The 72,089-nt window shown below is 46.9% G+C and overlaps 1 protein-coding gene across 1 annotated transcript; it reads left to right on the forward strand.

Annotated features, from left to right (window-relative positions):
- Window positions 1-32,651: 32,651 nt before the first annotated feature.
- LOC143828619 (histone H2B 7-like) lies at window positions 32,652-33,051 on the forward strand. The gene has a single exon (XM_077318908.1). The coding sequence runs from the start codon at window positions 32,671-32,673 to the stop codon at window positions 33,049-33,051; it is 381 nt and encodes a 126-aa protein (XP_077175023.1). The 5' UTR covers window positions 32,652-32,670.
- Window positions 33,052-72,089: the final 39,038 nt, after the last annotated feature.

Raw genomic sequence — 72,089 nt, forward strand, 5'->3', positions numbered from 1 at the left:
GCCGCAAGTTTTTTACTCCGGGGGGGGCGGGGAGAGGGAACCGCGGCCCGGCGCCCTGTCCTTTGCGGCCCGGCACCGGGCCGCAGACCGCATGTTGGGGACCACTGTTCTAAGGATCAGGCAGGGCTGATCTCCTCTAGGACTGACCGGTTTGTTCGCCTTGCAGTCCAAGGGACCCACAAAAAGAGTCTTCTCCAGCACCAGAGTTCAAAAGCCTCAATTCTTTGACGCTCAGCCTTCCTTATGGTCCAACTTTCACAGCCATACATTGCAACTGGGAAGACCACAGCCTCGACTAGACGCACTTTACTTGGCAGGGTGATGTCTCTGCTTTTTAGGACGCTGTCTAGATTTGCGCATAAGATAAAGGTAGAGGTATCCCCTGTGCAACCACCGGATCATGTCTGACCCTTGGGGTGACGGCCTCCAGCGTTTTCATGGCAGACTCAATACCTTCCCCAGGCATTACTGTTTGCGCCACAGGAAGCTGGGTACTCATTTTACCGACCTTGGAAGGATGGAAGGCTGAGTCAAACTTGAGCCGGCTGCTGGGATTGAATTCCCAGCATCATGGCCAGAGCTTCAGACAGCATGTCTGCTGCCTTACCACTCTGCACTACAAGAGGCTCTTTATTTGCGCGTAGGGAACCACAATTCCTGGATGTGAAATCAGTGCCTTACTTTTAAGAGAGGCCTCCGTGTTCCTAACAGGTTAGGCTGCTTTGCTCAAGCACGATGCTTTGAAGTATGACATTCCAATGACTGAACCTCATCCATCTATGAACCTTCTCCTGACACAACTAGTAATTTATATCAGTATCGTTGTCCTTCAGAGATGGATAGAGCTCCGATCCCAATCTTTTTGGGACACGGCTGAATCATCACAGTGTTGTTTTATTGTCCGTATGGACAAATTACGGTTTGAGGGAGAAAAACATTATTCAAGCATTGCAGGGACTCGACACCCATAACTGTAAATCAAGGCTTCGGGATAAGGTGTGGCAGGAAAGACAGAACGTGGCAGATGCCTGAGGCTCCGCTTGGACTTAAGGAACAATCAACGTTGGATGAGATGATTTTTTGAAGCCTTCCTGACCTATTTGCCAATATGCAATGGAACATAATCCCATAAGATGTGCTGCTTATATTTGGATGGATGTCTTAGGGCAGGGGTAGTCAACCTGTGGTCCTCCAGATGTTCATGGACTACATTTCACACGAGCCCCCTGCCAGCATTTGCTGGCAGGGGGCTCATGGGAATTGTAGTCCATGAACATCTGGAGGACCACAGGTTGACTACCCCTGTCTTAGGGAACGTTCATTTCAGGGCATTTTTATCTTGGACATAAGGAGAGATCTGCTAGATCAGACCAATGCTACATCTAGTCCAGCATCCTGTCTCACACAGGGGCCAAGCAGTGCCTCTGGAGGGCCGACAACAGGGCATAGAGGCTGAGGCCTTCATGACAACATCAGAAGAGCCCTGCTGGATCAGACCAACAGTCCATCTAGTCCAGCATCCTGTCTCACGCAGTGGCCAACCAGTTCCTCTGAACAGCAAAGTGGCCGAGGCCTTCCTAAGAACATACAAAGAGCCCTGCTGGATCAGTCCAGTGGTCCATCTAGTCCAGCATCCTTCCTCACACAGTGGCCACTGCCAGCCAGTTCCCCTGGAGAGCCAACAACAGGACAGAGAGGCCGAGGCCTTCCTAAGAACATCAGAAGAGCCCTGCTGGATCAGTCCAGTGGTCCATCTAGTCCAGCATCCTTCCTCACACAGTGGCCACTGCCAGCCAGTTCCCCTGGAGAGCCAACAACAGGACAGAGAGGCCAAGGCCTTCCTAAGAACATCAGAAGAGCCCTGCTGGATCAGTCCAGTGGTCCATCTAGTCCAGCATCCTTCCTCACACAGTGGCCACTGCCAGCCAGTTCCCCTGGAGAGCCAACAACAGGGCAGACAGGCCAAGGCCTTCCTAAGAACATCAGAAGAGCCCTGCTTGATCAGACCGGTGGTCCATCTAGCCCAGCACCCTATGCAGTTATCAACCAGTTCCTCTTAATGGTCAACAACAGGACATAGAGGCCAAACCCTCAGTCACCATGACTAGTAGCCATTGATAGAGTTATTTTCCATGAACCTACCTAATCTTCTTTGGAAGCTGTTCATTCCTATGGCCAGCAGTACACTCTCTGGCAGAAAATTCCACACTTTTATCGCACTTGGTGTGAAGTAGTGTTTCCTTTTTGTCGGTCCTGAACCTACTGCCCATCAGCTTCAAAAAGTCCAGGGTTGCTCCTCAGATGCAGGGCATGTTGAACCACCTCTTTTTGTCTGACCTGACCTGGATGAGGGAAGTTCACTTACTCCCAACAGAACCCAGAAGCTAAGCAAGGTTTGTCCTTTGACAGGAAACCACCAAGGAAGTCCAGAGTTGCTACACAGAGGCAGGCAATGGCAAACCTCCTCTGTTTATCTCACGGCTGATCAGGATGGTCTAGGCTGCCCTGATCTCATCAGATCTCCGAAGTTAAGCAGGGATGGCCCTGGTTAGTACTTGGATGGGAGACCACCAAGGAACTTCAGGGTTACCAGGCAGAAAAAGACAATGGTAAACAACCATTTATTGCCTTGAACACCCTACCAAGCCAGAAAACAGTGACAATGTTAAAAAATGAGAAGTTATTTCTGCTGGAATATGCAAGATCTGCAGTGTGCATAACTGAGCAGAATAACAAGGGTGACCTGCAGGGGGCATCAGAGGAGATGTATATTTAGCATAAATAGGGTAGGAACTTCCAGATGATTTTCAAATTATCTCCTCCAGTGTCCTGATTGGCTCAACGGGGGATTTCCCTTTTGTTGGAGCACACTTCCTCTCTGCTTGCCTCCAGAACAGCAGTTGAACAACAGAAGAATATCTGCAGACAACATATAGCGCAATAGTTAGGTTCTGTCTTTGTGAACATAGTTGTTCTCATCTGAATGAGACCGTTTTATTCTTTAAGCGGCCTGATGCTCTGCCCTCCCAGCGTGTTTAAACTCTGCCAACGCTTTCTAACCGCTATAGATCTAGTGTCATCTCCAAATTGGAATATTTCTCATACGACCACAATTCTATGTGCTCTTCAATGTACTTGAGACCGCCAAGTCCATTGCCCAAAAGTGGCCAAGATCGAAATAGACTCACGGTGTTGTAAAGTGGCTCTGGACTCAAACGACCCAAAGTGTCCTGACCATTTGGCCAATCGCACCACTTGCTCCATGCTCCACAGCATGGCTCTCTTCCCAATGTCTGGTTTGTGCTCAGATGCGAGGGGCCTACCAATAAGTGGTGAGTGGTGTCAGAAATCAAGTGTTTGTGGCCAGCCGCTCCCGAAAAGTTGACCTTTCGGTAATTGCCAACCTGCCTGAAACATGCTGTGAAGCTCTGCTCTGATTTTGCATTGGGGTGGGTGGGGTGGGGGATAAATTAATCAGCAGTAATTAGCATTTTTATAGTGCCTTCCATTGTCAGGCACTTCAGAAAAATCAAGAGGCTGCTTGTACTTAATCACACCTCTCGTGCTCCAGCATTACCGAAATTGCCTTGGCGTCACCGGAGCTATTTTGACCCAGCTTTGTGCTGTCGCCAGTGAAGACGGTATGTCAGACAACCCGGTGTTCATCTCCTCCCCCATTGAAGAGGGAAGCTGGAAGAGAAGGAGCCACCGTCGCACTGGAATCAGCACACTGGAAACCTTTCCTTGCCTTCACTGCCTAACTGTCACTGCAACTCTATCAAGAGAAAAGCGGCATATAAGAACCAAGGCTGATTCTGCACTTACTTTGTTTATTCTGTTGTGGATCTTGCTGAATTCAGATCGGGTCTTCCTCTATCCCTTATCACTGGGTTGGGCCCAGTGTATTTGAAAGACCGCCTCCCTGCCTATACCCTCCAAAGAGTCTTACGCTCCACTACCTCCAACTGGCTGCGGATCCCTGGCCCCAGAGAAGTGCATCGGACCTCAATCATGGCCAGAGCCTTCTCGGTCCTGGCCCCCACCTGGTGGGATGAGCTCCCTGAGGAAATCAGAGCCCTGCCTGAACTTCCACAGTTCCGCAGGGCCTGCAAAAGGGAGCTCCTCCACCAGGCATTCGCTTGAGGCCGAACAACTTGGAATATCTGCTGGTCCCCACCAGACACCCTTCCATTAGTGCATAATTTGATTCCCCCAGTATTGTTGTTATTCATGTTGTGTTGTAATTGTTACTGATAGATTGTTGTGATGTTCTACTAAAAACTGTGTAATGTTATAGATTGTTATAACGTTCCATGTAAATTTATGCAATGTTCCACGTAAACTGCCCAAAGCCATTCAGAATGGGCAGTATAAAAATCCTAAATAAATAAATAAATAAATAACCCCCCACACCCATTGAAACAGAAAAGTGTACTGCATGTGATAAGGGAAGCTCAGAAGGGGGGGGGGAGAAGCGCAGCAGGACCCTCTTTCTTTATTTTCATGAAGGGGGGAGGAGAGAGTTTTGGAGACAGCAGAGGAGGTGGAATAAATCCCAGAGGAAAATCTCTGCTGAGAGAAGTTATGGCTTCTGGAGTCTCTCTTGAGAGAAGTTAGGGCTTCCCCTTTAACTCTGCAGCCTGGGAACAAGGAAGCCTTTGAATTGATGCCCTGGCCAATCAGGGTTTTTCTACAGTGTTCGAGGCTCGAGGCGGCTAGTTAGTTTGGGACAAGCAGAGAGCTGCACCTTTAGTCATGACGCTTTTTCAAATATCGAGGGTTATATCAACAGGATATTGCGGGGGGGGGGGGAGATAGCGTCACCCCGGATCAATCCTGTTTATTGCAGAAGGAAAATTTAAATTGCCCAAAATCAAAATGGAAGTCACATTCAGTGTAGATAGCAGGGACTGAATCGACCTGGGATTGGAATAAAAGCTCTGTGCAGATTCAGCCCAACTCTTCCTCCTCCTCTTCCTCCTCCTCCTCGAAGCTGCTTTGAGACTCTCTCAAGTAATGAAAAAACTGGATGTAAGAACCAACTTTTCTTTTTCTTCCAATATACTTCTTGAGTGATTTATTTTCTGCATTCAGTATCACACTTCTATGACTAGGCAACACTTTGCTCTATTAACCTAATATCCCAATACCTTGGACACTCTGGTTTCCCACGGAGTTGGATAAATCATTAAACTATTGATTATAAAGTACTTGGATTAGCTCAGGGTAGCTCAAAGGAAATGGTGCCCTCCAGACCCCAAGATACATAGGCATTACTGGTCTACTTTGGCATATATCCTACCTGTCGCCTTCAAGAAGACTTTTCAGAAGTTAAAGGAAGAGCCACTAGTTCACAAGTTAAAGGAAGAGCTGCTAAAGGAAGAGCCACGCAATTTGGAGAATGTCTCCTTGGGCTGGAGAAAGGCTTCAGTTTTGCTCAGAGAAGTGGTAGGATTCATGCCTCCTCAACTCATTTTTCAATTCTAGTCAATCAATATGGGCATTTCTTTTTTCAGATATAGGAAGAGGGCACAACCTATAGAAACACAGAAGTTTGATTTGTTGTCTTACCAATGAAACTGATTGAAGGACCAAATAATAGAGGGTCATAGTGGAAGAACAGTAGAGAGTCAGGAGAAGAGGGCAACATCTCAGAGACGTTACTACTGTTGCAGCCGGGGTGGTAGACAACAAAGAGGATAGTATGGTGGCATGCTCTTCTTCTTCTTCTTCTTCTTCTTCTTCTTCTTCTTCTTCTTCTTCTTCTTCTCTTGCTCTTGCTCCTGTTCCTGTTCCTGCTCCTGCTCCTGCTCCTGCTACTGCTCCATCCCCTTCTCCTTCCCCTTTGCCTGCTCCTGCTCCTCCTGCTCCTCCTCTTCCTCCTCCTCCTTCTCTTCCTATTCCTGCTCCTCCTCTCTCATACACCCACAAACACATACTTAAACACACATATTGTTCCCCCATTCTTTTTAATTCTTTCCTACTGTAACAGTGTTGGCTAGTGACAAGTACTTCCTGAGTAGGAAGATGTCTGGAAAAGAGGGCATGGGAATGCTTGACTGTCTAAAGATACAATCCCATTCAGGAGAAGGTGGCCACCTTCTACAATGGACCCCAGTTTTAATCCAACACAACACTCTTATTGTTCAGGAAGGAGAACACTTTGTTTCGGCCCACTAATTTAATTCAGCACAACGTCCTGTTTAACTTAAATTAATCAAAAGAGGGACATTGGAAAAGTCCCCTGGCCGACATAGGCAAAGCAGAAACCAAATTGGGAAACGGCTGAATGCAAAAGTGCATGAAGAAGTCTTCATTTCTCACATGCAAACGTTTAACCCTCTGGATGTGAACAGTTGGCTTTAAGCTTCAGAACTGGCGCATCCGGCTTCCTCACTCTTGATGAAAAAACTGGGACGTAGAATCAAAATCTGGGTTTTCAAAGCAGAGTGTGAATGAGAGATGTATTACTGGGAAGACACAGCAGGACTAGATGGCCTGTGTGGCCCCTTCCAACTCTATGGTTCTATGAAATCTGGCATGAAATTACCTGGATGCCAAAGCAAACTGGAATGGAGGGACAAAAGACTATTATTATTCTAGCAAAGGCGACAATCCATTGTGTTTATGTGTTCTTTTAAATTGTTTTTCTTAATCTATTTATATGTTTTAATGTTCTGGTTTCTTTGGAAAGTGGAACCTATGACATTGTACCCCCAGTCCCCAAACTCTGCCCTCCCCACCATCCATCTCCCCAAATCACAAGCAAAAGTGTTGCTATTATACACTGCTTTTCTCTACCCTAAGAACTCTCAAATTGGTCGACGATGACCTTTCCTTTCCCCTCCACACAGGAGGCCCCTTTTGAGGCAGGTGGGGCTGAGAGAGACCTGAGAGAATTGGGCCTGGCCCAAGGTCTCCCAGCAGGCCTCCTGTGTCTCAAAGCAGCTGACAATGGCCTTCCCTTCCTCTCCCCACAACAGGCACCCTGTGAGCTAGGCGAGGCTGACAGATCTGAGAGAATTGGGCCTGGCCCAAGGTCACCTATCAGGCATTAAGTGACTCACAGCAGCTGGCAGTCACCTTCCCTTCCTCTCCCCGCAACAGGCACCTTGGGTGGCAGGTGGGGCTGAGAGAGTCTTGAGAGAACAGCAGGCTTCATATGGCAAAGTGGAGTATCAAACCCCATTTTTCATATTAAAGTCCGCTGCTCCTAGCATATACACCACACTGATATTTCCCCACCCAGACTGTAGCTGCTCAAATACATGAAGCTGTAGACTTTACAGTCCCTCCCCGTGGGGCCTGCTCAGGCCTTCCTTTGCTCCCCTCTAGGTGCCACTCTAAAATACTGGATTTGACCAGGGATTTAACCAAGAAGGTTTTAAAAATCTTTTATAGCCATTTTATAGTATGCTTCTAGCCTGAAAAAAATGGGTTATCAATATGATTTTATTGTTCACTCATTTGACTGTTTATTTAAAATATTTCTATGCAGCCTTTTCACCTGCACAGAGTCCCCAAGGTATGAAACATAAAAATATTTCAGCATTTATACCATCAAAGCCTTCAAAGGACATTTAAAATATAAGAATACATAAAATCTGTTCCACATAATATATTTCTGGAAAGGCCTTGGAGGAGGAGTGTATCTCATGGCTTAAGTGCCACTCAGGGCTTAACACCGACTCAGGGCAGCTGTCCCACCCCTGAGTGCCTCCTCCTCCAACCAGCTAGCTTGTCTGTCCAGCAGCCTGCCAACCACCTTCTATCCCCCACCCCTGGCCACCCCTCCTCCTTACACTTCCCTCTGAGGCTCGGAGGCTGCAGATCCCTGCTGTGTGAGAGCTGCCCCTGCTAGTGAGTTCCCTAACAGCTGCCTGCAGCCTTTCCAGGTCCTGGGGGGGAGGGGGAGGCCATCCACAGAGTTCTTCCATTCAACCCCACTCCAATCTAGTGCCCATTGTATTCCTGAATGCAGCGGGCTTTGCCCCTAGTGTTTAAATAAATAAACACACAACCAGGTCCAACCAGCTCCTCTGGAAGACCAACAACAGGGCAGAGTGTCCGAGGCCTTCCTAAGAACATCAGAAGAGCCCAGCTGGATCAGACCAATGGTCCATCCAGTCCAGCACCCTGCCTCATACAGTGGCCAGCGAGCTCCTCTTGACAGCTATCAACAGGGTATAGATACAGAGGCCTTCCTAAGAACATTAAATGAGCAGTGCAGGATCAGAATAAATTTTCATTAAGTCTCACACAGGCCTATTATGCACAGCCGCTGAAACGGTGGTTGGCGGTCGCATGGAAAACGTGGAGGAGTAAGAAGCGACGCCAACCGCAAACGCATGGGACGAATACAATGGCGGCAAAACCCAGAGCAGCCACTGGCTGCGGCCAATGAGGCGTCGATGCAGAGCAAACAGGAAGGGAGGCGAGCACAGTGCTGACCGAGGCTGGGCCGCTAAGTAGGGGGGCCATGACACGCGCAAACACAGGCCCAACCGGCGGAACTGAAGGGCATGGAAAGGGAGAGAGCAAGCACACCCAGAAGCCCTGTACACCACAGACCTTCCTAATTATGCACGCGGCCACTCTGAAGCCGCTTCTGGTTGCGCCCGGGAAGCTCCATTTTCTTTCGCATCTCACTAACGCTGTTTTTTCGGCGGCATACGTCGACTCTGTGCCCAGCTGCCGCCTGTGGCGTGCATTATTGGTGATTTTAGCCGCCGCCATCCCACCTCGAATGTGGACCTTCCCCTCCGTGCATAATAGGCCACAGTGGCCAACTAGTACCTCTGGTAGGCAAACAACACAGCGTAGAAACTGAAGCCTTCTCCTTTGGTTAGTCTCCTGGCTCTGGGATTCAGAAGATTAGTGTCTCTAAGTGCCTCCCCTCAGTCACCATGTTTATTCCTGTAGTCATTCCTACATCCTCTGGCAGTGAAGTCCATATTTTAAACAGTCCTTATGTCAGTATTTTCTTTTGTCTATTCAAAACCTACTCCTCGTTGCCTTCACATAATGCGTGGAGTTCTAGTATTTGGGGAGAAGGAGAAAAATTATCTTGGTCAACATTTTCTACTCCATGCATCATTTGACGAACCTCTATCCTGTCCCCTTTTAGTTGTCTCATTGTCTAAACCAAGGGTAGTCAAACTGTGGCCCTCTAGATGTCCATGGACTACAATTCCCATGAGCCCCTGCCAGCAAATGCTGGCAGGGGCTCCTGGGAATTGTAGTCCATGGACATCTGGAGGGCCACAGTTTTGACTACCCCTGGTCTAAACGAAGCTGTCTCATACTTGTCAGCCTTTCCTCATAGGGAAGGTGTTCCAACCACCTCCTCATCTTGGTTGCCCTCCTCTGGACTTTCCCCCCATTCTGCAATGTCCTTTGGGAGAACTGGACACAGTCTTCCAAAAGAGGCCACACCATTGATCTACACAGAGCCGTTACAGTAATGGCTGTTCTAATCCGGATCCCTTTCCCTAGAATCCCCAACACAGAGCTTGTCTTTCTTTACTGCTGCAGCACGCTTTGATTGGGTGGTCACTTTGACACCAGGATCCGATAAAGAAAGGCAATCCAGATGCAGTGTGATTTTAAAATAATGTCACGTTAAGCAGACCCACATGAAGTAGAAGGACGGCTGTCAGGAACCAAGCTGTGTAGACCCAGCCAACCCGCGCCGCAGACATCACTCGGGCTTCTCGGTGAATCTTTAAGTAAAAGTCTTTATTGTGAATCTAGCATTCAGTCCATAACAGGCACATGCTTGCAGACAGGAAACTTTGACAGGGACACCTCTCAAGAAGGACGTAGATAAAACTGAAAGGGTACAGAGGAGAGCGACGAGGATGATCTGGGGCCAAGGGACCAAGCCCTATGAAGATAGGTTGAGGGACTTGGGAATGTTCAGCCTGGAGAAAAGGAGGTTGAGAGGGGACATGATAGCCCTCTTTAAGTATTTGAAAGGTTGTCACTTGGAGGAGGGCAGGATGCTGTTTCTGTTGGCTGCCGAGGAAAGGACATGCAGTAATGGGGTTAATCTACAAGTACAACAATATAGGCTAGATATCAGGGAAAACTTTTTCACAGTCAGAGTAGTTCAGCGGTGGAATAGGCTGCCTAAGGAGGTGGTGAGCTCCCCCTCACTGGCAGTCTTCAAGCAAAGGCTGGATACACACTTTTCTTGGATGCTTTAGGATGCTTAGGGCTGATCCTGCATAGACCAGGGGGTTGGACTAGATGGCCTGTTTGGCCCCTTCCAACTCTATGATTCTATGATTCTATGACACCGAAGTAGGGAATGGCAAAGCTGAAACCAACTAGGTCCCCCGCTCCCAGATAGAGAGTAATAGACCTTTGCTGGACGGGGGGAGAGGAGTGGGCTATATATTTATTATCCGCCCCCGTGATATTGTGTTTTAATCACGTTTTTAATGGGTTTATGGGATGTTATCGTTTTTATGAATTCTGTAAACCGCCGCGAGACATTTGAGAGCGGCGGTATATAAATATAAAAATAAATAAATAAAAAATATATATACCTGGGCCATGGGAATTAGGCAAGGGGTTTGGTCTTAGGCGTGAGGGGGCATTCACACAGGAAAATGGGATAGGGGGGTTCTTTGATATGGGTAGGTGTTAACACAGTTCACACATCTGTTGTTTAGCCTAGCAAGGGAAGGCAGCCTTGTAATGAGATAAGGAGGAGTAGAGGAAGCGGGATGAGCCTTTGATAGGCAGGCGGAGACTGAGGGGAGGGTGAGCTCAACCAAGGTGCCAGAGCCCGGCAGGAGTTCCGGGAACACCAGGGGAGGCGACCAGATTATAAAAGGTAAAAGAGTCAGGGCAGGAACTGGAGGTTCATGACAACGGCGCATCAACCTCGCCAAAACTCTTCCAAGTGTCCCATTTAACGGCTTGTGCTATTAATGTTACTGCACATTAGATGGCTACTATAAAGTGGGGAGGGAAAGCATTAGGATGAGGCCAGGATGGAGAGACCGGGGAGTAAGATCGGGTCCCTCCTTCCTTCCATTTGTGATCTGTGCCCCACTCAGGATAACATTGCCGGGGTCATCCAGCAGGACACAACGACTGTGGGTGGAAGAGTCAAGGATTCTCTGGAGAGTTGATTGCTACTGCCCTCATTTGTATTATTTCAACTGTATTGTTTTAATTGCACAAATTGTATTGGGTTCCAATGTTGTTTTTATACCTTATTGTAAATTGCCATGAGCTGGCTGGGCCGAGAGTGGCGGTCTATCTATCTATCTATCTATCTATCTATCTATCTATCTATCTATCTATCTATCTATCTATCTATCTATCTATCTATCTATCTCTCTCTCTCTCTCTCTCTCTCTCTCTCTCTCTCTCTCTCTCTCTCTCTCTCTCTCTCTCTCTCTCTCTCTCTCTCTCTCTCTCTCTCTCTCTCTCTCTCCATCCATCCATCCATCCATCCATCCATCCATCCATCATTAAAATAACATCTAGGCAGGTCTCCATGGATATTTAAGAATTGTGTACCATTAACCTGAAAAACATCGATAACCTTTTTGCGATTCATGCAAAAATCAATTTTAAGGAGTGGTCAGTTTCACCTCTCAAGTAAAATATTTGCTGTCCATCATGCAAATAATTTTTTCTTTCCCCTTGGTGTTCCACTGCGAAAAGCTGATTAAATTTCCACCCCAAGGAGATTGCTCCGCGGGGTCAATTGCAGACCACAGAGGATGTAAGAAGAGACGTTTTGGAGAAGTTTTCCAAGTCCGGGGAGAGATTCTCTAAAGCCAAAAGAGAGATTCAAATAGTTTAAATCCAGTAATAAATGAGGGTGATAAATAACATTTAAAGGTTGCTGGGAGCTTTGAGGCTTGCCTCTAGCTTGCATATGAGCCTGTTAAAATAATCTCATGGCTAAGGTTGCGGTAGACATATGCTTCTGCAGCATAATTTCAATTGCTTCAGGTTCTGGAGATCCTTTGAAGAACAAATGAGCCAATGAAAGAACTGGCCAGGGAGGGAGCAGACAAGAATTGCTCAGAAGAAAATCTGAGCATATTGGTCGTCACTTTTCAAAACATTGATCCCAATATGTCTTCTGTTATGTTGATATGTAACAAAGAATTTTGGGGGTTGGGATAAGATTTGGCATACCATTGTTGCAAACAGGCCTGTCTGGAGTTCAGAGCCACTGCTTCAGTTCTCAGATGTTTATTTTATCTCTAGCCCATTCTCTAATCAAAGAATCAGAGTTGGAAGGGACCTCCAGGGTCATCTAGTCTAACTCTCTGCTCAATGCAGGAAATTCACAAGTACCTGCCCACCCACAGTGACCCCAATTCCATACCCAGATGATGCTGTCCCCCCCCCCAAAAAAAAACCCCAGAATCCCTGGCCAGTCTGGCCTGGAGGAAATTCACCTCCCTACCCCAAAGGGATGATCGGCATTTCCCTGGGCGTGCACAAAAGCCAAGCACCAACCCAATCCCTTCTGCCCATCACAATCTGCCTAAATTCACAGAGTCAGCATTTTTGTGAGGTGGCTATCTAGCCTCTGCTTAAAAACTTCCAAAGAAGGAGAACCCACCACCTTCCAAGGAAGCCTGTTCCACTGAGGAACTGTTCTGTCAGGAACTTCTTCTGGATGCTTTGCTGAAATTTCTTTTGAATTAATTTCATCCCATTGGTTCTGGTACGATCCTCTGGGGCAACAGAAAGCAACTCTGCTCCATCCTCTATGTGACAGCCGTTCTAGTATTTGAAGATGGTTATCATATCACCTTTTAGTCATCTTCCCTTCAGGCTAAACAGACCAAGCTCCCTCAACCTTTCCTCATACAGCTAGTTCTCCAAACCCTTCACCATCTTTGCAGCCCTCCTCTGGACATGCTCCATTTCCTTTATCTCTCTCTTCAGTTTTGGTGCCCAAAGCTGAACACAATATTCTATGTGAGGCCTAACACGAGCAGAGTAAAATGATATCATCACCTTGTGCGATCTGGACACTATACTTTTGATACAGCCCAGAATCCCATTTACCTTTTTAACCACTGAGTCACGCTGCTGGCACATGTTCAGTGTATGGGCTTGGTGTGGATGTTATGTGTTGTCAAGTTGCATCTTGGCCACTGATGAATGGGGTTAGGGTTGTCAGATCCAGGTCAGGAAACTGAAAATTTGGGGTAGAGCCTAGGGAGGACAAGGAACTCAGTAGGGTACAATGCCAGTAGGGAACAATTTTCTTTAGGAGAACTTATCTCTCTTATAGGACATGAGCTATATTTCTGGGAGATTCCCCGATCCTATATGGAGGCTGGAATCTCTATTATTCTTATTCTTATTCTTATTCTTATTCTCATTCTCATTCTCATTCTCATTCTCATTCTCATTCTCATTCTCATTCTCATTCTCATTCTCAACAACATGGCAGAACCCCCCATCCCCAACTCCCTACCCCTACCTCTAGAGGGAGGAGGCTGGAGAGAAGAAGCAATCAAGTTGCAGCTTAACACAAAGGGGGCACTCGTGAATGATCGTCCTCTAAAATGTCCTCCTATGAATGATCGTCCTCCAAAATGTCCTATCATTAACAGCATCCTCAGCTTTTGCAAACTGAGGGACATGGTTTCTTTTATTGAGTTGGTCATTTTGGGTCTTCCTTTCCCCCATTGCCTTCAACCTTTCCTAGCAGGGTTCTCTTTTCCAGTGGGCCTTGTCTTTGCATAATGTGGCCAAAGGGCAACAGCCTCAGTTTATTCTTCTACCAAGAATTCCTGGTTTGATTTGATCTAGAGCCCACTTGTTTGCCATTGGAATGGTCCATGGTATCCATAAAACTCACCTCCAACACTTCAGATCAATCAACTCCCTTCCTGTTTAATATTGTACGTGCCATCTGCTCTTAGCGAGTAGTCGGTAAGAAGCTACACTTGAATTATGAAAGCTCAGATTCCAAAATTCCGCCACAGCCACAAAGTGTACAACGTGACAACATCACTCACCCAAACTGGACAACATCACTCACCCAAATCACTTTCAAAGGACAATTATGAGGATTCGCTTTCAGCCCGCTCTAACTCACAAGGTTGTTCTGAGGATAAAAAAGGGAAGAGGAGAATGATAAAAGCTACTTCGGGCCTCATGGAGGAGGAAAGTTAGGTAGTCGTGTTAATAACATCCCATCAAATAAAATGTTACAATCCTTTTAGCACATATCCGTCTTTTTTTTTTCCTGGACAAAATTTCTATTTCAGCAGTGAAATGACAACTTTTGGTAAAGATTGCACCTGTCGAGTTCCATCTGCTCAACATTGTACTGACGTGTAATGAAATATTAGGAATATATCAGAATAACTATCAACGTTAAGACTAATACGACCCATAAGGCAGATTTGTTCTTTTATGGGTATTTTGGGTCATTATCAATACCATTTGGAACATTAAACAAATCTGCCTCATCAATTCCCACATGATGGTCATTGTCGGCATCCGCTCCATCTGGGCTGTCATCGTGTTCTGTTTGGTTTTCACTTCGGAATGGCGGCACGACATCAGATGCGCACAATTCTGGATTTTATTGTAAAACCATAGGAACTTAAGAGAAGCCATGTTGGATGGCCCATCCAGTCCAACACTCTGTCTCACAGCGTCTCTGTGTCTCACAGGTTCCACCAGGAAGCCCACCAGTTGCACCAGAACCTCAGAAAGCCTCCCACTGTTGCCCCCCCCCCCCCAAGCACCATGGTTACTGAGCATCACTGCTCTAGATATAAGAATATAAGAGAAGCCATGTTGGATCAGGCCAGTGGCCCATCCAGTCCAACACACTGAGTCACATGGTGGCCAAAATCTACGTGCCATCAGGAGGCCCACCAGTGGATCCAGAACTCCAGAAGACCTCCCACTACTGCCCCCCAAGCACCAAGAACACCCTTGAAAGTCTGCCAGTTTCCCCTGGCTGCTGTAATCCAAAGTTGTATGATACATTTTATTGCGATCAGCTTTGATGTAACAAAATGGTGGGTGAGTTTTACTCTTCTCTGGAGCCCTGCATTCGATTGACTGACGAACAAGAAGTTGAGTGGCAAGACAAATGAAGAAGGAAGAGGAGAAGGAGGACAACGCTTTTTGTACCTCCCTTTTTACTGGCTGAAGGAGCTTCAAAGCAGCTGACAGTCCCCTACCCTTCCTCTTCCCTTTCAGGTAATTGCGACATTTGCATCCTCACTCAGGTGTGATGAACCTGCATGTAAAAAATGGGCTGGATGATCTGATACTCAGGGATGGGAAGACTGCTGCAGTATATCAGTTAAACAGGAAGAGGGTTAAGAAGAGGAAGGCCACAGAGATGCAGAAGACACCAAAGACTATCACAGTCATTAACAAACTGCCAGACCCTTGTTGACTCATTTCAGGGTGAGGAAAAGGTCAATGACCGGACCCCTTGTGCAATTAATCATGTCACTCTGCATGATCTAAGACCTTCCTGGAGGGATACAGCATCTCATCAGAGCAAACAGGTTTTATGCCTGACACGCAAACGTGGCTCAGCCAGCTCCCTGGCTAAGCTAAATGTTGCTAATGATGAACCAGAAATATTATTCAAAAGAAGATTTGCTGGCAAACTCCCCTTAGGCACAGGGAGGGGTCTGGGCCCTAACATATATTTTGTTGAAGGTGATTTGCTGGGCAACGGAGAATGTGTTTCATTATTCCAGGCATTCATTTTGTCTTTAAAACTGACGACAACAACTGGACTGATGTTTCAGTTTATAGGAATTCAGTCTCAAAACGACTGTCCCCAACCATTCTGGTGGAAATATTGTAGGAAAATATAGGAAAGAGATTGCTAGGGGACAAAACTGAATACCTGTTTTCTTAAGAGCCAAACTCTTGCTAAGCAGCGGCTGAGACTTACCCCGGCCACCTTTGATGACGTGGGTGGTGGCCTGAAGATTGCGACGAGAGGGCCGAGGAACACACATGATGTTCATGGCATGCGTGGAAGATGTGTGGGCGGGGCATGTGTAACTCCCAGCCCTCTCCAGAGCGTCGCAGCCAGCCAGCTTCATAGAATCATAGAATAACAGAATCATAGAGTTGGAAGGGACCTCGTGGGTCATCTAGTCCGAACCCCTGCACTATGCAGGACACAACCCTAATGCTCTTCCACTGTAACCTGCCACCCCCTTGAGCCTTCACAGAATCAGCTTCTCCGTCAGATGGCTATCCAGCGTTGGTTTAAAAATCTCCAAATATGGAGAACTCACCAACTCCTGAGGAAGCCTGTTCCACTGAGAAACCGCTCTGTCAGCTTTCCACCCTCCCACCCCTGTGTTTGTTATTTGATTTTGTTATAACGGTTTATGGGGTTCATGTTACAAGTATCGTTGATTTGTTTTAGGCACGGTAGGAGGCTGTTGGCAGGGTGTCCAGTTTGCGTACTGGACTCCCTGGGGGCTGGGGGTCTCCTGAACGACACTGGCACAAACACGAGCGAGGCCTACCTGGCTGGGCCCCATGATAGTTGCTTCCCTGGTGAGGGTTTCCGGATGCAGAGGACCTGCTCTCCTGGCTGGGATGAGGTGGGTCTCACGGGGCCCTAGGATCCTCAGGTTAAGCAGCCAAAACAGCTGAGGGGTAGGCTTCCTACCATGCTGGGCCAACCCCTGTGGAGGGTGGTGCAATAATAAATAGCTGGTGCCATATTACTGCCAACAAAAATGGAGTCTTCATTGGCATGAACTGCCGCCCTGCTAATCAACCAGTGTGCATTTTATTATTGTTGTTGCTGCTGCTGTTGTGATGCTGACACTGATGCTGTATTGACAGATGACAGAAACCTATGCATTCTTGTGGCGCACAGTGGTAAGGCAGCAGACATGCAGTCTGAAAGCTCTGCCCATGAGGCTGGGAGTTCGATCCCAGCAGCCGGCTCAAGGTTGACTCAGCCTTCCATCCTTCCGAGGTCAGTCAAATGAACACCCAGCTTGCTGGGGGGTAAACGGTAATGACTGGGGAAGGCACTGGAAAACCACCCCGTATTGAGTCTGCCATGAAAACGCTAGAGGGCATCACCCCAAGGGTCAGACATGACTCGGTGCTTGCACAGGGGATACCATTACCTTTACCTTTAAGAAATAGCATTTGTGTAGGAGAGTTTCTCCCTCTCTATTGCATGGGTTTCTTGATGGCCCTGGAAGGGTTTCCCAAATGGGTAGGAGTTAGTCATTGGGTAAGAGTTAGTTACCTCTACCCTGTGAGGTAGACTAGCCTCCATGGCACAAATGGGCCTTCAAACTGGGGTCTCCCAGATACTAGTCCGACACCCTTATCTAATACTCCACCCTGGCTCCTTGTTTCTTAGGGAAACTGCATGATGTGTGATGTGTGTCTCCACATGAGCTCCCCCTTCTGAAGGGTCTCCCAACCCAGTCCGTTGCAATTTCACGTCCACCGGAGCATCGTCTTCTTATTTCGTCAGGCCGTGGATTCCACCTACTGTGTCAGAATACAAAATGCGGCTTCCAGTCAGACTGGCGTACCTCCAGAGAGAAGCAATCTAATCTCCAAACTAGGGATAATAGAAAAGTCAATACACAACAGATGGCCACTGGGTACCATCTGGAATTGATCTGCATTTGGAGGTACTGCCCGGAATCGAGACTGCTGCTCAAATGGAAGCACTGGTCCAAAGATCTCGATGGAGAACTGATATAGTTGGCTTGGGGGTGAATAGCGGAGGGAAAGGTGTAAGCTTCTTCCTGGTAACTAGAAAGGCATTGTGGGATCTGTGGTCCACTGCAGGTGGTTGTCGGGGATGCAGTTAGCTCCAGGATACTCAATAAAGGGGTGCTTTCACACAGACTGGATAATGCACTTTCAGTGCACGTTAGCAACAGAAATTTGCAGCTACAAAAGGGTACTGAAAGTGCATCGATGTTCAGTTGCAAATGATTGCTAAAGTGTCTTGAAAGTGCCTTGATTTCCCATTGCAGTCAATTGCTAAAGTACATTATCCAATGTGTGTAAAAGCAGCTGGAGAGCTAATCCTCCTGAGCTGAGAATGATGCCATCTGAACACATATGTTCCTACATCAAGATGTCTTACAGGGCATTTCTACACCCTTTAAATGTAGTGAAATGGTTACTTTATGTTGTTGTTATATTCCGACCCTCCATATAATGTCACCACCATCCAGCGTATGGGCAGTAACTATCCGGCTACATCCTCCATTTTTAAGCACTAGTTGGGGAATCGCATAAAGTAGTTTCACAAACCTATTTAGCACAAGCTACAGGAGAGCAACCACCGGGCAACCAGCAGAGGGAAGGTATGGAGGCTCAAACACGCTAAAGGCGCCTGCCTCGTTCCACCCTCTCCCTTGTTTCTGGGCCCAGGAATTTTTTTTTTAAAGGTCCAACATCCTGGAGCAACAAAGAGTCAGACAAGTGTGCAGGCGATGCCAGAAATAATTTTTTCCCCAAAGTTGTAACACAAAACATGTGTTACGGGGAAAAAAATCAGGAACAAGATTAATTTTTTAAAGTTATATGCATTGGTGTTTAAACAGAGAACTATGTTTTAAAAAAAATTAGAGGCATTGCGGGACCTTTAAAACATGAAGAAAGGGGATTGGCTGCCGGGATTGATTGACAGGCAGAAGAGAGTCATGTGTAAAGTGCGTTGCTCTCTTCCGCCATTTCCAGCAGCACTTGTGGAGGGTGAGAAGCGTGAAAAGGCGGCAGACAAAGGCAAGACAGCAAAAATTTGAGGAGGGGCTTGGAGGAGCGATAATATTTTGCGCTATGCCATTCAGCTGCCATAACGCTATTTTTTCTGATGTGCCCACAGAATCCTTTCTACCTCTTTATTAGTTACCTAATCCTTTGGCCATTGAGCTAAGGGTGGTCAACACAAAGGGAAAGTGTTTGTTCTTTGTTTGTTACTGGTGTCACAGACTGTTGGACTGCATGGGCCATTGGCCTGATCCAACATGGCTTCTCTTATGTTTACTATCATGAAGAGGGTTGAGAGACAGCAGCTTGCCCAAGATTACCCATCGCCTTGAGCTCCGCCTACAACACCATGCTATCTGACAGCGTATACTAGACGTACTTGTATATTGTATGCATAGTAGTGTTACTAAATTGTTCCAGTGCACTTGTCCATTACATTTCCCCTTCATCTGAGACATTCTAGAAAAAAAAAACAAATAACTGAGAAATGTTCAAAGAAATGATTGGGATGGCTTTCCATTCTTAATTCAGAAAAGAACAATGCTCGGCTTACTCCTTTTCTCCCCCAAATCCATTTCCAAATTCTTTGTGATGTATAGAAAACATTCATCAAGCAGAATTAGTTTCTTTTCTGCATTTTTTTTTCTGGGCCATAACTGAAACCCTCCAAGCGACAAACAGAAGAACATACAAATCATAATTAGTTTATATAATCACTTCCCCTTCATAAGACTGCTTAGTTTTTTCTTATGCTAATGAAGTCTGGGGTGGAAGATTTTCAAACCTTGCTCTCTCCAAAGGAAATGCACAGCTACTTGGCCAAACCACAAAGAGACATGATTCTATTACCCTGCTTTGGACCGGCAGATGAGGACAGATCACATCCTTTAGGGAACGGAACACGCTTGTTATCGTACATAATTCTTTAACTTAGATCCTTAATACCGGCTGGCCTCAGGAAGTGGCAAAGTGACAGCTAGTCAGATTTCATTCACTCACTGGTAAGAGCATTTTAAAATAGTGACTTTAAAAAATGATACTTCTTTGGCTTCCAGAAAAGTCCTCAAGATTTTAAAAAAACACACACATCTATTTATCTGTCTGTATGCCCATCCGTCTGCCATCTGTCTTTCTGTCTACCTGCCAACCAACCAACCAACCAACCAACCAACCAACCAACCATCTAACCAACCAACCAACCAACCAACCAACCAACCAACCAACCTACTTACCTACCAATGGGATTCCCCCTCTGAGGCTACGCCCTCCCCACTTATAACATATAATAACCATATTAGGATTTTCTTTTTGGCTCTCTGTTTCCCCTGGAGGTAAGGTTGGATATAATGAGCTCACGTGCTGTTGGGTAGATGAAGGTAGAACCTTTCTAGCCGAGAAATCAGTTTGATTATGGAACCAGTTACTGGGGGGAGGGGGGATACCTTGGTGGATGTTTTCAAGCAGTGGCTGGAGCGTAAGCTGTCAGGAATGCTCAAACTTGGGGTTTCCTGGGCAGACCCAGAGATCAGACTCAATGGTTTGTAAGGCCTTTCCAAGTTGAGGAGTCTAGGGACCATTACCCTGCTCTGAGTCCATCATAGGAATGGATGTGAGAGCTGCACGGTGACGAAGCTGATGGGAAGAAAGGGGACTCCTTTGAAATGCATCATCGGCCAAGAGGATTGCGGATCCAGTCACCTGCCAAAAAGACCCATTAGTGGGTTCGTGGTCAACTCAATCCTGAACTCCTCCTTAGGCTTATCATACTTTTATTACATTGCGAGAAGACTCTCTGGAACACACAAAAATGCCAGGAAAAGTGGAAGGCAGCATCAAAAGAGGAAGACCAGGCATTGTGCAGATTGACTCAATTCTGAATAGAGAGCCAGCATGAGGTCCTGGATAAGAGTGGCGGCTTCTACTCTGGAGAACCGCGTCTGATTCCCCACTCCTCCTCCTCCACCTACAGCCAGCAGGGTGACCTTGGGCCAGTCTCAGTTCTCTCAGAGCTCTCTCAGCCTCACCTATCCCACAGGGTGCCTGTTGTGGGGAGAGGAAGGGTAGGCGATTGTAAACCTCTCAGAGACTCCTTTGGGTAAAAAAAAGTAGGTTCCAAAAAACAGCTCTTCTTCAATTTTATAAAAAGGCCTTCAGTCATTGATTCATAGGATTGTCACGTCATTCAAGATGGCACATCACATGGACAATCCTGCTCACTTCAATATGCTTAGAACAGGGGTAACTCTGCTTAGGATGCCCCTGAAGGATCTTTGCCTCCCTACTTCCTGTCCTTCAGGACTGTCCTGAAAGGGCCCTTTCATTGGCAAGAAAACCATATATTTTATTTTATATTTATTGCATGGCAGAATTACACACAGGAAGCACATAATAATATAAACTACGTAGCCAAGTGGGTACCATGGTTATGCATCGATGATGATGATGATGATGATGATGTTAGCCATTCAGTCGAGCCCCGCTCTTGGCGATCCTGTGGCTCAGCTGTCCCCATGTCTTCTGGTCTTGGACCACTTCTTTGAGTTGAATAATGTCCATTTTGATTGTGTCCAGCCACCCTGTCCTTTGTCGGCCTGCTTTCCTTTTTTCACTGACCAGTCCTAGCCTAATTGCTTTCAATGGATTGCATGATATATTCGGTATAGTGGTTAGGAGTGCGGACTTCTAATCTGGCATGCCAGGTTCGATTCTGCGCTCCCCCTCATGCAACCAGCTGGGTGACCTTGGGCTCGCCACGGCACTGATAAAACTGTTCTGACCGAGCAGTGACATCAGGGCTCTCTCAGCCTCACCCACCTCACAGGGTGTCTGTTGTGGGGAGAGGAAAGGGAAGGCGACTGTAAGCCGCTTTGAGACTCCTTCGGGTAGGGAAAAGCGACATATAAGAACCAACTCTTCTTCTTCTTCTTCTTCTTCTTCTTCTTCTTCTTCTTCTTCTTCTTCTTCTTCTTCTTCTTCTTCTTCTTCTTCTTCTTCTTCTTCTTCTTCTTCTTCTTCTTCTTCTTCATATGGCCAAAGTAAGTGAACCAGAGTTTTGTGATTTTGCCTACCAATGACCTCAGACTTTATGTGCTGTAGTATTGCCTTGTTAGTGACTTTCTCTGTCCAAGGAACCTGCAGAAGCCTTCTCCAGCACCAGAGTTCGAATGAATCGATCCTTCTCTTGTCAGATTTTTTCATTTTCTTTCTCAGCCATAAATGGCTACTGGAAATATGATGGATCTAACTAATCTTCATTTGGCAGTCAGGCTTATGTCCTTGCTTTTCGATACCTACAAAGACTTTAAAAAAAACTTTTTTTTTGGTATATTCAAACAACTTCATGTGATGCCATTATAATTTTCATAAAATGGAAATCGTGATGTGATTACAATTTCTGTTGTCCTGAAATCAATGACATTGCATAAAGTTGTTAAGCACACACAAAAATTAAGGCTTTTTAAAAAGAAGTCTTGGTATCAATGCCTCAATAACTTGGGTTCTTTTAGATTAAGAGAAGAAAAAGCATAACTTGAGTTGCATAAGATCAAGAAAGTAGATCAATTCCTTCTCTGCTATTGCCATAGCAACATCGGTTTGCACAGAGAAGCAGAGGAAAAACCCATTTTTAAAAAATTATTCTGGAATACTTTTAATATTGGGGGCCAGTATTTAAGTGGAAGCCCCCCCCCATACATGCAAAAAACACCTGCTAAAGTGAATATTCAAAAGGCACTGAGAGCCAGTGTGGCATAGTGGTAGCACAGGCAAGTCCCTCCTGGCCACCAGATGGGGATGGAGGGGTAGGGTTGCCAGATACCGGTGGGGAAACTCTTGGAGATTTGGAGATGGAGCCTGGGGAGGTGAAGGACCTCCATGGGGTACAATGCCAAAACATCCATTTTGCCCAGAGGAAAAAATGTAGTCTTTGTTATATGGAGATGAGTGGGAAATCCAAGGGATCTCCAGGTCCCACCTGGAGGCTGCCATTCCAGATAGACTTAGTGGTTAAGAGAGGTTGGCCTTAATCTGGAGAAAGAGGCTTGATTCCCCACTCCTCTGCCTCATGACCTTGGGACAGTCCCAGTTCTCTCAGGACTCTCTCAGTCCCTCCTGCCACACAAGGGCCCTGTTGTGGGGAGAGGAAGGGAAGGCCATTGTCAGCCGCTCTGAGACACAGGAGGCCTGCTGGGGGACCTTAGGCCAGTCATAGTTCCCTCATAACTCTCTCAGCCCCTACCAGCCTCAAAAGGTATCTGTAATGGGGAGACGAAGGGAAGGCCATTGTCAGCCACTTTTGAGACATAGAAGGCCTGCAGGATGAATTTGTCCCAGTCACAGTTTTCTCTGAGAACTCTCTCAGCCTAACCTGCCTCATCAGATGCCTGTTGTGGGGAGAAGAAGGGAAGGCAGCTCTCAGCCACTCTGAGACACGAGGCCTGCTGGGTGAACTTAAGTTAGTCCTAGTTCCCGCTCTCATATGGATATGAGGGGCCAAGCCTGTTGTATTTAGGAAAACGACAGGTGCTAGATTAGGGGGGGGGAACTCTGCAGATGGCCTCCCCCTTCCTGTCAGGACCTGGAAACATTGCAGGCAGCTGTTAGGGAACTCACTGACAGGGGCAGTTGTCATGCAACAGGGATCTGCAGCCACCAAGCCTCAGATGGAAGAGGAAAGAGGAGGAGTGGTCAGGGGTGGGGGACGGAAGGCGATTGGCTGGCTGCTGGACAGACAGGCAAGATGGTTGGAGGAGGAGGCACTCGGGGCGGGACAGCCAACCTCAGTGGGTGTTAAGTGCTGAGTGGCACTTAAGCCATGAGACACGCTCCTCCTCCAAGCCCTTACCAGAAATATTAAGTGGAATAGATGTACTATTTGAGGTATAGTTTGACGTAAACAACAATTGAGGCATTCAGCAAGAAATTGATAGTTTCTCTTATGGCCAAGTGTCTCATCCTTGCAATGTTGATACATCGGAATAATTATAGTGTAGATTCCTATATTTTGATTGGGAGCCAAACCTCTAAAAAATTCAAAACCTTGGAAACAAGAGTTTTGTGCAGTTGACAGAGCCATGTTTAAATTTTAAAGCTTCTCCTGTGTACAGAAACACACTTCTTTTTAGAGCGGAGGGCTGGGCAAAGTGAATTCAAACAGAACTAGCCGAAAATTGCTTGGTATGGAAGACTGAACAGGCCGTGTTGCTTTATTCGCGGTCGGAATTGGTTTCATACATCAATGAACTTTCCTTGGTGTTTTCGCTAAATTTGAATACTACCCTCGAGAGCATACCTGTAACTTTGGAAATGGAATGTCACCCAGGTGGGTATTTGTGATTTCTAAAGAGGGGCCGTAATTAGAACAACATGTTTGGAACATGCTGGAAAACAAGGGGTCGGAAGGGAAGCAGAAGAGCCCCAAACTATGTTTTCTTTATATAGTAGAAGGTCTACAAAAGGAGATGAAGATGGGCACAGGGCCACTGCCCGCTCATGAAGGTGGTGTTGCGATAGCTAAATTGTGGAGTTATGTATGCAGAAGATTAACATGTCAGAAAATCTAGGTCACCCCTGATTGGTGAGTCTGTAGAAAACGATTTGGAATGTGGCACTGGACATTTTTCGCACATGTGAAATGGGTTGGTTCCCAAGAGCTTGGACACTCTACTAGATATTGGAAGAGAACTGTGAGGATATTTTTGCCAATTCTCCCCTCCCTCTTCAAATCACCACTTTATCCGTATATAACACCCACACACACACACCCCACACACACACACTACAGGACTTCTTGCAGGCTTATGTGGGGGCGGGACAAGGAAGGCCCATTCTGCCTGCTTTACTCTACTGCTAGTGTATCCAAACCTTTGATAGGGCATAAGATTTCCAATTTCCAAGCCTGTCTCCAGTGAGGGTTGCCAACTTGTAGTGGTTAGGAGTTCCGACTTGTAATCTGGAGAGCCGGGTTTGATTCCCCACATGCATCCAGCTGGGTGACGATGGGCCAGTCATAGTACTGATAAAACTGTTCTGACCAAGCGGTTTCATCAGGGCTCTCTCAGCCTCACCTCCTTCACAGGGTGTCTGTTCTTGGGAGAGGAAGGGAAGGTGAATGTAAGCCGCTTTGACTCCCTCAGGTAGAGAAAAGTGGCACATAAGAACCAACTCTTCTTCTTCTTCTTCTTCTTCTTCTTCTTCTTCTTCTTCTTCTTCTTCTTCTTCTTCTTCTTCTTCTTCTTCCTGACCACCAGGGCATTGTGCCCAGCTCCAGGCTGGGAAACTCCTGAAGATTTGGGGATGGAGCCTGGGGAGGGGGGAGGGGGACAGGGACTTCAGTGGGCGCAATGCCATAGTGTCCACCCTCCAAAGCAGCCACTTTCTGCAGGGAAACTCATCTCTGTTGTCCTGAGATGTGCTGCAATTTCAGGGGCATCTCCACATCCCACCCAGGGGTTGGCCACCTGGTTCATAGGGATGTGACAGTCAGAAACACCAGCTCCCCACACTGAAGCTCAGTTCATCCCTTGACAACAGCAAACTCAGGTGATGGCTTGCTTGTGAGATCTGAGATCGAAGGCCAGAGACAGAGAGCTTCTATTACAGCACAGCATCTTCAACATAGACAATGTGATTCAGAGATGTGTCCTGTGGGTACCTTTGAGTGGGACCCATCCCTTTTCACCTGTGAGTCACTCCAAGAAAGTGGGCCCTACTGTGGATAGCCCAGGATAGCCTGATGCTGCCAGAACTTGGAAGCTGGGCAGGGTTAGCCCTGGCTGGTCTTTGGAGGGGAGACCACCACAGAATCCTGGGTTCCTTGGCAAACTACTTTTGAAGTCTCTTGTCTTGGAAACTCAATGGGTTGCCATAAGTCAGTTGTGAAGAAGACAACCTGGATTTTTATACCTTGCTTTTCATCACCTGAAGGAACCCCAAAGTGGCCTTCCCTTTCCTCTCCCCACAATAGACACCCTGTGAAAGAGGTGGGGCTGTGAGAGCTCAAAGAGAACTGCTCTGTGAGAACAGCTCTCCAAGAACTGTGATTGGCCCAATGTCTCCCAGCTGGCTGGATGTGGAGAAGTGGGGAATCCAGATTAGAGTCTGCTGCTCTTAACCTCTGCTGGCTCTCACGACACTGCTGGGAAGAGTTCATATATGCGTGAACTCAAAGCTTGGGTGACTACATTCCAACAAAGAGATTCTGAGGAGGCCAATGACAGGGGTGACTGTGGCTCTCCAGATGTCCATGAACTACAATTCCCATGAGCCCCTGCCGGTGCTGGGCACTGGAGTCCATGGACATCTGGAGAGCCAGTTTCACCACCCCTGTGCTAGAGGCATATTTCTCCTATTTGTTATGCAATGAGGTGAAAATAGCTGCTTTGAAGGGTGGGCTATATACCCTGCTGAGACCCCTCCCCTCCTCAATCCCTCCACCCCCCAAATCTCCAGATATTTCCCAACCCAGGGCACCTGCTGAATGCTGCCCTGTATCATAGCTCTTAAAGTGACAGACATTTCCCTGGGTAGCCTGAATGCTACGCATCAAAATAAGGAGTCCGTGTAGTTTCAAGGAGGAGCTCCATTCAGCAAGACCCTTTTCTTTCTCTGTTGGGAGACATCAGCCCTTTTCTCCAGGGAGGATTATTATTATTGTTGTTGTTGTTGTTGCTGTTGCTGCTGCTGTTCTTGTTGTTCTTGTTATTTTATTACCTGCCTCCCCCCCAGGCTGGAGGCTGGTTACAATTTGGATAAAACCCCCAATATCTCCCCTTAAAAACCAATAAAACTAATACATATAATATAAAAATCCATTAAAACCAATAAATTTTGGCAAGAACTCCTCCTGAGCCTAAAACCCTGATCTTCTCCATCTAAAGGGGGAGGTGGAGAGGGGGCTGATAGAACTCGCTACTGCCATGATCTTCCTTGCCACCTGGCCTCAACCATAGACCTGGCAGAAGAGCTCCATTTTGCAGGCCCTACGGAACGCCGAAAGCTCCTGCAGGGCCTGCAGCTCCTCCGGGAGCTCATTCCACCAGGTTGGGGCCAGGACCGAAAAGGCCCTGGCCTTGGTTGAGGGCAGGGAAGCGTCCCTGGGGCTGGGGATGGATCTCTGTTGCCTGCAGATGAGCTGCAATTCTGGGGAATCCGGAGGCTGGCATCCCTACTGATCAGGGCAGAAATGCAATCATGTTATGGGGGCAAATGGCCATTAATATGTCATGCTTCCATTTTACAGTGAAAATTTCCTAACCCAAAACACTTACCCTTTCTCCGGAACCTTCCAAGTGTGATACGATCAATACCAAAGTGACAAAACATCCTTTTGTTCCACTTGTGGAAGAGCGATCCAAAACAATAATGCAAGTGCATCTGCGTTCGTTTGAGTGTTTCCTTTCTTATTTCATTAAATTTTAAATCCGCTTAAATTGAAGCGCTCCGGCTTCATAACCTGTCAGTCGCACAAAAGGAACTTTGACATATTTCCCTTTCTAAAGCATTATGGGGATTTACATTTTGCACTTTGCAATTATATCTATATTAAAATGATTTAGCACATTTGCACGTGGCCAAAGGACGATTCATAACAACAGCACGAAAAGCTGGGCAGAGTGTCGGGTGTCGAAGAGGAGATTATACGAAAGCCAAGAAGTCTGTGAATGGAAACAGGTTTCAAAAGGAGAAAAGATGTATTTATCATTGACATAGTGATATATAAATACTTTTTCAGAAGCAAGCCAATATTTTTCTGTCTGTCTGTCTGTCTGTCTGTCTGTCTGCCTCTCTCTCTCTCTCTCTCTCTCTCTCTCTCTCTCTCTCTCTCTCTCTCTCTCTCTCATCTTTGTTTGTCTGTCTGCTTGACTATCTATCTATGTTGGGGTCTGCAGGTACTTCCTGGCAACCACCATAGGATGGGGGGAGTTTACAAGGAGAAAAAGAAAGGACCAGGCCTTGTTGTAGGTGCTGAACAGGAAGTGACATCATCACAGCAGTGATATCTAGATGACATTCTGGTATTTGGGCAAAAACTCTATGGTAAATATCAGTATCTACCATAGAATTTTGCCCAAATACCAGAGTGGTTGACATCACTTCCTGTGCATTGCTGGTAAGAAGGCCCTAGGCCTCCTTCTTTCTCCTGGTAAGTCTCCCCAGTGGCTATCAGATCAGCAGCTGGAGGTTTCTCCCAGTTGTTTAGTGGCATTTTCTTCCATAGAGAATGCTCTACTCACCAGTCAATGTTTTAAACAAGGATGGCAGTGGATTGTGAAAAGCCTAGAGCAAAACAAACAGCTAACTGCATTTTAAAAAGATCAATCTGAAGGCCCATTGCTAGCCCACATACATCATAAACAGCAAACCTGACATTATCCGTGATGGACACTGAAAGCGATCTTTGACTGTCAGTCATTTTGGTTCATTCCGCACTCACTGGATAATGTCCTTTCAACACACTTTAGAAGTAGATTTTCCTGTTCTACACAGCTGCCATAACACAGCTGCAATAACACATTGAAAGTGCATCATCTAAGGTGTGCAGAAGGAGTCCTAAGAAACTTCCAACTATTAAGGTTGAGCAAAATTTAATTTTCTGAATTTCCTAAAGAATTCTGGCACACGGACAACATAAGGCATGAAGGAATAATGGGGAAAGGTCTGATTGGTTGCATTGTGTATGGTATTGCCTTTTTGCGCCATATGATCCCTGATTGGCTGGGATCACCCATGTGACCCACCCAGTAAGAATAGCAAAATGGGAATGAATTGTGGCAAAGGGATGACTATGAATTTGATCAAATTAAAAGTGAATAAACTCATAGTTAAGTGGCTTGGATTGACATCACTTTACCACACATACCTCCCCCTGCCCCTAGCACCATCTTCAGCATGAAAATCAAAGTGGAAATGACTAAGCGCGGCCGCCATTGACGCAGCGGGGGCGCCCAGTGATGACTCAGCTCCCAGCCGCATCATCAGGCTGCGCCACAACTCAATGGGAGGTGGACGAGGGCTCCCGGCCTTAAATAGGCCAGGCGCATGTGCCCTTGCTCTCTTAGCGTGGCCGCAGCCCGGACAGGAACCCTCCCACCCACCCCTTTCTGTTGTTACTGGGTTACCAATTAATTTCGTCGCAGCCGCGGGTATGCTCGGTAGGGAGCCTGTTGGCAGGGAGGCCCGTCTGTGTACGTGACTCCCTGAGGTGGGGGTCTCAATAAGGAGATTGGTTGCTAACCGGGCGTGGCCTGCCCAGCTGGGAGGCCAGGGGCCCAGGGCCAAGCGACCGGGGACAACAGTGGAGGCGGACGCCCGTTGGGTCCCTTGCAGTCGCTTCCCAGGCGATTCTGCGGCGGAAGGCATCCCATCCTCCCGGCTGGGAGTGAGGCGTAGAGCCGGAGCACCGCGGTTCACATCAGGCAGCCAGACAGCTGATGGGGGTCAGGCTCCCTATACCGGCATCGGGCCAACCCTCCGTTGGGGGTTGCAGGTTAATAAACGGCTGCGGCCAAGTTATTTGCCAAAACTGGAGTCGTATTGTCACTGGAATAGTTGCCACCTGCTAGTCAACAATGTTTTAATAGGAAAATGGAGGGGAATTAGTTCACAGGATGTGAGAGGACGCCAGAACTGTAGTTGACAAGAATGATCGCAGGCAACAGATAACGGTTAGTTACAGTAGGTCTCGCCTCTCCTCTTTCTATACACAGTTGTTTCTCTTCATAAATAAAACTTTTTCAATTCTTTAAGCAGCCTGGTGCTCGGCTCTCGCTACAAATTCAGACTCTGCCAACAAAACAAAGCAAACAAAACTTGTATGAGTTGGAAAGGACAAGGAACATGCTTCTGACAGCCTGTCACTGTCATTGGCAGCCTGGGATTCACACTGGTATGCAGGGAATTTGCGAGCGCACCAAACAAAACAGAGCTACAGAGAAAGTCTCATTGCTTGAGTAACAGAGACGATAAAATGCAGAAATAGTATTTTTTTGACCAGGTGACTCAATTTCTCAGTTTTTGGTGAGTGAGCCTTACGGCCTCCTATAAGCCCAACTCAGAATAGGCCTAATTAGAAACAATTGTTTTAAAATAATCCAATTTTTTTTTTAAATGATAATTTGGAGGGCCCCAGATACACCGTCAAAAAGATGACAAGATATTGGAAGGGGGTGGTTCCACATTGACTCCTGATATCTTCAACCTTTCACCACTGTTTCATTTTCCAGAACTTTTCTGGGATTGTTTTGAGGCTTCTTCGGGTTGAGAAAAGCGGCGTATAAGACCCAACTCGTCTTCGTCCTCATCGTCGTCTTCGTCTTCTTCTAAGTTTCTCATTCAAATACTGACCAAGAGCTGAGTTGCAACTCACATTACCATACATAGTCATATCACTCGATATTTTTTGAAATTTTTTTGAAAATATTTTTGAAAATAATAAAACAATTAAATCCCACCCATTCAGGAAACTCTTCTAGGGCCATCAAGAAATCCCAGGGTTTCATGAAATCCTGGTTGAGAAAGCCAGGTCACATGCCTTCATGGTGAAATTCTCAGGGCATTTCCATGTGCCAGGTATGTGGCCTCCCAGCCCCCAAAGGCAGGTGGCATATTCCTGCCCTTCCAGATGATGTCACCGACCTCCCAGACACCTTCCCTCCCTCTCTGATTGCCTCGTATACCGGGCGCTGCTTCCATGCCACCTGTGTAGCACCTGGAATAGGATGTGCTGGGGAAGGAAAGAAGGCATCTGTGGTGACTGTGTACTGGCAGACTGGCAGAGCAGCAGTCTGGGGGTAAAAGAGAGCAGCAGAAGGGATGGGGGTCTGCGGACCGAAGAGAATGGTCCACAGATGTACTTAGATGGGCCACAGATGGTCCACCAAGATGTACTTAGGTTAAAAGGTAAAGGTATCCCCTGTGCAAGCACCGAGTCATGTCTGACCCTTGGGGTGACGCCCTCCAGCGTTTTCATGGCAGACTCAATACGGGGTGGTTTGCCAATGCCTTCCCCAGTCATTACCGTTTACCCCCCAGCAAGCTGGGTACTCATTTTACCAACCTCGGGAGGATGGAAGACTGAGTCAACCTTGAGCCGGCTGCTGGGATTGAACCCCCAGCCTTATGAGCAGAGCTTCAGGCTGCACGTCTGCTGCCTTACCACTCTGCGCCACAAGAGGCTCTTTGTACTTAGGTAGGAACACCTAAAAAGAGAATTATGCCGTTTGCAAAGGCGGGGAGAGGAGAGAAATCTGTTGCCTTCTCCATGCCCTCTGCTGGCTGGTGGTGGCTTTGTTTTTTGCATTTGCTGCTTGCGGAGCATGTGGGGAGGGGAAGACGCAACAGGGAGGCTTACAGCATGGAGGGGAGAAATAGCATGATTCACTATCACATTAGGGCAGGTAGGGGGCATCGCGCCATTTTGGCCACTGTGCGGAAATGCCCTCAGTCTTCCTACTTTCTGGCCTCTAATAATTCCAAGATGAGCCTAAGGAGGTTGATCCCTCTTTATCAGCCAACTGTGAGCACAATCCAAAGACTCGGGGCACCACTGCTCTGTGTTCCAAGCATCTGCGAAACCCTCTGCAAACATTTGCAACCCCTGCTGACAATGTAGGGAAATATGCTGCGCTTGCAAATATATAACGTTCCCTCGTTAGGAACGGCAAATCACGAATATCCGCTTCCTCCTAACTATTTTTATTGCAAGTCTCGCCGTGTTGTTTTACATTATGTTGGGCTGTTTCTCTAAGCAGTATCTTATCCAGACAAACATAGCCCGGGGAGCTATAAGGAGAACCGTAAAAATGGGCAAAGGCATTAATCTTCGAAGAAATAACGCCAATTAATCATGACCAGAACAACCCGTTCAAAATGAAGGGCTTTTAAATCCTATCGGATCGGGCGGACGAGATTTCAGGAGGTGCCGCGTGCCGAAACTGTCCATGGGATTTCCAAGGGCTCGCCTCTCGCTTCAGCTGTGTGGAAGCTGGAATGGAGACTGGTTTCAGGTAATTCCTACCTGATCAAAGCCAGGACACATCTCCGGTTCTATGAGAATCAGCTTGGTGTAGTGGTTAGGAGTGTGGACTTCTAATTTGGCAAGCCAGGTTTGATTCCCCGCTCCTCCTCCTCATGCAGCCAGCTGGGTGACCTTGGGCTCATCACAGCACTGATAAAGCTGTTCTGACCGAGCAGGAATATCAGGGCTCTCTCAGCCTCATCTCCCTCACAAGGTGTCTGTTGTGGGGAGAGGAAGGGAAGGTGACTGTAAGCCGCTTTGAGACTCCTTCGGGTAGAGAAAAGCAGCACCTAAGAACCAACTCTTCTTCCTCTACCTCACAGGGTGTCTGTTGTGGGGAGAGGAAAGGGAAGGCGGCTGTAAGCCACTTTGAGACTCCTTCGGGTAGAGAAAAGTGGCATATGAGAACCAACTCTTCTTCTATGAGCTAGCAGGGAGATCTGTAGGCACAATTATCCTACTATGTGCATTGCCAGAGGTCAGAGTGTGCCAAGGCTATTGGGCTAGGCTAGATCTGTAGATTATGCATGATTCAACAACATTTGAAGTACATCCTTCAGGGGCTATTAGAGGAGATACGTAGTTAGTATGTTTGTTGTTGTTGTTAGGTGCGAAGTCCGACCCATCGTGACCCCATGGACAATGATACTCCAGGCCTTCCTGTAGTTAGTATAGCCATACAAAAAACATCTTTGTGATTTTTCAGATAATCTTTTCCAGTGTCCTGATTGGCTCCCTTGGAGACTTCCTGTTCCTGTGAGCACGCTTCCTCCCTCTTTGCCTTCAGCTAGACAGTCAGGACACTTTCTCTCCTGCCTTAGAAAGTTCTTTGACTTCTTAAGAAGACTATTCTATCGCAGCGATCACTTTGCAGGGAGCGGAGGTGTCGAGTCGGTCTCAGCATGCCCGAGCCAGCCAAATCTGCACCGGCGCCTAAGAAGGGCTCCAAGAAGGCGATCACGAAGACGCAGAAGAAGGGTGACAAGAAGCGCAAGGAGAGCCGCAAGGAGAGCTACTCGATCTATGTGGACAAGGTGCTGAAGCAGGTGCATCCGGACACGGGCATCTTCTCCAAGGCCATGAGCATCATGAACTCCTTCGTGAACAACATCTTCGAGCACACGGCCGCCGAGGCCTCCCGCCTGGCGCACTACAACAAGTGCTCCACCATCACCTCCCGCGAGATCCAGACCACCGTGCGCCTCCTCCTGCCCGGCGAGCTGGCCAAGCATGCCGTCTCCGAGGGCACCAAGGCCCTCACCAATTACACCAGCTCCAAATAAGGCCGCGGGGAGACCAAAGTCCCATTTGGAACCCAAAGGCTCTTTTAAGAGCCATCAAGAAAAAAAAGTAAAAAAAGAAGACTATTCTATTCTTTAAGCAGCTGGTGCTCCTCACTGTTGTGCATATTTCAACTCTGCCAGCAAAGGCTTCCCTGGGAAGTGATCTTGTAACCAGCTGCTGCCATTCAGGCCCTCCTGGGGACATCTAGGCTGACCCATTGAGAAGGCAGTCTTGCACTGCAGCACTAGATAGGGTGGCTAGTTTCCCCCTGGCCACCGAGGTTTCTGCACTGGTGGCTTTGCGCATGGTGTTGTGGTTAAGAGTGGTGGCTTCTAATCTGGAGAGCCAGGTTGGATTCCCCACTCCTCTCCCACATGCAGCCCGCTGGGTGACTTTGGGCTAGTCGCATAGTCCTAGTTCTTTTAGATCTGTTCTTGCAGATCAGTTCTCTCAGAGCTCTCTGAGCTGTCCCTCTCTTCCAGGGTATTTGTGGTGGGGAAAAGGAGGGAAAGGGTTTTTTTTTAAGAAGAAGAAGAAGAAGAGTTGGTTCTTATATGCCGCTTTTCCCTACCCGAAGAAGGCTCAAAGCGGCTTATAGTCACCTTCCCACCCCCCCCCCCACAACAGACACCCTGTGGGGTGGGTGAGGCTGAGAGAGCCCTGATATCACTGCCCGGTCAAAACAGTTTTATCAGAGCTGTAGTGAGCTCAAGGTCACCCAGCTGGCTGCATGTGGGGGAGTGCAGAATCGAACCCAGAATGCCAGATTAGAAGTCCACACTCCTAACCACTACACCAAACTGGCTCTTTAAGCCACTTTGGGACTTCTTTGGGTCATGAAAAGCAGGGTGTGAAAAATCGAGCACTTCTTCTAAGCAATAAATTATTCAATTAGTTTTTGGATTACAATTTCTGCACCTCTGGAATATTCCACTTTAGCTGGCAGGAGGAGGAATTACCATAGAACGCCATTTAAATTACAGCAGCCTCCCTCATATTTATGGTTAGGAAGGTTTCTCTTTGCTAAAATGGAAGGACTCGGCTAAACGTTGCAAAATGTCATATGAATATTGCAGGAAGTTATTATGGCTTATTCATTCATTAATAAGTGAATGTTTCATTGCTCCAATTAACAGGGGGTTTGGGCTTGTACAGTGTGATAATGAATCCTGGTTAAAAGACCTAAATACAAAGGATGCTACCCCCTGGCATTCTCTCTTTCCATGCTGGGACTTTCTCCATATGCCTGTCAGGTATCTAAACACTCCTGGCAGGATCATAGAAATGCCATCATATAGAAACGCCCTAGACTTTGCACAGCTTGGTCCTTCAGTTCTAAGGAAGGCCGAGCGTCAAAGGATTGAGGCTTTTGAACTCTGGTGCTGGAGAAGACTCTTGCGAGTCCCTTGGACTGCAAGGCGAACAAACCGGTCAGTCCTAGAGGAGATCAGCCCTGCCTGCTCCTTAGAAGGCCAGATCCTGAAGATGAAACTCAAACACTTTGGCCACCTCATGAGAAGGAAGGACTCCCTGGAGAAGAGCCTAATGCTGGGAGCGATCGAAGGCAAAAGAAGAAGGGGACGACAGAGAATGAGGTGGCTGGATGGAGCCACTGAAGCAGTCTGTGCAAACTTAAATGGACTCCGGGGAATGGTAGAGGACAGGAAGGCCTGGAGGATCATTGTCCATGGGGTCGCGATGGGTCGGACACGACTTTGCACCTAACAACAACAACAGTACCCAATGATGTGGCTTTGCATTTGATGCAGTCTCCCACGTTTGCACGTTCATTGGTTGCATCGATGGGTTCCCTTAAAGCTTTCCCTCATCTTTGTTTCGTACTCTATCCATTTCTTCTTGCTGGGCTGTGTGAGTCATTGAGGTCTAGGCCACCCTCCTAGTGGAACCTGGGCATTCCCATGGAATTACAGCTCAAACTCCAGCATGAGAGCCAGTGTGACATTGATCTGGAGAGTCCTCCACATGCAGCCAGCTGGTGCACTTGGGCTAGTCATAGTTCTGTTAGAGCTGTTATTGCAGAGCAGTTTTCTTAGAGCTTTCTCAGCCCCATCAGCCTCTGTGTCTGTTGTGGGGAGAGGAAGGGAAAGGGGTTTGTAAGCCACTCGTTCAGGTAGTATAAATTGGGGCATAAAAATCAGCTTTTCTTCTTCTTCTTCTTCTTCTTCTTCTTCTTCTTCTTCTTCTTCTTCTTCTTCCTTCTTCTTCTTCTTCTTCTTCTTCTTCTTCTTCTTCTTCTTCCAGATATCAGTTCCCCTGAAGAAAAGGGATGCTTTGGAGGACAGACTCTATGGTCTTGTACCCCACTGAGGTCCCTGTCCCTCAGTTTCCTGGCGTCTCACCAAACGGATAAGCAAACCCTAAAATTATGGTGTCTGTTTTGTTCAGTGTCCACATCAATACCTTAAGTGAGGCCTGCATGCAATGCATGATGGGTCACCAATCCAAAGATCCCATAAAGGGGACGGACAAATATGATCCTGAAGTTGCATTTCTCCACTTGTCGGTCACCGTTAGGAATAATTTTGATCCCCTTTTCTGCTGTTGTTTTATTTTTCCTCGGCATACTAGAGCATATTTCCTCAAAGGCAAGCCTATCTTTCCCACAGGGATTCCATCAAAAGAGAGAGGGGCTTCTCCTAATCTCTTGTTTACCAAGGTTAAACCATGACCTTCTCTGCCAAGAGGACCCAAGGCGACTGACACGGTTCTCCTCTCCTTCATTTTTATCCTCACAACAACCTTGAGAAGTAGGCTAGGCCATGACTAGCCAAAGGTCACCTAGATACATCAGAGACCAAGGGACAAAGTGGCAGGATATGCGGTTACAGCTTGAGCAGGGTGGACTTACATGCACTCTGGTTATGCTCCAAATATGTCAGAAGACTGAGAGAGTCTTGTTTATTTATTTGTTTGTTGTATGGCAGGAGCATAATACAGCCAAGAGTTCCAAAAAGTGTCTGGTAGTCTGGCAAGAGATGTTTGGAGGTGGTTGGCCATCGTCTGTCTCTGCATCATGACCCCTTAGCGTTCCTTGGAGGAACTCCCACCCAAATCCCTGGAGGTCTCCCATGCTAGCCAGGTCACACAGATATGCCATTTGGCTCGCTATCATCGTTTCAAACCATAGAGTTTTGGGGTGAGTCCTAGAGCACTGCCCGTGATGTGATGATGTCACTTCCTGTTTGGTGCCAGACGTGACATCATGCAGTGCCATAATGCCTGAACTCTCATTTTCTCTCATTTTCCCCCTCCCTGCTGGTCTTTGAAGAACTGACCAGGCTGGGAAAACTCCCATGAGCCTCCTTGCTAGGACATCTCGCTCCCTCACTCCAGAGTGGGACCAGTTACACTGAAACACTGGCCCCAGTTTTTGAACTTAGAACTAGGCCATCATTCTCATGCAAAATAAACCCCATTTTCTGGAAGAATGAATACCTTTGTTCTGGAAACAATTCCTGGTCATTGCCAAATAGCCAAGTTTTGAAAAACTTCTCAGTGCAACTACTAAAATAATACCAGAAAAAGGGGCACCAAATATTGCTCAAAGATAATACACGATAAATCCAACGATAAATCCAACCATCCATTGCTTAGTGAATCCCCCCCCACTCCCATTATATCCCCTATGTACGAAAAGCTTTTTTCCCTACTCATTTGAGCGTATTCGTATTCCTTTGTAGTCTTACAGGGGAAGATGATGAAGAATATAAAAAAGATTAGACACTAACACACTGGCTTGAAAGAAAAAAATAGGTCTATAAATAAAAAAGCACATGAATTTTGCAATGGAAATGCATTTCGAGCCATCGCGTTTCGTGCCAATGGTGCACCGCAGAATGCTTAAGAGCATCTGTAATTATTAGTGTGCGCCATGTACATATTTTCCAATTACTACATAAGCCAGAGCAGATGGAGATAAAGTTTATTTTAAAGATTTGTCTTTTTAAAAATCAGACCGGCTTTCGCTTCTGTGCTCTGCGGTTATGAGGTACCTTCATTCGTTGGATTATCACTTTGCGAAGGGGCTGACCGAGGCGTCCTCAATATTGCCCGAGTAAAACGGGCATAAAACATGAACTCTTGCCCCAGTTGTTTGCTTAGGTTTGCCAGGTCCCCCCAAGGACCAGAGGAAAAATATATATATATATTTTTATACCCTGCTTTTTACTATATGGAGGATTCTCAAAACAGCTTACAAACACCTTTCCCTTCCTCCCTCTACAGCAGACAACCTCAGAGGTAGGTGGGGATGAAGATAGCTCTGAAAGGGCTGTAACTGGCCCAAGGTCACCCAGCTGGCTGAATATGGGGAAGTGGGGCACAGGAATCTCAGTGGGGCACAATGCTGGAGAGTCCATCCTCCAAAGAAACTACCTTCTCTTGGGGGGGAGGGGGCAGTGAACATGTGTACATTCTGCATGTCACAAATGTAGCTCACCAGGTATTTTACCATCAATGTCAGGCAAAGCTACTAGCACCGTACCTGGCTCCAAGAGATCTAGCCACAGGGATTCACCTGATGGCCATCTCCAGATTGGATTGCTGAAACTTGCTCTTCACAGGGCTACCCTTGGCTCTGGCTTGGAAATTACAACTGGTACAAAATGCCACAGCTCAGGTCCTTACGAGGGCCCCATGGAGGGCCCATATTGGACCTGTCCTCCAGCAGCTGCACTGGTCAAGTTCTGGATCAGGTTCAAGGTCTTGGTTTTGACCTTTAAAGCCCAATGAAGTCTGGGCCCACTCCCAACATGTTTCCTGGAGAGAATTGTGCTCTGAAAATATCAATCTATTGCTTATCACTGGCCCCATTTTGGCCCTAGCTCCAATCTGGTGGAATGAGTTGCCAGTTGACGGAGCTGTGAAAGTTTTGCAAGGCTTGCAAGATGGTCCTCTTCCTCCAGGCCTATGGTTGGCACCATGATGGTTAGAGATCATACAGCCCCCCCCCCATTTTTACTGGCATTTAGAACTGGAAATACAGCTATTTGTGACCAAAGCAGGACATTCTACCTCTAAATTCTTTTGAAAATGCATCACCCAATGTGTGCAGAATGGGCCTGTTAAACATAGCGCTTTATCAGTAGTTTTCATCCTTCCATCCAACTACCTAACATCCAACATATGATTTTTAAACTAGCAGGAAAGCCTGTTGTATTTCTGAATACAACGAGTGCTAGGCCACTCCCCGCTGGCCCCGGGCAGGGCAGGCAAGGATTGGAGAGGCTTCGGTGGGCCTTTTTGGTGCAGGGGGGAAGGCACTAGAGGACAGATTGCTCCCCCCTCTGCCACCTCCAAAAGGCCTGCAGAGGTCTCGGTGGGCCTTTTCGGAGCCGTGGGGGAGGCATTGGGGGCAGTCTGTTACCCCCCCCCCACTCAGTCCGGACAGCCACTTTGATGAAGCAGCAGAACTGTGTAGAGAAGGTTAGGGGTGGGAGTTCTAATATTATTGGGCAGCCACTGGGTGGATGCCCAATCAGAGACATACAGGCTCCAATGAGCAACCTAACTGGCCCATATCCATTAACACCAAACTCCTCCCAGTAGCCCTTATCCCTGTTATTTATATACTCATGATTACTGATACCAGTGAAAGAAAGAGGAGGATACTTGCTGGAGGAGTTTGCATTTCAAATACAAGGACATGATCATATTCCACATTCCTAGATGGTTACCCGAGAAACTGAGCTGCAAGGAGAACAAGGAGATAAGCGGGCCACTTGATTGATGGAGGACCATCCATCTCGGTTTTCAAAGAAAAGCTTCTCGGTTTGGTCCCACCCCTAAAAAAAATCCCCATCAGTTTGCCAACTGGAAAAAAGCAGAATTGTCGGAGCGGTGTGTTTTCCTCCTCCTCAGAAAAGATGTCAGTTTCTTCTTCTACTGCTTTTGCTGTCATCGAAATAGGCACTGATTAGGGATGCTGTGAAAAGCAAACTTCTAGTCTCTGGGAGAAGTTCACCTAAGGCAAAGTTTTGGGGTCCTGACTGCTAGGTTCCAAATGAGTTCATTTGGTTTTTCTCTGGAGGAAATGGTTGGAGAAAGATCCTGGCAAGCCTGCAGCTGAAAGACGAGACAAGCACATATCGGCCTAAGACAGCGGTGCTGATGAGGTTCGGTTTTTGACAGAGAAACCTCCAGTGTCACTTAATTATGCCCCTGCGACTTTACAAAAACTACAACCAACTTTGTGGCATTTGATTACAGCAGCCAGATTGGGGAAGAGAAGAAGAGTCAGTTTTTATACTCCGCTTTTCTCTACCTTAAGAATAAAGGAGAGCGTAAGAGAAGTCACGTTGGATCAGGTCAGTGGCCCATCCAGTCCAACACTCTGCTTCACAAAGTGGCCAAAACCCAGGGACCATCTGGAGGTCTACTTGTATGGCCAGAACTTCAGAAGCCCTCAAACTCTTGGTCCCTACTAGCACCAAGAATACAGAGCATCACTGCCCCAGACAGAAGAACATAAGAAGCCATGTTGGATCAGGTCTGTGGCCAATCCAGTCCAACACTCTGTGTCACAATGCCCATAAATGCAGTGGGCTTCAGAAGGTTCACCAGCGATACCAGAACTCCAGAAATCTTGCTCTTGCCTCCTAAACATCAATAATTCAGAGTACCACTGCCCTAGACATTGTGCTCCATCTATACCTTGTGGTTAGTAGCGACTTATGAGCCTCTGCTCCAGATGTTTTTCCACTTTCCTCTTGAACCTGTCTATGCTTGCAGCTGCCACCACCATAAAAAGACTGACTTTTTTTTTTGCCTGTTCCCCATTATTAAAGGGTTAGGAACAAAATGTGACATAACAGTAATGGGTTATCCCCCATTTTGGATGGGGCTGCACTCCCCCTAAAGGAGAAGGTTTGCAGGCTTGAAGATGCTCCTGGAACCAATCCTCGCCTGTCGGACAGAAGTGGCAGTAGTTGGCCCACCTGCAGCTCTTTCTGGGGAGGAAAGATCTTGCCACCGTGGTGCCCTGATAACATATAGATTAGATTACTTCAATATGGTCTACATGGAGCTGCCCTTGAAGACTATTCAGAAGCTGCAGTTGGTACAGAACTCGGCAGCTGATTGGTGTGAGGTTGTCTTTTTATTTCCGCCACTCCCAAGACCACCTCATGGCAGGTTACAATCGTCCACAATTAAAACCCCCAATAAAACCCTATTAAAATTAAAAAGGGACATAACATTTACAATACATAGATCAACAAACATGGTGGTATAAATCCACTACATCCCCCGCCCCCATAAACATCATCCAATAGGGAAGTGGCAAGAATCATAAAATCATAGAGTTGGGAGTGACGCCCTGGGTCTTCTAGTCCAACTCTTTGCATTATACAGGACACTCACATCCCAATCGCTCATCCACTGTCACCTGCCACCCCCTTGAGCCTTCACACAATCAGCCTCTCCGTCAGATGGCTATCCAGCCTCTGTTTAAAAATTTCCAAAGATGGAGAACCCACCACCTCCCAAGGAAGCCTGTTCCACCGAGAAACCGCTCTAACTGCCAGGAACTTCTTCCAGATATTTAGACGGAATTTCTTTTGAATTAATTTCATCCCATTGGTTCTGGTCCATCCCTTCGAGGCAAGAGAGAACAACTCTGCTCCATCCTCTATACGCCAGCCTTTTAAATACTTGAAAATGGGAGCCATAGCCCCTGCCGTAGGTAACCCTGGCGTACTGCTGCTCATCACTGGGGGCGGGGGTGCTGATCATATTTATGTATTATATATTTAACATGTATTTATTATATATTTAAGAAAGGGACATAAGCCATAGGATCATTCAAATGGGTTGATTCAAGTGGGTAGCTATGTCTGAACCCGCACCAAAAAAACACACGAGTCCAATAGCACCTTTAAGACCAACACAGATTTATTCAAAGCATGAGCTTTCGAGGGCGTGCGCTGGGTTGGCAAGGCCAGTGGTCTAACTGGATGGATTGATCCCAGAGGTTTAGCAGCAACGGGGGGTTAACTCTTCTAAACTCCACCTTCCTCCTTTTCCAAACAAAATCTCCTTCCCCTCTCCACGGTAAGGAACCCTGCGCCTGACAATGTCCCCAGGGCGCGATGATTCCCGAAAACGGCTCCCCCCGTCGCCTCCCTCCGTTGCATAAATAATCATCTCTTTCGTGCTAACCATAACAGTGGCAGTGAGGCGACGTTAAATATGGTCTGGAGCGAGGCCGACTTCCGGAGGCACAAGCTGTTTGTCAAGGCTTAACGGTGTGCCGGCCGCTTCCTTTGGGTTACGAAGAGGTCTGTAGTGCAGTGGTCCCCAACCTTTTTATCACCGGGGACCGGTCAATGCTTGACAGTTTTACTGAGGCCCGGCGGGGGGAGGTAGTCTTTTGCCGAGGGACGTTGCTGCCACAGCCTGAGCCCCTGCTCCACTTGCTTTCTCGCTGGCACCCCTGACTTCCCGCTGCCCGCTGGGGGGTGCTGCCAGCAGTAGCTGCACAGTGCCGCACCAAGGGGGAGCCCCAGCCATGGCGGCCACTGGAGAGCACCAAAGGTGAGCCGGTGGCAGAGTGGCAGGGCAGCCCCTGAGACAGCAGCCGGGGAGGAGGACAAGGAGGAGCCGCGGCCCGGTACCGACTGATCCACGGACCGGCAACGGTCCCCGGACCAGGGGTTGGGGACCACTGCTGTAGTGCATTACTCCGAACGCGATACCGGCGCTTAGGAGGTGGGGAAGAAAAAGGAATAAAACAAATTGGCAATTTAAGAACTTCATGAGGAGAATAGACTCCCTTTCTCATCTTGTTCCCTGCAGTCCCCGGCAGCTGTAAACACCGCTCGGTGATTTAAATGCCGCAGACGTGGCCCGGTTGGGGAAAGAAGAGCGATGAAGAGCCGAGGACCAGGATGGTGCTCGCGTTGGTGGTTGCAGCATCTTCTGCATTTGTCCAAGTGGGAGTCGTCAAACTGACTTGAAGGCTGATCGGGGCGTTCATTAGGTTGTCATGTTCAGGCTCATGTGCGTCGTGTAATTATAGCTCTCTTGTCAGGGAGACGAAGGAAAACTGGAGTCTTCTCCAAAGCGCTCCTTCTTTGTGGTTGTAGCTGCAGATATCAAGGGATCTAGAAGGGTCCCTCGGTGATATCCCAGGTCTCGGGGAGCGATTTTTCTTGAAGACAAAGAAGGATAAAGGAAAAACTGTCTGGCATGGCACAGTTTCTCGTGAAAGCTGTTATGTGATAGAATCCTTCATCACGGGTATCATTTTTATTATAATGAAAAGGAGAAGAAATAACTTGTAAAGATGTACTGCAATCTCTGTTCTGGTTTGCTGGGAAGGAAGGTGACTTGGGATAGACCCATCTCCATGGAATCTAAGCAGGAGGGGTATTTGTATGAGGAATCCCCAAGGGAAATTCTGAAGAATAAGGCAACAGGAGTCTTGGTACTTGGATAGAAGACCACCGAGGAAGGCTCTGCAGAAGGAAGGCTATAGCTAACCACAACTGTTCTTCCCTTGCCTCGAAAGCCCCTAGCTGGGGTCACCATAAGTTAACTGGGAATTTACATGTGCACTGTGGTTGAACCAGCCCACTTCTGCCTTCCAGATCCAGTTCTCTCCTTGCCCGCCCACCCCTGTTCTGGTGACAGGTGACAAAATGAACTTTCTAGGTAACCACTTGGCTAAAGTACCACCTATAAAACATATTATACCAGTTCTCTCCCTTCTGAGATCTAAGAAGCAGAGTGAGGCCACTCTGGGAGATTGACATTTCTTCTTCTTCTTCTTCTTCTTCTTCTTCTTCTTCTTCTTCTTCTTCTTCTTCTTCTTCTTCTTCTTCTTCTTCTTCTTCTTCTTCTTCTTCCAGATAGAAGTAAAGGGATGCTTTGGAGGGATGCTTTGCTCTAAGTGCATTAGTTGGAGATCTCCACTTACTACATAGAGGTTGGCAACCCAATTCCTCTCCCCCTCCATAACCTGTTCCCACAAGTCTCCCAGGGATTGCAGGTGGTAAGCAGGCAACCCTCCTAGCCAGTATGGTGTAGCAGTTAAGAGAAGAACTGGAGATCTGGAGAACCGGATTTGATTCCCCACTACTCCTCCACCTGCAGCAAGCAGGGTGGCCTCGCTCAGCCCCACCTGCCTCATATGGTGTCTGTTTTGGGGGGAGAAAGGGAGGGTGATTGTCAGCTGCTTTGAGACTCCTTTGGGCATTAAAAAGTGGGTTATAAAAACCAACTTCTTCTTCTTCTTCTTCTTCTTCTTCTTCTTCTTCTTCTTCTTCTTCTTCTTCTTCTTCTTCTTCTTCTTCTTCTATTACAGGGAAGACCTAGGGATGAGCTGTGCTGCCTTTCCTCCCTCTCTTGTCGGTTTGCCGGAGGTCCTGAGAAGCCACTGCATTTCAAAGATGTTAAAAGGCAGCCCGCGTGTGCAGAAACGGAGGGGCCTGCCAAAGTCAATACTTTCCGCCTCCGTCCCTGAATCCCGTCATTTGTATGTACCTTTTGCAGCCCGCGACACTTTCCGCTTACTTAGTTCTCTTAAGTGGCCCCTAATTGCCAAACGCTTTGACATCTCCGCCGTAAAGTGAGAAGATAAGCAAGTGTTTTTAATGAATTTGTGCCGGAGGATGGCAGTGCACAGGGGAATGGCAGAAGCCTGTTATTATTCAATAGCGTGATGAGCCTGTAAATAGATGTTGGGAATCATTCCGAAATAATGAAGGAATTATTTATGCATGTTGGAGTCATCGAAAAAGGCAACAGGAGGGTGAGAAAAAAGAAGCCGTGTAGAGAGCCAGAGAAGAGCCAGAGTGCTTTATTGGCTGATGACCAAATTGACAATTCACTGTAACGCTGGTATCTGCACACACACACACACACACACACAAAACTGCCATATCCTGAGTCAGATCATCAGTCCATCATGGTTAGTATTGTCTACTCAGACTGGCAGCAGCTCTCCAAGGGTTACAAGCAGAGGTCTTTCAGAGCATCTACTGCCTGGTCCTTTCAACTGGAGATGCTCTCCATGACTCCCCAGGGTCTCAGGCAGAGGTCTTTCAGAGCATCTACTGCCTGGTCCTTTCAACTGGAGATGCTCTCCATGACTCCCCAGGGGGTCTTTCACAGCATCTACTGCCTGCTACTTTCAACTGGAGATGATCTCCATGATTCCCCAGGGGGTCTTTCACAGCATCTACTGCCTGCTACTTTCAACTGGAGATGATCTCCATCATTCCCCAGGGTCTCAGACAGAGGTCTTTCACAGCATCTACTGCCTGGTCCTTTCAACTGCAGATGCTCTCCATGACTCCTCAGGGCGTCTTTCACATCATCTGCTGCCTGGTCATTCAACTGGAGATGATCTCCATGACTCCCCAGGGGGTCTTTCACAGCATCTACTGCCTGGTCCTTTCAACTGGAGATGCTCTCCATGACTCCCCAGGGGGTCTTTCACAGCATCTACTGCCTGGTCCTTTCAACTGGAGATGATCTCCATGATTCCCCAGGGGGTCTTTCACAGCATCTACTGCCTGGTCCTTTCAACTGGAGATGCTCTCCATGATTCCCCAGGGGGTCTTTCACAGCATCTACTGCCTGGTCCTTTCAATTGGAGATGCTCTCCATGATTCCCCAGGGGGTCTTTCACAGCATCTACTGCCTGCTACTTTCAACTGGGGATGCTCTCCATGACTCCCCAGGGGGTCTTTCACAGCATCTACTGCCTGGTCCTTTCAACTGGAGATGCTCTCCATGACTCCCCAGGGGGGTCTTTCACAACATCTACTGCCTGGTGCTTTCAACTGTGGACCTCCTGATGGCCCCTGTGGTTTGATCAGTGTGTGACACTGAGAGTTGGACTGCATGGGTCATTGGCTTGATCCTACATGGCTCCTCTTATAGTCTTAAGTTCTCATGTGTTTTAATACTTAGTTCATGCTCATCCTCTAGGAAGAAGTTGGTTCTTATATGCCACTTTCCTCTACTTATATGCCACTTTCACTGCCCGAAGGAGTCTCAAAGCGGCATACAGTTGTCTTCCCTTTCCTTCCCCCACAACAGACACCCTGTGAGGGGTTTGAGGCTGAGAGAGCCCTGATATTCCTGCTCGGTCAGAACAGCTTTATCAGTGCTGTGGCAAGCCCAAGGCCACCCAGCTGGCTGCATGTGAGGGAGGAGTTGGGAATCAAACCCGCCTTGCCAGATTAGAAGTCCACGCTCTGAACCTCTACACCGAGCTGGTTCTAAAAGGCAGCCCTCGAATTGAATTCCTTTAGGAGGGCAGACAAAATCCTGCTACAACAGGCATTGCAGGATGAAATGGCAAAATCCATGCCTCCCCTGTTTGCTACCCCACCCAAATATCAACGGCCAAATTTGCTCAGTAGCTCTTTGTACCATCTTCAAAAGAGCAGCTGGCATAAAACTTCATCACACCTTGAACCGTCATGAAATGACATACCAAAGGTTTGGAGTTGGGGACTGTTTTTTCATTTGCTGCTTCCCCTTCTGAGGAAAAATTTTTTGCCACAATCTTTGGGGCAGAGGATTAAATATATGTTTAGATTTTTCTGTGAATAAGAATGCCAGGGACTGTATGCTGAGGAAATTTCAGTTTACTACCTGCTATGAAAGTCCTTTATTAGTATTGATATCTCTGTGACAGAGTCCATCAGACAGAAAACCTCAAGTGTCTTTATAAAGAGAGACTTAGAAATAAACCTGTATTTTTGCAATTCTTTTCCCCCCATCTCTCTCTCTCTCTCTCTCTCTCTCTCTCTCTCTCTCTCTCTCTCTCTCTCTCTGTCTCTGTCTCTCTCTGTCTCTGTCTCTGTCTCTCTCTCTCTCTCTCTCTCTCTCTCCTCTTTCTCTCTGTCTCCCTGTCTGTCTGTTCATAAAAAAATTAGAAGTGACGCAGTCTTGGCGTATGCAGTAATTAAAGCAGCACTTAAAAAAAATACTGCAAGATTGACAGGAATCTAAATGGGGCCCGTCAGTAAGGATGCAGTTATCCAATATTCACATTACTTTAGAGGTCAGTGCACAGAACCATTTTATAACGATTCAATCAATTCACTTTTATTTGTTTAGCCATAAGCTATTTTGAGGGAAAAAATGCAAAGTACAAGATTGAATCGTAGTGGCAAACATGAGAAGTGAGTTAGAATGAAACAAAGATTTAAAAAAATAATAATAATTGACAAGCATTACAATATTAAATCGATATTCTAGTTTCTGTTTTACAAACATCCACTATAACATTGGACTATTTCTTACTGCAGTGGTTTCGGAGCTGGTTAACCTTGTTCGTTCTCTCCTTATTCAGCACAGGTAATTTGGTCAGCTGTGGCCTATCATCATAATTAGTAATTGGTGCTGTTAGTTGCAAAATCGTGTCCGACCCATCGCGACCCCATATACTATGATCCTCCGGGCCTCCTTATCCTCTACCATTCCCCGGAGTCCATTTAAGTTCTCACCGACTGCTTCAGTGACTCCATCCAGCCACCTCATTCTCTGTCGTCCCCTTCTTCTTTTGCCCTCAATCGCTCCCAGCATCAGGCTCTTCTCCAGGGAGTCCTTCCTTCTCATGAGGTGGCCAAAGTATTTGAGTTTCATCTTCAGGATCTGGCCTTCTAAGGAGCAGGCAGGGCTGATCTCCTCTAGGACTGACCGGTTTGTTCGCCTTGCAGTCCAAGGGACTCGCAAGAGTCTTCTCCAGCACCAGAGTTCAAAAGCCTCAATTCTTTGACGCTCGGCCTTCCTTATGGTCCCACTTTCACAGCCATACATTGCAACTGGGAAGACCATGGCCTTGACTAGATGCACTTCAGTTGGCAGGGTGATGTCTCTGCTTTTTAGGATGCTGCCCTGATAATTAATAATACATGTCAAGAAAGAATTGAAATTCCAGCAACTGGTTTTCATTTTGCCTTAAACACAGTTTCATGGAAGGATATGATGGGGGCCCTCGATGTTATGCCCATAAGTACAACTGTACCCATGGAATCTTTTCTGGCACTTGAAAGTGGGCAGGGCCAGATGGAGCTTTTGCCCAACAAGGCTTCTGATTTGCCATTGGTGGTCAGATTCCCTGTACAGATGTTTTTTTAAGATGTTGCTTTGACAACAACTGTAAGAACATCACAGGGGTCTTAAGCAACAGGTTTACTTTGTTAAACCGAGCTTCTGCTGGGAATACTGAAGAGTTACTATTACCGTTATATGTTACTTTACTCCCTGACTTTCTGTGCTTGGCTCCACCATTTTGTGGCTGGGCACACCACCCTGTGTCAAAATTCCTCTCCAGAAATTGTATTCATTTTTGATCACAATAGAGATAAGGAAATGAAAAAAGGGATTAAAGCAACAATCTATTAAACTACATATTGACATATTTTAAGAAAAAGTCCCAGCACTCATAAAATTCTTCAGGTGGTCTTCTATTCATCAGATTAGTGAACCTTGCCATTGGATCATAGCCCCTTAGCTTTTCTAAGCACAAGTCCACATCTGGTAGCTCTTGATCCGGAGAGGAAAGGGAAGGCGATTGTAAGCCGCTTTGAGACTCCTTCGGGTAGAGGAAAGTGGCATATAAGAACCAACTCTTCTTCTTCTTCAGTAATCTCAGGGCTCTCTCAGCCTCACCTCCCTCACAGGGTGCCTGTGGTGGGGAGAGGAAAGGGAAGGCAATTGGAAGCCACTTTGAGACTCCTTCAGGTAGAGAAAAGCGGTGCATAAGAATCAACTCTTCTTCTACCTCACAGGGTGTCAGTTGTGGGGAGAAGAAAGGGAAGGCAAATGTAAGCCACTTTGTGACTCCTTCTGGTAGGGAAAAGTTACATATATAAGAACCAACTCTTCTTCTTCCTCCTCCTCTTCTTCTTGATGCTTCCATCTTGAAGCCATTCAAAGTCTGGCTGCAGTTGTTGTATTAATGAAAAATTGTCGAGCAACCTTTGGCAAATTCCAAGGAAAAATACCTAATAACAAACATCTTGTATCTAATGGAAACTGAATATTATGTATCCTCTGCAGTTTCCCATGAACCTTCATCCAAAACCTTTTAACTTCCCCACAAGACCACCACATATGAAAAAAGTGCCTGTAGAATCATGACATCTCCAACAATTCCCATCAAACTGGCTAGACATTTTAATTATATCTTTGGATGACAAATACCACCTATAAAACATCTTAGACCAGTTCTTTCCCAATAACTGGCGTTCTGCCCTGTGCCAGATTTCCAAAGGTAAACGTGGGCTCTAAAAAGTTTGCGTATCCCCTGATTTAAGAAACCGACGGAAAAAATCTGTCTCAATATATTAACTTTGTTTGGTCCATGGGCCATTGCAAAAGACTGTCCCTTTCTAGATAGGGAATATAAACAATATCACAGATCAAAACAGAAATCACAGTCCGTGAAATCACAAACCATTAGCACAATCTATCGATTTCCCGGAGAACAGTTTTTAAAAAGCACATTCCAGCTGCAAAGGCATATAAATCTGTCTTTTTTAGTTGAGTCGAGTTACGTTTATTGTGTGTAGCCAAAGGCCATTGCAAGCCTTACAACAAGCATTGTGTAACTATACAAACTAGTCTTTTAAGGCAGGCGTTGATTCTCATGGGCAAAAACAAAATTCAGTTTTCACTGGATTTGACCCCAAAGAAACATTTGCCACAAGCTTTTCAAGGTATTGTTAAATGTAGCACAGTTCAGCCGCATCAGCCCCACTAATATATAATCTGAGAGTAAATGATATATGTCAAAAACTATATCAATACCGCAGAAGGTATTGTTAGTGATCTTTAAAAGGTTACAACCCTTCTGATAGGAAGCTAGTTCCACGATCCAAAAGCTATGTCTCTGAATGGCTTAGGGGAGCAGTTCTCAGTTTTGAGGTCAGGACTAAGAAATAGGTCACAACTGTCTTGAAGGTGGGTTGAGACACCAGAGAAAGGTCGAGGAAGAGGGTGAACTGGCCAATGAACCATGGCAGATATGTGGACTGCCTAGGCAGAATACAGTTCTGATCTGGACTGTGAAGGCTAACCCCAACTTCATCAGATCTCAGAAGCTAAGCTTGGATTGCCCTGGCTAATATGTTTATGGGAGACCACCAAGGAAATCCAGGATGTAAACTGCACAGAGCTTTTATTCCCATCCCAGGTTGTTTCAGTCCCTGCCGTCTACACAGAATGCAATTTCTGTTTTGATTTGGGGCGATTCAAATTTTCCTTCTGCAGCAAGAAGGATTGATGCGGAGTGACCCTACCTTTATTGTGCAATATCTTAGAGTGCTTTTAATGCTCAAGATTTCAAGATTCGGATTGAGAAAGCAGGCTGTTTTGAATCTCGCCTCTCCTCCGTGGTAGAGAACCTCTGATTGGTCAAACTGCTCATGTGAAAAGCTTGCCTTAAAGGAGAAGATCCTAATTTCTTTCAACTTCTATCAGTCTTGGATTTCTTCTCCCTTCTCTGCCTTCTTCAATCCTCTCCTCCCCCTCCAAGAAAAGAAAGAGGCTCCCTGCTTGGCTCCTCCCCCTTCAAGAAAAGAAGGAAAAAGGCTTGGCTCCCCCCCCCTTCTGAACTACCTTAATCACGTGCAGAAGACTTTCCTGTTTCAATGGGGGGGGGGGGAGAGGAAGACCCGAATTCAAATTGATCTGAATTCAACAGGATTGACAATGGAATAAACAAAGTAAGTGCAGACTCTGCCCAGGGTTGCCACGCACAGACAGGCAAAGCCCAACAAGCTCTAAACATCTTTGGAATGTCCATCAGCTAGCTGCAATTTGATGGCACTTTCCATCATCACTATGCGGAATATACCCCATGGCTATGAAATATAGCTCGCTCAACAGTAATGCTGTATGTTTCTAAATGCTGAACATGAAAAATAGGAATGTAATCAATACCCATTAGCGTGAGAAGCTTGCATTCTACGTCAAGGAGATGGAAAGAAGACCAACTGGGTTTCAAAATGTAATTAAAGAATAGTGTCCCACCAAAAAGTGTTTGAGGACTCTGTGTGTGTGTGTTTGATGTGTCATCAAGTCACAGTCAACTCATGGTGACCCCAGCAAGGGGCTTTCGAGGCAAATGAGAAGCAGAGATGGTTCGCTATTGATTTCTTTGGATAGAATCTGTACACAGCCCGTGGCGCCATGGGCGCCACGGACTGAATAAAAGAGTAAGGGGTAGTGGGGAGGAGTTAGGGCGGGACCGGTCTGGGATAAAAACTCGGAGGGGCCAATCAGGAGCCGCGAAGCGGCTCCTGATTGGCCCCTCCGAGTGTCAATCCCGCCCGCGCGGCTCCCCATTGCCTGCTTCACTCGCTCGGAAAATGGCGGAGCGGCTGGTGAGAGCCTCGGCTGGGGGGTGGGCCGGGAAGCCTTCTCTCGGCCGGCCGAGCGCCCTCGCAGCGTCATAGACGCTGCGAGGCCGCTCCGCCGGCCGGCAGAAGGCTCCAGAGAGCCTCGCGTGGGGGGGGGGACGGGAAGCCTTCTGCCGGCCGGCCGAGCGGCCTCGCAGTGTCATAGATGCTGCGAGGCCGCTCCGCCGGCCGGCAGAACGCTCCAGAGAGCCTCGGGTCGGGGGGGGGGACGGGAAGCCCAAAAGACGTCCGCTCCCACTCCCGCAGAGCCGCCACAAGGTCAGTCTAGCGCCCATTTTATTAAGAAATAAAATGGGCTTTTTTTACTAGTCATAGAATAATAGAGTTGGAAGGGACTTCCTGGGTCATCTAATCCAGTGGTCCCCAACCTTTTTATCACTGGGGACCAGTCAATGCTTGACAATTCTACTGAGGCCCGGGGGGGGGGGGTAGTCTTCTGCCGAGGGATGTTGCCGCAGCCTGAGCACTGACACCCCTGCCTTCCTGCCACCCACTGGGGGGCGCTGCCAGCAGCAGCTGCACAATGCCACGCCGAGGGGGAGCCCCAGCCATGGCAGCCGCTAGAGACCACCAAAGGTGAGCCAGCAGCAGAGTGGGAGGGCAGCCCCCGAGGCAGCAGCCGGGGAGGAGGACAAGGAGGAGCCGCGGCCCGGTACTGACTGATTCATGGACCGGTCCTGGTCCCTGGACCGGGGGTTAGGGACCACTGATCTAATCCAACAGTTATGACATTAGCTATGACTGCGTTAAACTTTGAACCCAAAGGTTCAAAGGTTGTTTGATTTGGGTACCCATTCATGGGGAGGGGTTTCCGGAGGCCCAGCAGATGATGTTGGTTCAGTCGACCTCAACCAAATGCCTGGTGGAAGAGCTTGGTATTGTAGGTCCTGAAGAACTGCGATAGCTCAGCTCCCATTGACCTCAATCGATTTAGAAAGGCGTAGGTCTTCTGAGGTTTGCCCTGGAAATACCTTGCGTATTTAGCTTGTGTAAAATGAGCTTCATTTGGGAAGGAATAATTGAAACAGTAGCTCAGACATGGGGAAGGAAAAAAAGCCTGAGCCATGCATCTTCTTTTAAATACTGCCTGGTCACATGGAAATGTGAAGGAATAGGTCTGCTTTGGCTTTGGTGATGGCAAATAACATGACCTCTCTTGACACGGATAGCCCAATGAAGCCCAACCATATCAGATCTCAGAAGCCAAGCAGGGCCAACCCTGGCTTGTATTTGGATGGGAGACCTCCAAGAGACCTGCCTCCCTTCTTATGCCCCTCAAAGAGCTTTATACTCCACCGTCACCAACCCGCTAATGATCCCCAGCCCTAAAGAAGTCCACCTAGCCTCAACCAGAACCAGAGCCTTCTCAGTCCTGGCCCCCACCTGGAGGAACGAGCTCCCGGAGGAAATCAGGGTCCTGATAGAGCTAAAACAGTTCCGCAGGGCCTGCAAAAGGTAGCACTTCCAGCAGGAATTTTGTTGAGACTGAGTGACCAGCAACATCTATTCAGTTTGGTGTAGTGGCTAAGAGTGCGGACTTCTACTCTGGCAGGTTCGATTCTGCGCTCCCCCACATGCAACCAGCTGGGTGACCTTGGGCTCGCCATGGTAATGATAAAACTGTTCTGACCAAGCAGTAATATCAGGGCTCTCTCAGCCAAACCCACCCCACGGGGTGTCTGTTGTGGGGAGAGGAATGGAAAGGTGACTGTAAGCCATTTTGAGCCTCCTTCGGGTAGGGAAAAGTGGCATATAGGCCCATTATGCACGGGGGGAATAGCGCACATTCGGGGTGGAATGGCAGCGACTAAAATCACGGATAACGCACGGAGCTGGCTGCAACTGGTGCATGCCACTGAAAAAGCTGCGTTAACGAAATGCGGAAGAAAGTGCAGCTTCCGGGTGACCGGGGCGCAACCAGAAGCGGTGCCGGGGTCGCTGCGTGCATAATCGGTTACTCCTGGTTTTGCCGCCATTGTGTCCCGCCCCGTGCATAAGCGGCTTGCTTCGCTTCCCCCTCCGCGTTTTCCATGTGACCCGAAATCGCCGTTTCGGCGGCCATGCATAATGGGCCATAAGGACCAACTCTTCTTCTTCTTCTTCTTCTTCTTCTTCTTCTTCTTCTTCTTCTTCTTCTTCTTCTTCTTCTTCTTCTTCTTCTTCTTCATCTACAGGGCCCCTCCTCCCTCCCTCCTAAAAATATCCACCCATGTGTTCTGCTCTGGACCTATTGGCAGTGTTTGAGTTTGTACCTGTGTTACAATATAGTGGGACAAAGAGAAGGTCTTGCTCGCGGACACCCGGCTAAATAGGCATTTAGCCCCGCCCCCCCCATTCCCCAGCCTCCCCACAGCCAGTTGAACCAGGTGCCCACTGCACATGTGGAGAGGCGGGGGAAGACAGGGGGGAGAGCCCAGCGGCACGCAGACCTTGCGGCCAGATCCAGCCGTGTCATTAACAACGGGCCGCTGGCAAGCCAGTGGCCATATTTATGAAAACTAAGTTCTATGTACCATTTCTCCATTTTATTTAAACTGCCCTGAGCCTCAGGGGAGGGTGGTATATAAATACAAATAAATAAATAAGAATTTGAGTGATAGTTCTTCCAAGGGACACTAGTGGTCATTTATTTTTTAAAAAATGAATGAATGAATGAATGAATGAATGAATGAATGAATGAATGAATGAATGAATGAATGAATGAATGAATGAATGACGTGGAGGCAGCCATTGACTAACCACCTCCAAACATCTGCCTGGTTGCCAGACAAAACTCAGTTCTCCTGGCTACACTATTTATGGCATACAATAAAGACATAATAATGTGACCTCTTAACTAGTGCTGCGTATGAACTGGGTCATGAATTTTGGCCTGTTTGTGGATTGCAAACAGAAGTTCAGTGAAGGTTTATTTGTACAAGAGTAGAAATGTCTGCTACAGAGGTGGCTGATATTAGAGAAGGTATTTGGGCCTGGGTTAAACTTTCTCACTGCATTCTGCAGGATTTGCAGGGATTCGTCCCTTTGAAATCATAGGCCGTGATCCAACTTTGACCACACTCAACGACTTGGTCATCATAACTGGGGCGCCTGATTGGGACCTGAAGAGGCAGGAGGCACAAATCACAGGGGCATGAATGGTCCTCACAGCATAAAGACTTAAGTCACCATGGAAAGCTTAAGAAACTCTTATTAGCCTGAAACGTAAGAACTGATGTCTATGCATGTGGTTATGTTCCCAGATGTGCATTCCAATACGGATAGGCAGAATATTTGACATGACTGGAGGATCTGCTTTGCAGGGCAGAGTTGGAGAGTGCACACGAATGACCATTTGCTTTCCTCCTGTGCTTAAAGTCCATTATTGGAATGGATGTTTGTCCGATCTTGTCTTCTTCTTCCACGGTAACACTTAACAGAGTCGTGGAAACAGAATCAATGCTATAATTCTAAGGAAAACATTAGACTTGTCTAAAGCACACATTCTAATTCACGTCTAGCCTTGGTCTTGGCCTTGGCCAACCAGTGGTCTCCCTGGAAGGGAATATGCATCTCCATCCCCATCAAAATATGTGTCTGATCGATGGAGCCCAAACGCACATCCAGATGTGCATCTGCATTGCTTTAACATGCATGCGCCTCCTTTCCCGCTCACTCAGCTCCTGCCAAACATCCTGTATCTCATGTCTTCTGCCTGGGAGCTATTTCAGTACAAAAGGGAATGTCATATTCAATTTCCATCTTCGCCTCGGCTCCCGATAGACATACGAGACTTTTTTTTTGGCTAACAATTAGACCGTCACATCATTTCGAAAGACAGAAGACAGAATTTACAGTGGGAATGTTGACGTGCCAAAGATTCGAGATCTGTTTGCCTATGCAAGTCTCATTCGTTTGAGGGAAAATGGACCGCCACAAAGCAGCCAGAAGATAAATTATTCGCAATTGTATTTATTACTGAGGGCTACAGAGAGGAATCCATCTGTGAAACGGTGGCAGCTGGTAACATTTTGATACTGTTCCATTTGTAAAGATGGGGGGTTCTCACATGTCTGAAGACATCCCGAGGAACGCTTCTGATTTTTCTTTTCTTATCCCTTTTCTTCTCAGTTCTTGAACAGACCATCTCGATGAGAGTAGGGGCCCCTTGCTTCCGCCTTTCCTGCACACAATGGCCATTCCTGAGACAAAGTAACTCCTCATAAGATGGCCAACGTTGTAGGTACCATGACGGCACAGCAGAAACTGTGGGAACAACAATAACAACCACAAATATGCCTCACTTGGAGTCCTGTGCTCAGTTTTGGGCACCCCAATTGAAGAGGGATGTTGACAAACTGGAACGTGTCCAGAGGAGGGCAACAAAGATGGTGAGGGGTTTGGAGATCAAGACGTATGAAGAAAGGTTGGAGGAGCTTGGCCTGTTTAGCCTAGAAAGGAACCATCTTCAAGTATTTCAAAGGGTACCATATGGAGGATGGAGCAGAATTGTTCTCTCTTGCCCCAGACGGACAGACCAGAACGAATGGGATGAAATTAATTCAAAAGAAATTCCATCTAAACATCCGGAAGAAGTCCCTGACAGTTAGAGCGGTTTCTCAGTGGAACAGGCTTCCTCTGGAGGTGGCGGGTTCCCCATCTTTGGAAATTTTTAAACAGAGGCTAGATAGCCATCTGACGGAGAGGCTGATTCTGTGAAGGCAAAGGGGTGGCAGGTTACAGTAGATGAGCGATTTGGATGTGAGTGTCCTGCATAGTGCAGGGGGTTGGACTAGATGACCCATGAGGTCCCTTCCAACTCTATTATTCTATGATTCTATGATTCGATGAAATATCAATTTATTGGACAGTGCATTTAAAATGCAAATTAAAAAGCTTGCAGGCCTCTGAGTTAACCTGTAGACTGAAAGCCACCCAACTAAGTACTCCTCAAAGTACACTATATAATACCAATGAATATCCACTTATTTATTTATTACATTTGTATACCACCATAAAGATAAAGGTAAAGGTATCCCTTGTGCAAGCACCAGGTCATGTCTGACCCTTGGGGTGACGCCCTCTAGCGTGTTCATGGCAGACTCAATACGGGGTGGTTTGCCAGTGCCTTCCCCAGTCATTACCGTTTACCCCCCCCCCCAGCAAGCTGGGTACTCATTTTACCAACCTTGGAAGGATGGAAGGCTGAGTCAACCTTGAGCAGGCTGCTGGGATTGAACTCCCAGCCTCATGGGCAGAGCTTTCAGACTGCATATCTGCTGCCTTACCACTCTGCGCCACAAGAGGCACCATACAAATAAGAATATGATCACAATAAAAAAGACCAGATCCAACTGGGTTGCTGTGTTGCTTCTGAAGTTGGTGCCCAGGGACCATAATAATAATAATAATAATAATAATAATAATAATAATAATAATAATAATAATAAGAAGAAGAAGAAGAAGAAGAAGAAGAAGAAGAAGAAGAAGAAGAAGAAGAAGAAGAAGAAGAAGAAGAAGAAGAAGAAGAAGAAGAAGAAGAAGAAGAGTGGGTTCTTCTACTCCACTTTTCACTTCCTGGAGGAATCTTAAAGTGGCTTACAATCCCCTTCACTTTCTGTCCCCACAACAGGCACCCTGTGAGGTGGGTGAGGCTGAGAGAGTTCTGACAGGACTGCTCAGTCAGAAAAATCTCCATTAGGGTTGTGACTGGCCCAAGGTCACCCAGCTGACTGCATGTGGAGGAGCAGGGAATCAAACCCGTCTCACCAGATTAGAAGCTGCCACTCCTAAACCACTGCACCACACTGACTCTTATTTAGTATCTCAGATTACATTATATTACACTATTAATTTCTACTATTCAAATCTGTTATTCCAAATAAGAAATAAAATGAAAAAGGATATACGGCCTTTTTGGGGGATTGTCAAGAGTGCAGATGTGAGGGCTGAATGATGTTAGCATATATAGTGACATAAGAAACCAATATCTCTGCTAAGTCCTAGGGATTCCATTGTTCTGAGTGCTTAATTTGCGACTTGGCAATTTCCCTTTCCGTATTTTTCCTGAAGTTCCTTTTTAAGACCTCCTTCGAAGTCTATCATTGAATGTCCTGGAAGCATTCTCCAGGTTTCTCAATCTCGTGATTCTTGGTGTCAGATAAGTGTCCATTTATTCCTTGGTGGACCGTTTAACCCATTTGGCCTAGGTGGAGAACGGAAGGACATGGTTGGCATTTAATGGCATTGACAGTGTTAGAAGATGAGCATGTGCATAAGCCAGAGATGATGTAGTTGATGTTGCTAGGGCCAATAATTGGAGTGTATGTGGCAGCAAAGAATCACAGAAGAATCATAGAATCATAGAGTTGGAAGGGGCCATACAGGCCATCTAGTCCAACCTCCTGCTCAACACAGGATCAGCCCAAAGCATCCTAAAGCATCCAAGAAAAGTGTGTATCCAACCTTTGCTTGAAGACTGCCAGTGAGGGGGAGCTCACCACCTCCTATTCCACCGCTGAACTACTCTGACTGTGAAATTTCCCCCCCCCCCCTGATATCTAGCCTATATCGTTGTACTATATCGTTGTACTTTAGCACCTGGCTTTATTGGAATATACCTGTATCCGTATTCAAATTAGATGTTTTGTTATTGTAGATGAAGAATGGCTTGAGACTGTGGGGTGGGTGGGGTCTGTGTGCAAGAAAAGGTCCCCCCACCCCATTACTTGTGAAAGAGAACTGTCATTACCCAGTAGAGCTTGTAAGTCACTAAGAATGTTTTGAACTCTTTTAAGTTGAGACCTGTATGTGACCCCTAGTGGTGTCCTGTTATTAGCTCTTTGAGGCCTGTCTTGTAACAGGTTTTCCCTGGGTACCAGTCTGGCTTTGCTCATCTGTTTCATGACCTCATCAGGTGGGTACTTTAGTTCCAATAAGGTTTGTTATTGATCCCCAGGTGGGGACCTCTGTCTGTAAAATTGGAGCAGATGTGACTGTAATATAGAGCCTGGCTGTACTCAGTGGATCATTTGGTACGTTTAGGATGACAACTAGGCACGTAGGTATGCTTGTTGGTCAGTACATTTGTGATATAAGGTTGTGTCTATGTGTACCTTGTGTATTTTTACAGTGGTGTCCCAAATATGTATTTCCTGCATAAAGGTAAAGGTAAAGGTATCCCCTGTGCAAGCACCGAGTCATGTCTGACCCTTGGGGTGACGCCCTCCAGCGTTTTCATGACAGACTCAATACGGGGAGGTTTGCCAGTGCCTCCCCCAGTCATGACCGTTTACCCCCCAGCAAGGTGGGTACTCATTTTACTGACCTCTGAAGGATGGAAGGCTGAGTCAACCTTGAGCCGTCTGTTGGTATCGAACTCCCAGCCTCATGGGCAGAACTTTCAGACTGCATGTCTGCTGCCTTACCACTCTGTGCCAAAAGAGGCTCACATTTCCTGCATAGATTGCTTCATTCTTTCATGCCGGCTTTCTGCTTTTCACGAACCGCCGTGAGCTGCATTGAAATTCATGAAACTTGCCAATTTGTTTTTTTCACGAACCACAAACAAGCCAAAATTAATTACAAATAGTTCTTCAGCTGGTGCATGCCCACCAGAACAAAAATACAGTTTAAAGCCCCATAAAAATAACAGTTGACAGGAAAGGGGGTTACTGAGGAATGCCAAACAAAACAGAAAGAAGAAGAAGAGTTGGTTCTTATATGCCGCTTTTCCCTACCCGAAGGAGGCTCAAAGCAGCTTACAGTTGCCTTCCCTTTACTCTCCCCGCAACAGACACCCTGTGAGGGAGGGGAGGCTGAGAGAGCCCTGATATTCCTGCTCGGTCAGAACAGCTTTATCAGTGCCGTGGCGAGCCCAAGGTCACCCAGCTGGTTGCATGTGGGTGAGTGCAGAATCGAACCTGGCATGCCAGATTAGAAGTCCGCACTCCTAACCACTACACCAAACTGGCTCTCTACACCAAACTGGCTCTGAAGAAAAGTCTTCATCTACAGGCAGAAGGGGGCAGATGAAATTCCCTGGGGAGAGTGTTCCAGAATCTTGGTGCTACACCGGAGAAGGCCCTATCAAAGGATGCTTCTTACCTAATCGCACAAGGTAAGGACACCTCTGAAAAGGAATGTTGGGATTGGGTAGGCTAGCAATTATATACTAATGTACATTGGAAACAGTTTGCTTAAGAATTCATTCATATTTAAAGAATTCATTCATATTTAGAAAGCTTTGACTTGCTCATTCAAGGGAATATATCAGCTTTTCTCTGCTTTTTTGTCATTGAGGACCCCCTGAAACATTCTTCAGGCTTCAAGAAACCCCAGCAAGTAGCACAATTGTGCAGAATGTGGTTGGGAAGCAGAGCTGTGTCCATGCCCACTTGAGGCCCCATACCCTTCCCACCCCCCACCCCCAGGCCCATCATTGGTCATTTTCGGAGGGAGAGGCAGGTCAACTTGACCATATATGATCCTGTCACCCGATATATGTTTAACAAATTAAACACAGATTTAAACAAAAAAAACCTATTAAAAATGAACTCCCACCTAGTCTGGAAACTCTTCCAGGCCCATCAAGAAACCCTAGGGTTTCACGAAAGACAGGCAAATATAGACATCTACAGCCATAAAGAGATGCAAGGGGCCAGGATACTATCCTAGGAGCCTAATGATGGCCTTGTCCCCTCTGCCCTGTCGTTTGCCCTCCAGAGGAACTGGCCAGCCACTCTGTGAAGGAGGATATTGGACTAGATGGACTATCAGTCTGATCCACCAGGGCTCTTCTATTGTTCTTATGTCCCTATGAGAGTTGATTAAGTTGGGCTGGCCTGGAAAATTCCAGCGAGGTCTACCCTATAGGGAAAAATGGTCACTGAACATTTAAAGGGCCAATGGGCATCCTTCCTTCCTCTCTCCCCCCCATCTCTCCCATTTTAATTCCACATGGAATGGAGGTGCTGGGCAGGACATTACTAGTTCTAATAACATTTGAGAAGTATTTGATTGACTGATTGATTGATTGATTTTTATATCGCTGCTCTTCCAGTGGTCTCACAGTGGTTTACAAAAGAAAAAACAGTAAAAATACAGTCAATGATAGATAGATAGATAGATAGATAGATAGATAGATAGATGGATGGATGGATGGATGGATGGATGGATGGATGGATGGATGGATGGATGGATGGATGGATGGATGGATGGATGGATGGATGGATGGATGGATGGATGGGTGGGTGGGTGGGTGGGTGGGTGGGTGGATGGATGGATGGATGGATGGATGCTGACTAATACGCATCCTTACTAGTATCCCTCCCCCCCCATTCAGCCAGAGGGCCAAGCCGTCTTCTGCTGGGAGTGAGGGGCCAGATCTAAAAGGCATTGAGGCTCCAATCTTTCTGGCTTGACATTCCAGAACTATAACAATGCATCAACAATGTCCAATGAATAAACCGTTTTGTTTTCCTATTAAAAATATATATTCCCAGTTCTCATTTTCAAAAGATATTGTGTTCCAAGTCAGATTAGCAATCCCCGAAGATATGATTGGTGATTACATTACCAATGGCACCGTGTGTTCATGCCAATGCCTGTGATTATGGTGAATGTCATTGCGAAGGACGGCGCAGCTGCTCCTGCGTGCGTCCACGACTTCCCCGCTCCGGATGGCGGAATTACTTGCTAAAGCCGTCCCGGCTGGAACAGCTAGGCGCTGTTATATTAATAGATGATGGACAGTGGTAAGTTTTAACCAAATGGGAGCAATCAAATCTCTGCCCTTCTCTGCTGTTTGCTTATCGCTGCCTTTACCCTGGAGAATGCCGCAGGGTTATTTTTCTGCTCCAATTATTTAGGGAGAGTTGCGCGGAAGTCGAGCGCCTGGCAGCTGGGCCTGGAAAAGGTGATGTTTTTGCTATTTCTGAATTCTGCAGGGAAGGACTTCCTGAACCTTCTTCGTTAATGGGATCATGGGGGGGAGGGTGTTAGGCAGACAGGTAACCTTCCATTCTCCATATGTAGCAAAAGTTTCCGAGGTTAGCTGTGCTGGTCTACGGTGGAACAGCTAGATTTGAATGGAGTACATCCGCAGGTAGTGGCAGTGGCTACAAGCATTCAGCTTCAGACTGGGTAAATGTATGGAACGGTAGCCCATTGATGCTTATTAGCCACAAGGTGTAGATGGAATTCTCGGTCTAGGTCCATGATGCTTTGTATTCTTTGGATGGCTTCTGGTGTTCTTGCCCCCCTTCCTTCCTTCCTTCCTTCCTTCCTTCCTTCCTTCCTTCCTTCCTTCCTTCCTTCCTTCCTTCCTTCCTTCCTTCCTTCCTTCCTTCCTTCCTTCCTCCCTCCCTCCCTCCCTCCCTCCATTCATTCATTCCCTCCATTCATTCATTCATTCATTCATTCATTCATTCATTCATTCATTCGATTTTTACCTGCCACTCCCACACAGTGGCTCATGGTGAGTAACAGCATATAGTGCCCGCAATAAAACCCATTAAAATTACAAAATCAATTAAAACCCACCCATAGTGGACCTCCTGGTCCAGCTTGGCTTCTCCTATATCTGGGACAGGAATGCTCTGTATTCTTGGTGTCTGGAGGGCAAGAGGGCTGGTGGACCTCCTGATGGCCCCTGGGTTTTGGCCACTGGGTGACACAGAGTGTTGGACTGGATGGGCCTTTGGCGTGATCCAACATGGCTTCTCTTATGGTGTTATGTCGGGGACAGGAATACTTTGTATTCTTGGTGCTTGGGGAGCAACAGTGGGGGAACACCTGGGTTTTAGCCACTGGGTGACACCGAGTGTTGGACTGGAGGGGCCATTGGCTTGATCCAGTAGGGCTTGCTTCTGTTATGTTCTTATGTTCCTTTATCAGATGGCAGGGTTTGCCTGTATGAAAGCTCCTACTATACTATGAAAGCTCCTACTATATACTCCTACATTTGGGATTTTTATTTGTAAAGCATTGATGAGGTCTCAATTGTAACCTATCGGTGCCCACTGTCAATGTAGGGTCATTGGTGGGTGGGGAGCTTGCCCAAGAAAGACTTACAATTTATAACCATTTTGATTGCTGTGCTCTGCTGGTTATGTTGTATAGTCAATTGGTGCATGCCTCTTGGGAGGGGGAATGTTGGAGAGCCTGGCCTTGGTTGGGTGCTAAGCTACTTTTCATGGGAATGGAGGAGCCCCATTTTCCTTGGGGACAGGGTATGTCGGCAGCTGGGATTCTTGGGATGTAGGGCTCAATGTATCGCCTATCCATTCAGTTTCATCAAGAATAATCATAAGCTTTATATCACCGCTTCAGTAATCTGCTTTTACTAATATGCCAAGTATGTTCATTGGAAAAGTCAAGGAGGATCTGACAGCTGGATGCAGAGCAAGTTGCAAATCTTGCTGCAAATGGCATGCTGGCCAAAGCTGGGTAAAGGCACCCTCCAACTACACCATAGATATTTTAATTCCTCATTGTGTAAAGAAGTATTTTCTTTTGTTCACCCTGAATCTATTGCCCATCAATTTCCTTAGATGAGCTTTGGGTCAGGATCACCTGAACATCTGGAGCAAATTGTCACCAATGTGTGGCTGATTCCCAACTTCTCATCCTTTAAGCCAGGGGTGGCCAACCTGTGGCTCTCCAGATGTCCATGGACTATATTTCCCATGATCCCCAGCGGGCTCTGGCAGGAGTTAATGGGAATTGAAGTCCATGTGATGGCGTGACCATCAGGGTTTTCCCTCTTGTAAAACATCCTGCCATTCGAAATAGAGAGTGAACTTTGTACAGACTAAAATATCTGTAAGGTGCATTGGCAGCTTGCCTGTGGGAGGGGGGAAAGTCCCTGGGAGCTGGCCGGGACAGGAAAGACTCCCCCCATCAGGTGCTTCAAGATGGACCAAGACTAAGGAGATAAGCAGGCCGTGTGTTGCTTGGATAAATATTTATCTAACTTTGTATAGAGCAAATGGTGGGGTGGAAGTCGTTGATCACTAACATAGACAGTTTTATTTCTCCTATGTTTTTATGAACTACAACTGAATTCGAGGGGACTGATTGGCTGTTTTAACCAAGAATTATCGTATGGCTCTATTTGGAAATTGTGACACAGTTTACTAATGTAGCACGATTAACTTTTGCTTATATATTCCCACTGTCATGATGGTGAGTTCATAGTCGGAGGAAGAGCACTCAAAAGCTCACGCCTTGAATAAATCTTTGTTGGTCTTAAAGGTGCTACTGGACTCCGAGTTTATATAGAGCGGTTGATTAGATAAAAACTTTATTGGGGTGTGTTATTCGGATTGTATAAAAGCCTGACCCCAGTGTGTCTCGGTGTGGACACCGGATTTTAGACACGACACAGGGCCACCCCTTTTTAAATACCGCAGCTATTAAAATGATCCTCTGGCACTGTGGATAGTTTGGATCTCTCCCGCTATGCGTTAAAACGAACCCGAGCTTCTTAATGGTGGATGCATCTCATGGACATCTGGGCCTATTCTGCACACAAAAGATAATGCAATTTCAATGCACTTTAGAAGTAGATTTTCCTGTTCTGCACAAGAAAATCCAGCTGCCAAAGCACATTGAAAGTGCATTATCCTATGTGTGCAGAATGAACCCTGGAGAGACACAGCTCGACCAACCGTGCTCTAAGCGAAGCCCACCTTTTAATCACTGTGAAGGGAAAACAACATTCCTGGAACACAGCAAGGCACAGCTCTCCCCTATCATATTTCCTGTCTCCATCCTGGCTTTCTCTCTGGCTCATTTCCCTTTGCTTTTGCTTTCCCGTTCCCCTCCCTCCCTCCCCTTCCCCAGGAAATGAATTTTTTGCTCAGTCACGTCCTAAGCCTCTCTTTCAGCAGCGTCGTGAATGGGGACCCGGGCTGTGCTGCAGGAGCTCTCTCCTGGATATCTTTTGATGCCTCCGCCGCTGTCAATACATCAAAGCTTTCCGTGCCAGGAGTCTAATGAGTCACCTCCTAGGAAACAGCAGGCATGCTCCGGGGAGCTTTCCCACACACCCACTCTCTCTTCAAACACCAGCCACAGCCTACTCTCCATAAATACCCCAGTGGGTGGTGAACATTAAGGAACATCTCCAGTGTGGCCTTTCCTGACCCGTGTGCCTTTCGTAATTAATATTTGGAAGAGCCGGCTTCCAAGGGAAGCTCCCTAGTGGCTGATCTTCAAATACAAAACCTGGCCCGCAAGGGCAGACTGGGCCAAAAAGTTCTTCTTAGAGCCTAGAAGCCAACTCCAGCTACTGGAGATGTGGGGGCAAAGCTTTCGGAAGTTTGGAGAAGAAATTCAGCAGGAACGTGATAACCTGGAGGCCACCCTCCAAAGCTGCCACTTTCTCCAGCCTGTAGTCTGGAGACTTGGAGGGGGTGGGTTGCCAGATCCAGATTGGGAAATCCCTGGAGCTTTGGAGATGGATCCTGGGAAGGACCGGGACCTCAATAGGGTCCAATGTCATAGAGTCCACCCTCCAAAGCGTCCACTTTCTGCAGCGGAACTGATCTCTGTAGTCTGGAGATGGGCTGTTACTCCAGGGGATTCTCTGGTCCCACCTGGAGGCTGGCATCCCGACAGACAGACAGACAGACAGACAGACAGACAGACAGACAGACAGACATAGATATAGATATATGAGAGAGAGAGAGAGAGAGAGAGAGAGAGAGAGAGAGGGAGGGAGGGAGGGAGGGAGGGAGGAATGGATGGATGGATGGATGGATGGATGGATGGATGGATGGATGGATGGATGGATGGATGGATGGATGGATGGATAGATGGATGGATGGATGTTGCCAGGTAGGGGAGATAGCGTAACCAGATACAGGCTGAGAAACTGAGTAGTTCTCAATGGTAATTCATCAGAATGGAGGGAGATAAGAAGTAGGGTGTCTCAGGGCTCAATACTGGGTCTGGAACTTTTCAACATTTTTTTCAGTGATCTGGGGGAGAGGGGTGGAGGGACTCCTCATTAAATTTGCAGGTGACACCGAATTGGGAGAAGAAGGGAACACCCCAGAACAGAACACGTTGGAGAAGTGGGCAAATGAGTACAAGATGCAGTTCGTTTGTTCATTACCTTGATTGGCATTCCACAGCATTACAACATATAACTGGGAAACTGTCAGACAGCGGAAGATATATATGAACAACAAGCCGATTACAGTCAAATGCACTTTAAAAGTTTCGTTTTAACTTTTAATTCGAACTTTTAGTTAGAACTTTTAGTTAGAACTGTTAGAACTTCCACCAAAAATTTTGGTGGAATCTCACATTGAGCAGGGGGTGGAACTAGATGGCCTGATTGGCCCTTCCCAACTCTATGGTTCTAACTCCTGGAGATTTGGGGGTGGTCCCTGGTGAGGGCAGGGACCTCAATGGGGTACAATGCCATAGAGTCAACCCTCCAAAGTTGCCATTTTCTCCAGGAGGACTGATTTCTTTAGCCTGGAGATGAGTTTTGATTCCTGGGGATCTCCAGATCTCACTTGTAGGCTGATAACCCATCATGGAGCTATTACACTTTGGAAGACAGAGATCTGGTGAAACAATGGCACCCACCCCCCAGATATTAAAAGAAAGAGGGAAATAAAGAATTCTGGGCCAAGAATCACACGCAACTGAATGGCTGACAATAACATCAAATTAATAGTATACATGACTGTTGTGTAGCATTTCTTTATGGGGGAACATTGCATGTGCATGGCTGCTGCTATGCTTTGGGCCTCCATGGAGTCGTCTTTAGCTGCAGCCTGGACCAGAAAGCCAGCTGAGGTTTCAATGCATGCTGTTATAACCTTTACTAATAGCTGGTAATGAAAACACTGCTTCAAATACTGACTGATTCAGCGTCTGTGGGAGCCACTCACCTATGTCCTGAACAGAAAGGTCTTCGCTGGAGTCAGCTCTTTCCACTCAACTTTCTCAAAGAGCTACTTCTTTCAGCTGTCATCCAGCTCTGACTTCAAATCCATCCTTCTAGTCCCTGATGTTGCTCCAGGTGCCAGTCTTCAGGTGGGAAATGGAAATCTCCTGGAGCGACTACTCATCAAGTTTGCAGATGACACCAAATTGGGAGGACTGGCAAATACTCCGGAAGATAGAGACAGAGTTCAACGAGATCTGAATACAATGGAAAAATGGGCAAATGAGAACAAGATGCAATTTAATAAAGATAAGTGTAAAGTTCTGCATCTGGGTCAGAAAAATGAAAAGCATGCCTACTGGATGGGGGATACGCTTCTAGGTAACACTGTGTGTGAACGAGACCTTGGGGTACTTGTGGATTGTAAACTAAACATGAGCAGGCAGTGTGATGCAGTGGTAAAAAAGGCAAATGCCATTTTGGGCTGTATCAACAGGGGCATCACATCAAAATCACAAGATGTCATAGTCCCATTGTATACGGCACTGGTCAGACCACACCTGGAGTACTGTGTGCAGTTCTGGAGGCCTCACTTCAAGAAGGACGTAAATAAAATTGAAAGGGTACAGAGGAGAGCGACGAAGATGATCAGGGGCCAAGGGACCAAGCCCTATGAAGATAGGTTGAGGGACAGGGCCAAGTATATAAACTGTTATTAAGGTACGAGACAGAAATGGAACGGGTAAAGCCATGTATGATCAAATGGATGCAAAATATTGAGACTAATGTGACAATGGAACAATGGGAGTCAGTATGGTCTAGAATACCAAAGTATACTAACAGTCAAATACTTAAAGAAAATTGGTACAAAATGTTTTATAGGTGGTATGTAACACCAAAAGTGATCACTAAAATTGCCAAAAATTGTAACAACAAATGTTGGAAATGTGATGATAAAGTAGGTTCTTTTTTTCATATGTGGTGGAGATGTGAAAAAGTTTATAAGTTTTGGGCAAAAATACATACTATTATGCAGAAAATGTGGGGTCTTAGATTCCCTATGAAAGCTGAAGCTATGTTATTAAGTGTTCCAGCATGAAATTAAAATGTGGGATTTGCAACCAGGGGATTCAATAATAGCCACTGGTATAGACAGCTCTAAAAGGGGATTAATGGAGGATAGGTCTATCAGCGGCCATCGTGATGAAAGGGAGCCTCCATATTCGGAGACAATAAACCTTTGCAAGCCAGTGCCAGGGAGCAATATCTCGGGAAGGTCTTGGCCACTCTGCCATGTTAGCAGTACTCCTTAGTAACTGGTTGGCCCCTGGGTGAGACAGGATGCTGGACTAGATGGCCCACTGGTCTGATCCAGCAGGGCTCTTCTGAAGTTCTGAGGAAGGCCTCGGCCTCTCTGCCCTGTTGTTGGCCCTCCAGAGGAACTGGTTGGTTCCTGTGTGAGATGGGATGCAGGACTTCTGTTTATAGTTAACAGAGAGTTACAACACAGATGAAATAGCATCTGTTTCCCTCCATCACCAAAGCAACAGGTAAAAATACTCAGCTAGGTCATAGTCAAGGAAGGCCACAACATGCTGAAAAATAATGGAGATGTACATTGGCATGATCAGATCTGTTAGCTTCCTTGCATTACAAATACATCTTCATCTTATTAACAATTTATGGTCATCATTTTCCTCCTGGCCATATTAATTTTGACAACAATTAGTCCTGATTTTCTCTCCCAGGCTTGATTAAGCCCTTTTCACCTTCTTGAGATTTTGTTGTTGCTGCTGAATAAGGTCACTTTCCACCCAGCTTATTAACAAGCACATAGTAGATAAATTAGTCTACGAACCTAATTGCAAAATTGATTTTGCTGTGTGTGAGGGGATGCTGCAATAGAACTAAAATAGCTTCGGATTAGGCACTCTGATCTTCATTATCGCTACTGTCAGAGAAGAGTTTCTAGTTAACATCTTTCCAGTCCTTTCCACAATTGTTTCTCCCTCCCATCTGGATTTCTGTTCCCCTCCTACAGCTTCTGCCTCTTTTTTTCCACCTCTAATCAACCGATTTCTCCTTCCTTTCTTTTCCAAAGAGGCTTCAAGGTCCAACATAGACTCCTCTTCTAAAATCTTTTAAAATCAGTGCTCTGGAATCAGTTCTATACCCTGTTGTTGGCCCTCCATAGGAGCTGGTTGGCCATTGTGTGAGACAGGAGGCTGGACTAGACCTTCACTGGTCTGATCCAAGAGGGCTCTTCCTACATTCTTTAGGAAGGCCTTAGTCCTCTCTGCCCTGTTGTTGGCTCTCCAGAGAAACTGGGTGGCCATTGGTCAGATTTAGCCACTGGTCAGATTTAGCAGGGCTCTTCTGAACTTCTTGGAAAGACCTCGGCCTCTCTGGCCTTTTTGACTTTCTGCAGTAATTGGTTGGCTACTGTGTGAGACCGATTCCACATGAGGAATTTGCCCCTGGATAGCCTCTCATTGCTCACAGGTTTTAATGCTGCTTCCACATGATGTTGGCAGCAACCCGGAGCTCTCCAGTGGGCAGTGCGAGTTTTCATCCAGTTTGCTCCACAATGAGGGAAATCGCAAAATCCCGATTTCTCTCTTCTTGTTGCACTGCAAATCAGGCACAAAAAGGGGCAAGCCTGTCTGGAGAAACACGTGAGAGTATCAGTAGCATTTTGCCCACCCTCGCATGTACCCTTCTCCTCTCTGCTTTCAGATTGAGACTTTTAAAAAATGCCATTGTCCACATAGCTACATGAACACAAAGCAACATACCCTCACTTCAGATAAAATGTTCTCTAAATTGTGCACGCTAATATTGGGATCGGGCAGCTAAAACACATTCCTGTTTGTGTTTTCTGGCGGTGGGGTATGAACAGGGGAAGAGGGGGTTGGTGATGCAGCAGTCTTCTCCCTATTAGATTGGCATCCGTGCTCTTTGTTTTAAATCTTTATCATTAACACCAATCATTGAGGCCCAGTTACCATGGCCAGCCTCTCACAAATCTACCCAAACATAAAGAGAGACCATTATACAAATAATCCCAAAAAGGGATCTAAGGAAATGTTTTATTGTTGTGGTGTGTTAACAATGCAATACAGAAGTTAAAAAAAAAAATTTTGTTTACAGTTGTGGCATTTCCCCTGCCTGCTTCTCCGCTGCCTTGTTGGGAGGCAAAAAGCCACGTGCAAACACACAGTTTCCCATTGCGCATTTGCAAGCAGGAGGCGGCTGGTGTTTTTTGTCTCCATGCTGAATCAGTCTGAGACAGGATGTTGAACTAAATGGACCACTGGTCTGATCCAGAAGGGCTCCTCTTCTGTTCTTACATTCTTCTGCCTCTCTTGGCTTCTGTTTGGAAACCTGGCCAATGATGTACAGGGGACAGAGCCAGATAAAGCCAGGATACTATAAAAAAACTACAGTTAAGTCTCACCAGGACTAATAACCTTCACACTCTGCTTTGGCTCCCAGCTTAGCTAAATCTTTTTGGTGTGGTGGTTTGGATGATTATACCAGTGTATTTCCACCTTTTGACTGTGGAGTAACCCTTAGAAATCCCCTCCAACCCGCATAACCTCTCTGGGGTTATGCATAACCCTGGTTGGGAAACATTGGATTATACTAATGGCAATAATATGAGATAAACCATAGTTTAGCACAGCCTTTTCCAACTTTTTTTACCACTGAGAAATGTCTGAAACATTCTTCAGGTTTCAAGAAACTGCAGAAGTGCACAATCATGCAGAATATTGTTCAGAGGCACAACTGTGTAAATTTTTACCCAGGGCCCCTCCCCTTCCCACCCCATCCAGTCTCATCATTGGCCATTTGGGAGGGGGCAGGTCCCCAACCTTTTGATCACCGGGGACCGGTCAGCGCTTGACAATTTTACTGAGCCCGGGGGGGGGGGGGAGTCTTTTGCCGAGGGATGTCGCCACCTGAGCCCCTGCTCCACTTGTTTTCCCGTCAGTGCCCCTGACTTCCCAACCACCCATTGGGGCACTGCCAGCAGCAGCTGCGCAATGCCACGCCAAGGGGGAGTCCCAGCAGAATGGCAGGGCAGCCCCCAAGGTAGCAGCTGGGGAGGTGGATGAGGAGGAGCCTCATCCTGGTACCAACTGTTCTACGAACCAGTACTGGTCTCCAGACCGGGGGTTCGGGACCACTGAACATGGCCATATATGGTCATATCACCTGATAAATGTTTCAAGAAACCCTGGCTGAGAAAGCCTGGCTTAGTGTGTCATTTAACCAAGGTGAGAAACGGAGGGAGGGAGGGAGGGAGGGGGAGAGAGAGAGAGAGAGAGAGAGAGAGAGAGAGAAAGAAAGAAAGAAAGAAAGAAAGAAAGAAAGAGGGAGGGAGGGAGGGAGGGAGGGAGGGAGGAGAAGAAAGAAAGAAAGAAGAAGAAAGAAAGAAAGAAAGAAAGAAAGAAAGAAAGAAGAAAGAAAGAAAGAAAGAAAGAAAGAAAGAAGAAGGAAGAAGAAGAAGGAAGGAAGGAAGGAAGGAAGGAAGGAAGGGGAGGAGGGAGGAGGGAGGGAGGGGGAGGAGAGGGAGGAGGAGGAAGGAGAAGGAAGGAAGGAAGGGAAGGAGAGGAAGGAAGAGAAGGAAGAGAAGAAAGGAGAGAAAGAAAGAAGAAGAGAAAGAAAGAAAGAAGGAAGGAAGGAAGAAGGAAGGAAGGAGGAAGGAAGGAAGGAGGGAAGAGGGAAGGAGGGAGGGATGAGGTGGGGAGGAGGGAGGGGGAAGGGAGGGAGGGAGGGAGGAGGAAGGAGGGAAGGAGAGGAGGAAGGAAGGAAGGAAGGACGGAAGAAGGAAGAAGGAAGGAAGGAAGGAAGAAGAAAGAAAGAAAGAAAGAAAGAAAAGAAAAGAAAGAGAAGGAAAGGAAGAAGGAAGGAAGGAAGGAAGGAGGAAGGAAGGAAGGAAGAGGTGAGGGAGGGGGAGGGAGGGGAGGGGAGGGAGGGAGAAAGAAAGAAGAAAGAAAGAAAGAAGACAAGAAAGAAAGAGAAGGAAGGAAGGAAGGAAGGAAGGAGACGGAAGGAGGAAGGAAGGAAGGCAGGAAGGAAGGAAGAAGAACGAAAGAAAGAAAGAAAGAAAGAAGAAAGAAAGAAAGAAAAGAATCTAAGAAAGAAAGACCAGCCAAGGAAAGAAAGAAGAAAGAAAGAACAGCAAGAAAGAAAGGGATTGCCAAGTGGAAATGAAAAACAGTGAAACTTTTCTTTTATTCCTTTCTACTTTCCAGAATAAATGTTATTTTCTGTTTGAGGCTTGAATGCATTTCCGCATTGGCCCTACCCTGCCCGAGTATTTGAATGGAGGAAATGAACACCTGTTTTCTCGTTTTGCTAAGTGAGTCTCCGACCGTCTCAAGTGACAAGAATTGAGTGGTGCCCCCAAGTTCTTGTGCTCCAGACCCTAATTGGTTCCAGTGGGGTTGCTTGGCGTGCCGTAAGGACCTGCCGTCGCTCTCTTTACCACAGGGCAGCATGCCAGGGCGCGATTAGCTGTTCCCTGACAGGGGCACTTGGCTACAAAGTCCATCAATTATGTTGGGGTTGGGTTGGAAGAGAAGCGTGCTAAGATCAAAGGAAGCCGGCCAGGAAACCTGGGGAGACAGCCCTTCCGCAAGCTAAGAATGGAATTTTCTGGTACGCGGTAATCATGCGCAGCCCGGTAATGGATGGTGTGCAGCAGGGAGAGAAACGAGGCAAAAGGTATACAGTTGTCATTGCTGCAGAGCACCATACGCTTTCCCAGAAATGTGGGGAACACATTATGCGCCTGATGTCGGCATTATTTATCCAGAAAATATCCTCGATTAATCCACTGTGGCTATTGAATAACCCTCATTACTATCCAGCACTTGGCTTCTGAGTGGCTTTGCCCTGGGGGTCTAAGAAATGCTTTGCTAAGAACAAGCCTATTTAGCCCCTTCACGTACCCACCATACTGTGTTTCTTGCCATCAAGAAGAGAGGGGCTTTACAATTCTGCCTCAATGAAGCAACCCTGGCATTCCTTGATGGTCTGTGACTGGGCCTTTCCTACCAACTGACGGGAGCCTGCAGCAGCATTTGGGGAACTGGGTTTCTCTGAAAGCATAAGCCTTTCCTTATCTTCCCAAACATAGTAATAGGAGTAGGAGTAGTGGTAGTAGTAATGGTGGTGGTGGTAGTAGTAGTAGTAGTAGTAGTAGTAGTTGTTGTTGTTGTTGTTGTTGTTGTGGTAGTAGTGGTGGTAGTAGTAGTAATGGTAGTAGTGGAAGAAGAAGAAGAAGAAGAGTTGGTTCTTATATGCTGCTTTTCTCAACCCGAAGGAGTCTCAAAGCGGCTTACATTCACCTTCCCTTTCCTCTCCCGACAACAGACACCCTGTGAGGTGGGTGAGGCTGAGAGAGCCCTGATATTACTGAAGAAGAAGAAGAGTTGGTTCTTATATGCTGCTTTTCTCAACCCGAAGGAGTCTCAAAGCAGCTTACAGTCGCCTTCCCTTTCCTCTCCCCACAACAGACACCCTGTGAGGGAGGGGAGGCTGAGAGAGCCCTGATATCACTGCTCAGTCAGAACGGCTTTATCAGCGCCGTGGCAAGCTCAAGGGGTTGTAGTAGAAGAGCTGTTTTCGTACCCCAGTTTTTACTATCCAAAGGAGTCTCAAAATGGCTTATAGTCACTTCCTCTTCCTCTCCCCTCAACAGATACCTTGTAAGGTACGTGGGGCTGAAAGAGCT

The sequence above is a fragment of the Paroedura picta genome, chromosome 2, assembly GCF_049243985.1.
Source record: "Paroedura picta isolate Pp20150507F chromosome 2, Ppicta_v3.0, whole genome shotgun sequence".
NCBI classification, from domain to species: domain Eukaryota; kingdom Metazoa; phylum Chordata; class Lepidosauria; order Squamata; family Gekkonidae; genus Paroedura; species Paroedura picta.

Bases quoted from the DNA above. Each gene is read 5' to 3' on its own strand.
- LOC143828619 (XM_077318908.1), top strand. From the start codon at position 32,671: ATGCCCGAGCCAGCCAAATCTGCACCGGCGCCTAAGAAGGGCTCCAAG.